This window comes from Malaclemys terrapin, chromosome 13 (assembly GCF_027887155.1).
Source record: "Malaclemys terrapin pileata isolate rMalTer1 chromosome 13, rMalTer1.hap1, whole genome shotgun sequence".
NCBI lineage: Eukaryota > Metazoa > Chordata > Testudines > Emydidae > Malaclemys > Malaclemys terrapin.
Window position 1 is genome coordinate 8380161 of NC_071517.1, and position 58534 is coordinate 8438694.

At 42.7% G+C, this 58534-nt stretch overlaps 3 protein-coding genes across 5 annotated transcripts; 2 read left to right on the plus strand and 1 right to left on the minus strand.

Moving 5' to 3' along the window:
* Positions 1–4934: 4934 nt before the first annotated feature.
* On the plus strand, positions 4935–12899 carry DDX5 (DEAD-box helicase 5). 2 transcript variants are annotated; one of them, XM_054048398.1, is made up of 13 exons: positions 4935–5040; positions 6489–6654; positions 6796–6892; positions 6973–7106; positions 7255–7320; positions 7913–8054; positions 8143–8303; positions 8703–8875; positions 9196–9306; positions 9687–9748; positions 9839–9898; positions 11149–11373; positions 12213–12899. In XM_054048398.1, exons 1-13 carry the CDS (start codon positions 5033–5035, stop codon positions 12596–12598), a joined length of 1791 nt encoding a protein of 596 aa, XP_053904373.1. In that variant the 5' UTR covers positions 4935–5032; the 3' UTR covers positions 12599–12899. The 2 variants fall into 2 exon arrangements, with proteins under 2 accessions (XP_053904373.1, XP_053904372.1); XM_054048397.1 differs by having other exon boundaries at positions 4936–5058.
* Positions 12900–20102: 7203 nt separating this feature from the next.
* On the plus strand, positions 20103–28853 carry POLG2 (DNA polymerase gamma 2, accessory subunit). Of its 2 annotated transcripts, none has more exons than XM_054047970.1 (8): positions 20103–21432; positions 22237–22363; positions 22512–22617; positions 23043–23216; positions 25097–25237; positions 26451–26531; positions 27246–27346; positions 28656–28853. In XM_054047970.1, the coding sequence occupies exons 1-8, from the start codon at positions 20634–20636 to the stop codon at positions 28819–28821; spliced, it is 1695 nt and encodes a 564-aa protein (XP_053903945.1). In that variant the 5' UTR covers positions 20103–20633; the 3' UTR covers positions 28822–28853. The 2 variants fall into 2 exon arrangements, with proteins under 2 accessions (XP_053903945.1, XP_053903946.1); XM_054047971.1 differs by having other exon boundaries at positions 20114–21432; positions 22267–22363.
* A 607-nt stretch (positions 28854–29460) lies between these two features.
* Positions 29461–50004, minus strand: MILR1 (mast cell immunoglobulin like receptor 1). The gene is made up of 9 exons (XM_054047588.1): positions 49886–50004; positions 43020–43064; positions 37072–37362; positions 36019–36303; positions 34750–34863; positions 33593–33682; positions 31942–32010; positions 30778–30843; positions 29461–29546 (listed from the first exon to the last, which is right to left on the minus strand). Exons 1-9 carry the CDS (start codon positions 49944–49946, stop codon positions 29461–29463), a joined length of 1107 nt encoding a protein of 368 aa, XP_053903563.1. The 5' UTR covers positions 49947–50004.
* Between the last annotated feature and the right edge of the window lie 8530 nt (positions 50005–58534).

The window sequence follows — 58534 nt, forward strand, 5'->3', positions numbered from 1 at the left end:
CATTAATTAAAATCCCAAGTACACATAATGTATGGTGCCCAAAACAGGCCAAAGACAAAGGCATTTGGGATCTTAATTACTGCTCTGAGAGCAACGAATGGCAGGGAGATGCAAACCAGAAAGGCAATTATATTGAAACTGGTACAAAATTTGGGTTTCAATATAAGCAGGTAGGAGATTGAGAGACCTCCATAAAACCATGACTTAACTGGTAAATGAACACATCAGACCACTTAGCATAAAGCAGGAAGAAGCAAAGGAAAAATCAAATATCTTTGCTTATCTGAATATTGCATCTAATATGCTTCTTTGTAAACTCCTTGGCGAAGGAACCATCTTTTTGTTCTTTATACAGTGCCTAGCACAATGCGGTCCTGATTCATAGCTGGGGCTCCTATGGTAATCCAGACAAAAAAGCTAATATAAGGAACCATTAGGAAAGGGATAGATAATAAAACAAACTATAATGCCTCTGTATAAATCCAGGGTATGCCCACATCTTGAATATTGCATGCCAATCTGGTTGCCCCATCTCAAAAAAAGACACATTAGACTTGGGAAAGGTACAGAGAAGGGCAACAAAAATTATTAGGGGTATGGAACAGCTTCCATATGAGGAGAGATTAAAAAGACTGGGACTTTTCAGCTTGGAAAAGTGATGACTAAGAGGGGATATGATACCAGTCTATAAAATTTTGACTGGTTTGGAGAAAGTGAATAAGGAAATGTTATTTGCTCCTTCAAATAACGGAAGAACTGAGGGGTCACCCAATTAAATGAATGGAAACCAGATTTAAAACAAAAGGAAGTACTTCTTCACGCAATGCACAGTCAACATGTGGAACCCATTGCCAGGTATGTTGTGAAGGCCAAAACTATAACAAGGTTAAAAAACTACTAGTTAAGTCAGTGGAGGATAGGTCCATCAATGGCTATTAGCCAGGATGGTCAGGGGTTCAACACCATGCTCTATGTGTCCCTAGCTTCTTTTGACACAAGCTGGGAGTGGACAACAGGGAATGGATCTCTCAATGATTGCCTATTCTGTTCACTCCCTCTGAAGCACGTGGCATTGGCCACTGTTGGAAGACAGGATACTGGGCTAGATGGACCATTGGTCTGACCCAGTATGGTTGTTCTTATTTTCTTATTGTATAGTGCTGATCACGCTGTTGTCCTAGCAATGTCACATACATGAATTTATCCTTGAAACATGCCTAGGAAATAGGAAAGTATTATTAGCTACACTTTACAGATAAGGGAACTGAGGCACAGAAAGACTAAGAGATTAATGAAATATGGAAAAGGAAGTTTATCATAGAACCGGGAAGCAAACCCACATCTCATGTAGTCCGACCCAACACATTCATCATAAAACCATCCTTTTCCTAAGCCAGCTTTCCTCCATTTTAAAAGGTCCTTTTAAAGTATATGATTGGAACATACAGTATATGTACATTGAACAAGTATATAGACTGGGTACCATGATCAGCAGTGAAATAATTAACAATATTATAATTTAAACTATATCATAACAGGCTTGAGTGTTAACACTCATTTGAAATGAAGGGCTTTTCAGATCAATGGAGTAATTCATACTTCTCAGCGTCATTGTTTAAATCAGTCTGCAAGTAGGGGTTACAGTCTCAAAGTTATCTTCACAAGCAAAGTTTAATTTGTTTTTAAATAGTAATAATGGTTGAAAATGTCTAGAGTGTACAGGACCTTAGAAAAGGTAGTGATATGATTAAAGGACTCCAGCAAACAAAAGACTGAAGAGGAATGTACAGTGTGCGTTTTTAAAACCCATATGCACTTCTGTGCGCTAGTGCACTTTTTATGACCTTTGCACTGGTATACTGGTTCTGTTAGGGGAGTTGGAAGGATACAGCTCATAACCATTTACAATCACAGCTATCTTAATATTCATAAATTCTGAAAATGCCTGAACACTGGACAACAATCTAAAAAATTATACTGGGTTATGTGTATTTATCCTCTGTATTTTTCTTGTAAGGAAAATTATTCCAGAAATTCTAATTATTTGTGATCAGGCAATTAATTTCAATGGGATTTAGACACTGAAATCCCAGAGTACTTTTGGGGTGTATTTGATTCAAAACCCTTGGCCACTTGCTACTCTGTGTCTGTTTGGCATTTCCTATTTACAATGAGAAATCTCAGAAATTCTCTCATTAGTTTAGCATGGATGCTGCAGCTCCACCATTTCCTAGCAGCAATTGAAGATCTAGAGAAGACTGGGCATCAGCAGGTGCTAAAGCAATGACGGGAGAATTTCTGAAAATAGTGCAGATGCAATCTGTAGTGAAACATGAGGTAATTTAATGGTAAATAGTCTAGATTAAATTACTACATGGTGGGTGCACAACTGGTTGAAAGACGATACTCTGAGTAGTTTCTGTCAAACTGGGTGGGCATATCTAGTGGAGTCCCACAGGGGTCAATTCTGGGTCCAATGCTATTAATTATTTGAATTAATTACTTGGATAATAGAGTAGAGAGTATGCTTATAAAATCTGCAGATGACACTAAGATGGGAGAAGTTGCAAGCAGTTTGGAGAACAGAATTAGAATTCAAAACTTCTTTGACAAATTGGATAATTGGTCTGAAATCAACAAGATGAAATTCAATAAAGACAAGTGCAAGTATTTCACTTAGTAAGGAAAAATTAAATGTACAACTACAAAATAGGAAATAACTGTCTAGATAGTTGTACTGCTGAAAAGGATCTGGGGTTATAAGGGATCACAAATTGAACATTTCAATAATGTAATGCAGTTAGAAAAAAGGCTAATATAATTCTGTGGCATATTAAAAAGAGTGTTGTAGGTAAGACACAGGAGATAAAATTGTCCTGCTCTACTTGGCAATCACGGCTTCAGCTGGAGTAGTGTGCCTAATTCTGGGTACCAAACTTTAGGAAAGATGTGGATAAATTGGAGAAAGTCTAGAGGAGAGCAATAAAAATGATAAAAAGGTTTAAAAAACCTGACCTGTGAGGAAAAGTTAAAAATAACTGGGCATATTTATCCTTGAGAAAAGAAGACTGACAGGAACCTGATAACCAGCTTGAAATATGCTAAAGGGCTATTATAAAGAGGACCATGAACAATTGTTCTCCATGGACACTGAAGGTAGGACAAGAAGTAATGGTCTTACTCTGCAGCAAGAGAGATTTCGGTTAGATCAGAGTTTCTCAAACTGTGGTCCGCGAGCTCCACTCAGGTGTCCTCTAAGGTGCACGCCGGGGTGGCCGTACACAAGAGAATGAGGGGCCACCCACCTAATTAGTGGCGCTGCACAGGTGTGGGGCCACTAATTTAGGTGCCTGGACTCTGGAGAAGACGTACATGTAAGGTGAGGTGGTGGCCGGGGGGGAGGAAGGGGGTAGGTAGGAGGGGGCAGTGGGGTGAGAAGAAGGGGTGGTGGGAATTTGGGATATGCAGGGCTGCAGTGGCCAGAGAAAGAGGTGACTTTCCCCAGCTCCAGGGCTGCAGCTTTCCAGCCTCAGCTCTGTGGCTGCTGTGGCAGGGGAGACCTCCCTCCTTTCTAGCCCCAGCTCGGGGGCTGCTGTTGCGGGGGAGAGAGGGCACATCCATCGCATTAGAAACGTAAGACTACTGATATTAAAATATGAGTTGTCTGCTTTTATTTGTAGAACAAAAAACGTTAATTATTGATTTTTTTTAATATAGCGCTTTTATCCAAAGCGCTTTACAACAGTTAGCTAATGGTACAAACATTTGGAAAGATCATTTGGGGGAGGAATAGCTCAGTGGTTTAAGCATTGGCCTGCTAAATCCAGGGTTGTGAGTTCAGTCCTTGAGGGGGGGCCACTTAAGGATCTGGGGCAAAAATCTGTCTGGGGACTGGGCTTGCTTTGAGCAGGGGGTTGGACTAGATGACCTCCTCAGGTCCCTCGCAACCCTGATATTCTATGATCATTAATTGCTCTGCTGAGACCTGCAGCAATTTTCAAGTGTTGCATGAAGAAAAAAGTTTGAGAACCACTGGGTTAGATCACAGGAAAAACGTTCAAACTATAGGCACTGAAATAGGCTTCCAAGGGAGGCTGTGAAACCATCATTGTTAAAGGCTTTTAAGAACCGGCTAGACAAACACCTGTCAGGGATGATCTAGGTTTATCCTGCCTCAGTGCAGGGTTCTGGACCTGATGACCTCTCAAGGTCCCTTTCAGCCCTACATTTCTCTGCTTCTAAATACTACTAGGGTGAACCACCTGCCCAGTCACAACATTAGGGGTTGAATTTAATAGGATTTCGTGTGTGTGAATAGTACACTGGAACAGCCCTGTCAGAAGCTGGGCCTGTTTAGCTGGAAGCGATTTAGATCCAATGTGGGGCAATGTCCTTTTGATGCGAGTGGGCTTGTTCCCCTCAATAATCTTGGCGAAGGTGTTCAACACAGTTGGTCAATGCCCCCCTCACGGCCCCCCTCCATCACCTCAGCGGAATGGGGCTACCGACAAAGGCCTTTATTACATTAACGGGGCATATGGGGGTTGGGCGGCATCACAGGGGACGCGCAGGCGCGAGCGGCTCGTGCTGCTCTCAGAGGCGTGGGCGCGAAGGGCTGAAGTCAGGCGAGGGAGGGCGGGACGCCGCTCGAGGGCTCTGGGGACGCGCCTGGGGAACGGAAGGGTGCGCGAGCCACGCCCGAAGTGGAAGGGGAACTTCCGCCTGCGAGCACACAGCAGCCGGCCGGCCGGCGAGGAAAAAGAGAAGTCGAGGACAGAGCTCTTGTGGTCACGCCCACAAGGGGGGGGAGGGGAATCCGGGCGACTCGATCTGTGACGCATGACAGAGGGGCGGGTTCTGTGCGCGCGTCACGAACCGGTTCCCAGCATTCCCTACGGCACCGGCTATATAACCGGCGTCCGGGCGATTGGGCGGTCCCCATTCATTAGAATCGCCGGTGCTCGCTGTCTTCACTGTACCTTCCGCCGCCAGCTTTAGTGCTCGGGCTCGTCTCGCGTCCACCGCCATCACCATGCCTGGGTACGACATGGACAGAGGGTGAGCCTGGGGCCCTGGCCGGCGCTTGCCGCCGTTTTCGTCCGTACGCCTAGATCGACCGTTTAGCCGTGTAAAATGGCGGCGGGGGTGGGAGCCTTCTCCTTCAGCGCTCCGCGGGCGGCGGGAGGGGGCCCGATCCCAGCAGGGGCCGGGGGAGGGGCGAGGCTGGCGGCGGGGCGGAGGTGCGTGACCCCCGGGGGTTGGTGACCTAGGACCCGGCTAGGTACAATCTCTGCCCTCGGCGGTTGGGGTTATTCGGCACTGGGGTGGGGGGCTTTGGGCGCTCGATTCCCCTTCGGGTTGGCGCCGCCCGCCGCAGATTGCGCGGGAGGTGGGGTCCAGGTCTCCCGGCTGGGCGGTTTGGGGAGCGCCGCGCTGGCGGAATCGTGATTGGCGGGTCCACGGGTTGTCCGGGCGCCTCTCCGGTGCCGGAGACATCCGCGGGGCGGCTCCCCCCGCTCGGATGGCGTCCGCGGCTGAAGCCGGCCGGCTCCTGCTTTGTGTTGTGTAAGCGGATGTTAATGGCCGGCCCCGCCATGCGGTGACTGAGGGGAAATCAAAATGCCGGCGGCTGCTGCTGCCTTTGTTCCTCCCCCTCCCCGCCCAGACTCTAAAATGGCAGCGGCTGGAAAATGTGGCGTAGACAGAAATGAGAAACAAAGGAAACGGCAGCGGCCGCTCCGCCATGTTCCCCCCGGGGGCGGAGGGCGCTCCCCCGCCTAGCCGGGATGGATGGGCACGGAGCCTGGCGTGGCAAATAAAGCTTAGTAGCGCCCGCTGTTCGGGGGGCGACATGGGGGGCGGGGTGCGCCTGGCGGCTTAACGTGATTTGGGGTAGTGGGGATTATTTTACCGACATTTTTGTCGAATGGGCCCCGGATGTGTATGGGCGTCTCAGTGCGGGTTTTATTTCGTTACCGAAATCGATGCCTTTGTTTAGAACAAAAACAAACCAAAAAAAAAAAATCATCTCCACAGCAACCCACTTACGGGAATGTTGTCTCTAGGTTTTATAACGCCCCACCCACGCGCACACACCGGCTTTCTTCAGTCTCTGACGCACGCTGGGAGTGTCCCTTCTATTCCCAAGGCGTTGGGGCTGTCCTGTTTTTTAATCGTTTTGTTTGAGCCCTTAGAAAATTATGAGCGCCTTTCAGTTTGGGATGTTGGGTATTTGGTAACTAGAGCACACCTGCTGCTGGGACCTTTGAAATCAAAACTCCAAGTGTAAATACCACAAAGATCCCATGAAGTTAAATCCTTGAAAACATTGCTTCCTCAAATAGTTATAACCACAGACTAGGAATTTGATATATTGACAATCTTGGATTGATCTGATGTTATGGAAATGAGTTAATTGCCACATATGGGAACAAGTTCGAATTTTCAGAAATCTTCAAGGATAATTACTATTTTTTTTTTTTTTCCAGGTTTGGTGGTCCTCGTTTTGGAGGAAGCAGAGGTGGACCTCTATCTGGAAAGAAATTTGGAAACCCTGGAGAAAAACTTACAAAAAAGAAATGGAACCTAGATGAACTGCCCAAATTTGAGAAGAATTTTTATCAAGAGCATCCTGATGTAGTTAGACGCACTGTGGTATGTATCATGGCTGTTCTTTGCCTTATTAAACTTGGTGTGCTTTTTACTTGGTAATTTATTGATTGTGGGACATGGATCAATGAGTGAATTGCAGGTTTGCTGTAGATTTCTTTAAAAGCCTAAATATTTGTTTTGCAGCAAGAGGTTGAACAGTACAGAGCAAGCAAAGAAGTTACAGTGAAGGGCCATACCTGTCCAAAACCACTTATAAATTTCTATGAAGCTAACTTTCCTGGTAAGTACCCCAGTATACCAAGGGGTCACTCAGACTTCATGAATACAAACAATAGCTAATTCATTCTTTCTCTTTTGCAGCAAATGTTATGGAAGTAATTCAGGCACAGAATTTCACTGAACCAACTGCTATTCAAGCACAAGGATGGCCTGTTGCTTTGAGTGGACTGGATATGGTTGGAGTAGCACAGACTGGATCAGGAAAAACCCTGTCTGTAAGTTGTGACTTTAAACCTGGGAATGTAGTTACATAACCTCAACTTCGTGAAGTATTGCTAATACGCTTATCTGTAAATCCAGTTTCCTATCTGAAATACTGAGAAATGCATGTATTAACAGAAGGTTTTCTTTGTTTTCAAACAGTACTTGTTGCCTGCCATAGTGCATATAAATCATCAGCCATTCCTAGAGAGAGGAGATGGACCTATTGTGAGTATGAGGCTGGTCTCTCTCTCCCTCCTCCCGCCCCCTTCTTAATTTAACAAGAGGAATGTTGTGTTAAAAGCACAGATGGTTAGGGGGAAAATGTTGTGTAATGAGTAGAAAAATTAGGCATTTGCTGGTAGTCAGTTTAATATTTTAGCTAGTCCACCAGGTTTTGGTGCATTGCATAGACCCTGTCCTCCATTAAGGCTTTGTCAAATTCAACCAGAGTAGAACTTCCAGTATTTCTATTGGAATTATGCGTCTCAAAATGGGAATATTGGCTTGATGACACCTATATCTCAATGTCTGGCTTTGAGGATATTTTGCTGAAGGCAAAGGTAACTGGCAGCAAAACCCAAAAGGGCTGAGTATTAAGCTTTTTAAAGTGCTGCAGGAAGACAATCCTAGTCCTAGGCTTCTAAAAGATTTAGAGTAATAAGTAAAACTTCCTTGGTTACCTTTGCCTCCATAGGCAACATAGAACTTCGAATCTTGTTTCTTTAAGAGAAAAGTTAACTAGATTTGACAAAAATTGACACTGCACGTGCTTACTTACCTTGATGGAGTGCTAATTTGATATTGACAATGTTTATAGTGTCTGGTGCTGGCACCAACTCGAGAACTGGCTCAACAAGTGCAGCAAGTGGCTGCTGAATATAGCAGAGCATGTCGTTTGAAGTCTACTTGTATTTATGGAGGCGCTCCAAAGGGACCACAAATTCGTGATTTAGAAAGAGGTATGAATAAAGTTGTTACCACGTAGATAGACATTGGCAGTGTGGAAAATGTTCTCAGATGTGCTAATCTCAGTGTGCTTGGTCTAAGGTGTGGAAATCTGCATTGCAACACCTGGAAGACTCATAGACTTTTTAGAAGCTGGAAAGACCAATCTCAGGAGATGTACTTACCTTGTACTTGATGAAGCTGACAGAATGCTTGACATGGGATTTGAGCCTCAGATCAGAAAAATAGTAGATCAGATAAGGGTAAGTAGAAGTCATGTTCCAATCTTTAGTTAACCAAAATTTATGTAGTTCAAAAATGAAGTATCAGGGGGTAGCTGTGTTAGTCTGTATCGACAAAAACAACAAGGAGTCCGGTGGCACCTTAAAGACTAACATTTATTTGGGCATAAGCGTTCGTGGGTAAAAAACTCACTACTTCAAACACAAAAATGAAGGTGCCGACAATATCAAATCACGTAATTCTTGCAACCATCATATTTCTCCTATCCTTTGAATTACATCCAGTTCAATTATAGTAACATTTGTTGGACTGGATCTATCCTGTTAACTCTAGCTGGGTGCAGTATTTTGCTATGTGGTTCAACTATACTGTTCTGCTTGTGTGGTTCAAGTTAATAAACCGTCTTAATGTTTCTTCAGCCTGACAGGCAAACTCTAATGTGGAGTGCAACATGGCCCAAAGAAGTTCGACAACTTGCTGAAGATTTCTTGAAAGAATATGTACACATCAACATTGGGGCATTGGAACTAAGTGCGAACCACAACATTCTTCAAATTGTGGATGTCTGTCATGATGTAGAGAAGGATGACAAGTACGTAGTCACTTGAGAACTTTGTGCTCCCAAAGCTGGGTGGGGGTGTGAAAACATTAATGCAAGTCAGATCTCTTCATGGGGGTCTACTAAATTAATAGAACTTGGGGGGGGGGGGTGGGGTTTCCTTTGATTCTATTTAGCTTTATTGTGTGATTGGTTTTTTTTTTTAAGTTTAATGCTAAGCATCTTAAGGTTAAGAACTGGGTCTTAATTATTTGAAATCAAATAGTGAGTCTTAATAGCAGTACTAAAGAAACTGCTAGTTTTGGGTATTGCCTTGAGTTGCTGTTTTGATGAACTAATTTTTCTTGCAAAAGACTTATTCGGTTGATGGAAGAAATTATGAGTGAGAAAGAAAACAAAACCATTGTGTTCGTGGAAACCAAAAGACGATGTGATGATCTTACCAGAAAAATGAGAAGAGATGGGTATGTTTCCTCTCCAAATTTTTAACCTTTTTAGATTTTGCTATATAGCTTAATTACTCCAGGTTAGCTTCCCTCAGTCCACAATTCACTGACCAGTGTACATATAACACTCTCTTCATAGTGATGAACTAAAAAATCAATCTAGTATTAAATGTCAAGTGAATAGTGCATCCAGCAAGATGATCTTTCATAATTGGTGCAGTATAAATTCATTAAACATCTTTAATGTCCATTTTAGGGGGTTTGCAGTTGGTCTACTTAAAAGCATAAATATATAATATAACTGGTGGAAGCTCATTAAAATGTTTGTCAAACTGTCCTGATTTGTATATGTCTAACATCTTGATGAGATTAGTCATTCAATTTAAATATGCTTTCAGGTGGCCAGCAATGGGTATCCACGGTGACAAAAGCCAGCAGGAGCGAGACTGGGTTCTAAATGGTAAGTGTGACTCCTAAACTGTTCTTGGCACTTAAATTAAAAATCTGACCAAGAATATAGATAAACTGACCAGACTGTGTTCTGTTACAGAATTCAAACATGGAAAAGCTCCTATCCTGATTGCTACAGATGTTGCATCCAGAGGTCTAGGTTAGTACAACTCCTCTAATGCCAGTTGCCAAACATTTAAAGAAAGTTCATTGCTTTCTTTAACCTCTGCATTTTTCTAAGTTTTTTTTCACATAAAGGTGCAGTCTTTGTGGCAAGGCCTAGGCATGACAATCGGAGGACTCGAGGGGGATGGAGGACTAGTGGAAATGATCGGCTGGCTGCTTCCAGTCGAATAGAGAGGTGACAGCTGAGAGCATTGTGTGCCAGTAATCTTCAAAAGGCAAAGACCATCTTTTAAACTCCTACCCCATAAACTGTTCTCTCATGAAACAGCAGTTTTTATTCACAGTTCACTTTGCCCTGGTATTTCTTTTCTGTCCCATGCTTTGCATGATTGCCATGGTACAGTGTTGTTAACTTTGTGCGTACTGTTCGCTGTGATCTGTGGGTCTTTGAATTTCAGTGACTTTTTGCTGAAATGTCGAAGAAAATTATGAACTTCATTGTTCAATGAAATTCATTTCAACCTTGAAATGGAGAGAGCAGCTTTAAAATGTACTAAGCCTTGTACAAATTGGTGAGTACTGGCACATGAGATCTGAGAAAAAGTCCACCTCTCACTTTAGCAAGTGGGGTGGGAAAGCAATGGCTTCTCCTTTTGAAAGTCAAAGTTCCTCCTTCACCTATGCACCAGTCGTCATGTCGAGACCTGCCAGAGAGAGACACATTCTCAAGTGAACCCTGGCTTCTTGGAAGCGCTTGCCTAGACAAGACACAGTGCATAAAAACAACTTGGTGACTTTGGGGGACAGGTATGTTTTTCTTGCAGCTGCGGTTGAAAGGTCTTGGCAAGACAAGCAGTGTGGCCCATTTTTTTTGAGCTTCTGATGAGTGTGTATGTGAAGGACCTTGTGTGTTTTTACTCTAAGGTCCTCAAATGAGCACATGAAGAGGCTGCTGTGAGCTTTAGTGGCCCTACTGCAAGAAGCATTCAGAAGTCACTTGATGATTTGTAAGGGAACTCTTGAGTTGGGAATGACAAGCAAATGCATTCTCCTTTATGGTAAGGTTTTTAGGTCACTGGGTGGGTGATAAGATGGGTACAGATGGAGTGTGCATACTTTTTTTTTCTCTTCCACAATATTCAAGCAAAAAGGATGATTCTAACAACATTCTTTGCAGCCATTAGCGTCTTAAAAATATAGTTGTCTAACGTTTATTTTTGATTTGGCTGTTGTGGTGTGCAAAACTTTGTACATTGCTTTTTGCCACACTGCAACACTTTACAGATGTGGAAGATGTGAAATTTGTCATCAATTATGACTACCCTAACTCCTCAGAGGACTATATCCACCGAATTGGACGAACTGCCCGCAGTACCAAAACAGGCACAGCCTACACATTCTTTACTCCTAACAATATAAAGCAAGTAAGCGACCTCATCTCTGTGCTTCGGGAGGCTAATCAAGCTATCAACCCCAAATTGCTTCAGTTGATTGAAGACAGAGGTTCAGGTAAATATTCCATTTACTACACTTTTTTTTTTTTTCTTCCCCTTGTCAGTGAATTCTTTTTTGTAGCCTGGTACGTAGCTTTAGACAAATTTTTAACTTCACACTGCCTCCAGAGACCCTGAACTTGGGCAGAATAGTACCTTTTACTTCAGGAATGCATTAAAATGTCATGATCTTGCCAGTTAAAAGAAATGGGTTTCAAATCTGTTATACATGAATTGTACTGAACCAGGAGCATTGTCAATTGTATGGAAAATAAAACTTTAATTGGCCCATGGCCATACTATACTACAGTAATCCACAGCAGACCACTCTAAAAAGGCTATATTCTTTCTTTGGCACCAAAGTTTACTCCATCTGCTACTATTAGCATTGGTGGAGAAAAATATGCTTGTCTGTACTACATTGTAGGCCCTTATTCCCATCTTTCATTTCCTTCCCTGTTTCTTTCTGTACCTCTAAACCTCCTTTGTGCAACCTCCCATTTACCTCCCCCTGCCACCCCTGGCTTCATTATTGCTTTTCTATTCAAACCACTTAATTTGATCATTGTAAGTGCTTATGTTGGGGTTGTGTAGAGTTAACACCCTGAGATCAGTGTCAGGCAGTCTGCAGACTGGGAACGCATCTGTTTGCACTTACCTTAGTTCATGTTTGAAAAAGTTGACAATGATGAGCTTAAAGTCTTCAAATGAAAGTTGTGTATAGAAATCTGGATACCTTGAAGTGCAGATACATTAAGTGGGAAAGGTACTTCCCTATAACATGGATATTGATGCTTGATTGGCAGATAACTCTTGAAGCCAGTATCTCATCTAGATTTTTTTTTCCCTTCACAGGTCGTTCCCGAGGTGATCGACGTGACAGATATTCTGCGGGCAAAAGGGGTGGATTTGGTAGTTTTAGAGAGAGAGAGAATTTTGAGAGAACTTACGGTGCAGTAGGAAAGAGAGACTTTGGAGCAAAAGCCCAAAACGGTGGCTACAGTGCTCAAACCTACAGTAATGGAACTCCATTTGGAAATGGCTTTGCAGCTGCTGGCATGCAGGCTAGCTTCAGAGCTGCTGGTAATCCTGCAGGAGCTTACCAGAATGGTTATGATCAACAGTATGCAACTAACATTGCGACTATGCACAATGGTATGAACCAACAGCAGTATGCATATCCTGCCACTGGTGCTGCTCCTATGATAGGTTACCCAATGCCAGCAGGTTATACTCAATAACTTTAGAAGTATATTTAAATGTCTGTTTTTTTCATAATTGCTCTTTATATTGTGTGTTATCAAGACAGGATAGTTATTTAAGAAACTTACGGAAAATGCAGAAATGACTACAGTGCAGCAGTAATTATGGTGCACTTTTTCGCTATTTAAGTTGAATATTTCTCTACATTCCTGAAACAATTTTTAGTTTTTTGTACTAGAAAATGCAGGCAGTGTTTTCACCAAGTAAATGTACAGTGATTTGAAATACAGTAACAGAGGGCAGTGCATGGCCTTCCAATAAAGATATTTGAAGACTGAATTTTCTGTGAAATGGAAATGGTTTGTCTCAATTGCGCAACTTTACATCAGTGGAACATGATAAATGTTTTTCTATTTAATCCCAGAAAGAAGCTTACTGCATGTTTTATTTTATCTATCCTCTCAATAACCACTTTAAATAACTTCATCTATTGCTAGAGAATCAGCTTATTGCATTCTAGTGCTGTGACTTCCTTTTACTGGTTATAAACACTCAAACTCTTTGGAGAACATTAGCTGAACTCTATTGGCAAAACTGGCTTCAGATTTAGTATTGAAGAAAGTAATTTTATGCATTTGTTTGACACTCTAGAGTAGATGTAATCTGTGAAAATACATGCAAACAATGGTACAGCTAAATGGTTCTTAACCAAAACTCATTAGATGAAGGGCAAGAGTAGTATGCAGCCGTCCTACAGAAGCTTTTATCAGCCCTTCAAAGCAAGGGTGCTGTAAACCATGCAAAGTGCAATCTGGGAGTCCAAGATCTAGTATTAAAACCTTCTGCAGCCACAAAAGTTAGAGCACTAATAACTCCGTATACAAGTAGACCTGAATTGTTTTGCATGGAAGCCTGTTTCCCAGAATTTTACAGACCTAGATAACCAAAAGGGTAATAAGGGACTTAACACTCAACATGTACTGTGCATAGATGTTACCAATACTCTTCCCATTAACTCAAAAGGCTCATAATTTAGTTTTTACAACAGTTATTCCTTAAGATTGCATCAAGCTGAGGTTTCTAGTATAGGAGCTGGAAAATGTTATGCTCCTACAAAGCACACGGGGTCTTTATAGAGAGAGGCAAATATGCAGCATTTATTGAGAATATCAGTTAGCCTATGCTTTTCAGTCTCTCTCTCCCTCCTGCCAGTGATGATCCTAGTTACCAGTCTGTTGTAGCTTGAGTCAATCTAATGACCAGTTAGAGTGTGGAGTGGGTTCTGGTCGGTCATGATCCGAGGCCTTGCAGGACTGAACCTAGAGTTCCATGGCAAAACACCCTAGCTTTATATAGTTGTAAATTCCCATTTGAGTCCATGCATTTTGCAATGTCATCCTGTAATCATAGTCTTTAAGTGGTATCATTTGATGGTTATTGTCCGGCTTCCCATCATTACCTCCTATTTATTGTCTTGCCTTCAGGGGTGCCCGTCTCACCTCTGAGGTAGTTTATGCTGCTATCATGGATACAATGGATGTTTTCTGATGGTCAAGAAGTGAAAGACCAAGAGACAATCTGGACATTTGTGATGGCTTTCACACCTTATCTTTTCCTTATGCATGCATTCCTCATTCACACAAACAATCTCTTACAGAAACCTTCAAAGGTATACAGACAGCATTTTGTATTCAGCAGAATACATTGTAAATCAAGCCTACAATTTACATTGGGGCTTCAGGCTTTCAACATTCCTCTAATTTGCTTAACATAAATACAAGATCCTGTTTCTTACTTTCTAAACCTTAAAACAAAGAAATGTATATTTAACTAGAGTTCCTAATTTGTAATACATATAGGAAACCATAGTAGACATAACTTATCCTAAAACAAAAGGGTGACCATAATCATTCATAAGGATTGTTCTGACAGGATGAAATCAAATCATTAAGTCTCATAGTACATTATAAAATCCAGCTCCTACTCTAGGATTAATAACTTTCTAGGCACAGGGAAGAACCTTCCATCTTGCAACATGGATATTGTAGGTGAGCCCTGAAATGCAATTTGTTCTAAAATCATCCAGCCTCCCAACAGTGTTCAAGATGCAAGTACTATTTCACTATATCTATATAATAAAAAAGTGAATGCAGTAGCTTTCTCTTAGGAGGAGGCCTTTGGCTTGTCTGCTATAACTTTCACTAGCAAATCACATGGTACAATAGAACACAATGAACTATACTATGTTGCTGAATGCTAACATTTGTATTACCATTGTGTATTAGCCCTAGGTGCTGTACAAACAAAATGACAATCCTGCCCTCAAGAGCTCACCATGTAAAAAATCAGTTCTCATTTCCTTATATTCTGTGACCCTTACACCCCCCCCCACCCCCCAACTTGCCCCATAGAGCCAATACTGGTCTGGAGGATACAGTGGCCTCAGCCCCACAAGCAGCTGACTTGTCAAGGTTTTTTTGTATTTTTTTCCCCCCAGGAATTGGAAAACATGGCTTTTGAAGTAGCTTTGCCAAATGTGCTGATGAGACTTTCAAGTCAATCTTAGTTCAAGAAAACCCTAGAGGTGCTGGTCACCACTCTTACTACAATATTAAGTCAATTGTGCATTCAAATATACCACTGTTAGCAAGTTGTAGCAGTACTAGGACCTGCAGGTAAGATTGCATTTTTTTAATTGCTGGAAGGAACTACTGCAAAACAATAGTCCATTTTAAAAGATGGAGTTGTATAAATTGAATTGCTAAGATGACATAAATAAAATATATCCTGGACTGACAACTACCCTGCATAAACAGTGTAGGCATTTTCTAATCACTGATCAAAGCAAGGCTATTTACCTAGATTCACACGTGTGTGTTCTTTCAACCCAGTCAAACAAGCAGCTTTTGTTTTGGAAAGTCAACTTTTATGAACACTTACAAAGTGTAAGTATTCAGCACTAATGCTCTCAGTCCTAAATGCCAGATTACCCAATGCAGTTGGGGGGCTGTTCCCTGCCCTCAAGAGGTAGCAGGTGGAGGTGTTGGATAGAATAGCCATATTAGCTGAGACCAGTTGTCAATCTAGCCCCTATTCTGTCTCTAACCTTGCTACTGCCAGTTGCTGCAGAGAGAATGAACAGAAGAGTAGTTTAAAGTAACCCATCCCCTAGCACACAGTCCCAGCCTTTGGCAGCTGGCGCTTTAGGGACACCTGGAGCATGTGGTTGCATATCTAACTCTTGGCTAATAGCCATTTATGGACCTGTCCTCCATGAATTTATCTAATTCTTTTCTGAACCCAGTTATACTTTTGGTGCTCACAACAGTCCATGGCCATGAGAACCACAAGTTGCTTGTGTGTTGTGTGGAGAAGTACTTCCTTTTTAAATCTTGTTGACTGTTTCATTAGGTGACCCCTAATTGTGTTATGTGAAGGGGTAAATAACACTTCCTTATTCACTTTTTCTATATCCTTTGTGATTTTATTGTCCTCGATCATATCCTGCCTTAACTATCTCTTTTCTAAACTGAACAGTCACCATCTTTTAAATTTCTCCATTATGGAAGCGGTTCCAGCCCCAAATCATTTTTATTTTCCTCTGCACTTTTTCCAATTCTAATATCTCTTCTGAGATGGGGGTGACCAGAACTGTGTGCAGAATTAATGGTGTAGGCATACCATGGATTTCTATAGTAGCATTATGATATTTTGTTTTGATTATCCCTTTCCTAATGATTCCTGACATTGTTACCATTTTTTGACTGCTGCTGTACATTGAGCAGATGTCAGAGAACTATCCATGACAACTCCAACATCATCTTCTTGAGTTGTGGCAGCTAATTTAGACCCCATCATTTCATATGTATAGTCTGGATTATTTTTTCCAATTTTGTCATCAAAATAGTTATAGTCTGCAAATTTTGCCATCTCACTGTTCACCCCCTTTTCCAGATCATTTATGAATATGTTGAATAGCACAGCATAGGTTCCAGTACACTGCTGATCCCATGGACTGGTCCCATTCCCTGCTCTGCCTTGTTGGCTCTTACCACAGTGCACAGACAGAGCCCTCCCCCCACCCAAGACGTGGAACCTCCCTCCTGGGCTGTTGTGGGATAGGGATTCCCACATGGAACCCCCTTATATGGAAGCCCTGTGCAAGTGCACACTAGCTCAGTGGTTTGAGCATTGGCCTGCTAAACCCAGGGTTGTGAGTTCAATCCTTGAGGGGGCCACCTGGGGGATCTGGGGCAAAAATCAGTACTTGGTCCTGCTAGTGAAGGCAGGGGGCTGGACTTGATGACCTTTCAAGGTCCCTTCCAGTTCTAGGAGATGGGATATCTCCATTATTATTAATCAGGGCCTGCCAGTCTTATCCCAGAATGCATTGATCAACATCCCAAAGCCAAGGCTGAGATGTTCATGGATTATTCCTATTTACTGTCTTGCCAGTGGTGGTTCATTCCCTCCCAGTTCCCCAACCTCTATGTCTGCCTATTATACTTCTCCTCCTACTACCCTTTATTTCCCTTTTCACAGTCTTGTCACTCCAAAATTCCCTTCTCTCCTGTGTCTAACCTGATTTACCCCTCTTTAAATACCAAACTACCCCCCTTAAATACCAAACAAGTACTACCAGGACAAAGCTGCCATCATTCTGATAGCTTTGCACTAGTATGTTTTATCCCTTTCATTTACCTTTTTATTTGGCATGTCTTTAATTTAATTTTTCTTTTTAACTTTTAGATTATAAACTCTTTGGAGCAGGGCGGGGACTTTCTGCCTGAATCCTTACAATGCCCATCTCAATAAGGCCCTAATTGTGGTAGCATTTCAGGACTCTTTTCAAATGTAAATAAGTTCTAAAGGTTCACTCTCCGATGTGGAGGGGATCTTCCTAAAACCTCCAGCAAAATAAATGGCAAGGAAATCAATTGATCTATAGTGGAAAGATGAAGGACTGAGGCAGTCCTACTTGGAACTTTATGTATAAATTCCACAAGTGTTTGAAATGTGGGGGTTTACCACTGAGCCTCCAGCTTAAGTGTCTATTTAAAAACAAACAGGAACTCATGAATTTACATAACTAAAAATACATAAGATAAAAATTAATTTAAATTTTAAGTGATTTGCTTAATTAGATTAAACAGGAAATTATCATGATTCCTTGTTCTTTATATAAAATTTAAAAGCAGCCATAGATGGAGCTAAACAAAGGTGAACCAATGACCTCTCCCCTCCTTAGCTTGAAGCAAAATGCAAGTTCCAGGTTCATTTGCTTTGTCTTGTTTGCTACAAGGAAATACATAGAGACAAATGCAATTAGAAGCCATAACTGGGCGTGGGAGGTTCATTAGGAAATGCATAGGGAGGAGCACTCCACTGAAGTGGTTTTGTACTATTTTAGCAGAGGTTTTTTTCAGTCATCCAGGTACTAGGGAGAAACTGACACCTGCCAGCAACCATAAGGTAACAGTACACAACAGATTGTGGGATTAATAAAACTAGGCTTGTTAAAACTGTCTCTTCCTATAGTGTCACAGAGAAGCCGACAGCCACCATAAACTGCAAGAGAACTCAACTCCTTTGATTAGTCACTACCCCACCTCTAGCTGTGATGTGGGTTACTAAGCCAGTATCTGCCAGCCTGTTACATCATAATGGGTACTAATTGATCCACTGTGGCACAGCTTTAAAAGATAATAAATGTGTTATATTTTGAATTATTGTCCCATGTATTTGTGTGTTTGATCTGATTTAGATTTGTAAACTTCAGGGGAGGGAAAGTGTGTCCCAGAGTAAGAGCCTTGGCAAATCAATTCCCCGTATCTGTAAAATGAGTACAATACGTCTATGGTTATGTTACTGTTGTCTATGATAAGGATTTCCTTGCACACAGCCTGTAGAGCAGACAATTCCATAGACAGCACAAGCTATGCCACACAAGTTGTGGTATCTAGGTCAGGTGTAGTTTTACCATGGGTTTATTTACTTAGCTCCCGCTCACAATGGGCTCAGAACTCTGTTAACTTTAACTGTTATAATTAATCAAAAAATGCTTGTTGCTAGCAAGGTTCAAACAGGGGTTCCTCAATGGGAATAAATGGGATTTTTTTTCTCCCACTAAGAACTGTAGTATAGAATATGACTCCTGATTCTCAGACAAAGACTATCCTTGCCTTTTTCTAGAACCAAGCTATTGACAACTCTCATTTGTAAATACCATTGTAACTAGCAGGATTCTGATCCTACTGTGGATAGGATGTTAAACTGGATTTCTTTTGCTTAGCCGTGTAACTTATCAGGTTGACCTAGTGACCTAGTAACAATTCTTGTCAATCTTTTATTTTCACTCTGTTGCTCTTCTAGCCTGTAAAGCTGGCAACTGTGGATGATGGGATTATTCTGAATCAGTGAGACTTAAACATACATGAATTTTTCATAACATGCACAGCACATTGAATGCTTACTCATTAAGCTCCACCTACTGGAACTAGTTTAAATCCATGATTAGGAAACGCTGCTGCATGTATGGAAATTTCCACTGCCATGCTGTTGAGTCAGACTGCCAGTTGGGAGCTCATTAGCAGAACTAGCAGACAAACCTTCCCTCACCTCGGACACACACGCCTACAGCAGAACATTAGGTCCCTCCCATCTATGCTGTTTTAACCCTCTTTTATTGCCTAGGGAACCTTTCTGTTAGAGGCCTTTTTATATAACAATGCTGCTCTGACACGAACTGCAGCAAACATCTCCTATCTTTGTGACCACACTGGGCTTTGTGCATCCAGGGGCCTCACGTGACTTATGTGTCTAGATTCAGAGCACCATCCCAGATTCTCCTTCCATAGTCCTATTTGCACTTAAACTCAGTAGATGACAGCTGTCATCACCCAAAGCCTCTTTGGAAAGTTGTGATTTGACTCCCATCTCCTGGCTCATTTGCCCATGCATGAATGTGTGCCCATGATGGAGGGGAAGGCAGAGAAGGGTTGTCAGAAAATGTTGTGGTCTCACAATAGGTGAAGGTGTTGGCACAACAGCCTCAAGACAGTAGGAAGTAGCCTCAGGTTTCAGTCCTATAATCAGATCTATGCAGCTGGGTGCTAATACCTGCACAGAGTCCCATGGGGTCAACTGGGGATTCACATGGGATCAGAGCCAAGTGCTCCATTCATAATGACCCATGCTTGAAGGTGTTTCCTTATCAGAGACAGATGTTTCCTGCTGGCTTGAAAAAACACCACTACTGTTGGGCTTTTCTTTTAATTAAAAAAAAATAATCATCAAATTATAGATTAAAGTGTCATTTCAAACGGCAAACATTCAAATCGCCCTGAACCTGCCAGCACGGTTAGCCAGGCATGGTACTGGGAGGGGGCACAGCCTCCCAAGGGGGCGGGCCATGTCTGCCCACTGCTTTGTCCTGCTCCCCCCCTGCAAGCCTCAGACCGGGGCTGCGTTGGGGGGGGGGGGGGGCTGATAAGGTGATCAGCTCCTTGCTGGAGGCACCAGCCTCTTTCCGGTGGGGGAGGGGACGCCCCCCCCCCCCGCTGCTCCCCCCGGGCCCTGGCCAGGCCGGAAGCAGGAGCCGGACCGTGGAAAGAGCCGCCCAAGGAGCCCGGCCACGGTGGGGAGCCCCGGACCCTGCACCCGCCTTGCGCGGCTCCAGCTTCCGGCCTGGCTAGGACGGCCTCGAGGGGGGACAGGGGGCGGGGCCTCACGGTTCCGGGCCCCCCCCCGGGTGCCGGCGCTCTACCAGGGACCCACTGCCCGTGCCGCGAGCGCGGCGGAAGCTGACCCAACCCAAGGGAGTGAAGAGCTGGGCCTCCAAGTTGAGCAGTAGGGGACAGGCGCAGGGGAATTACTGCGCATGCGCTGGGCGCGTGACCTTGCCCAGCATAGGACGCACGTCCTAGAGCGCTCTTCTTCCGCGCGCTGTGGTAGCTGAGTTCGCCTGCCGCAGCGCCCGTTCCCGAGCCAGTGCGCGTGCGCGTCCTGGGGGACGTCGGGGCCTCTTCTCCTTTCCTCCCTCCCGCTCACGCCCCGGGCGCTCTCGGGCCCACCATGGTGCTGAGCGGTTGCTCGGGGGTCAGGCTTTGGGGCAGGGCTCGGGTTGGGGTCCTGGACCCCAACCATCCCCCGAAGGGGAGGCATCCTGGGCCTGACGTGGGCGCCTCCAAGATCCAATTGAGGCACAAGTTGGGGGTCCCTGGGGTGCAGGTGGGGCCCCCCAGGCCTGCGGTGGGGGTCCCTGGGGTGCAGGTGGGGGTCCCCAGGCCTGTGGTGGGGGTCCCTGGGGTGCAGGTGGGGGTCCCCAGGCCTGTGGTGGGGGTCCCTGGGGTGCAGGTGGGGCCCCCCAGGCCTGCGGTGGGGGTCCCTGGGGTGCAGATGCGGTCCCTCAGGTTTGCGCTGGGGCCCCAGTTTGCCCAATTGCGGCCCTATATGGGGGGGCCCTGCAACAGTGCAGAGGGGCAGCATTGGGAGGGCAGTGAGGTGCTGCTGGATGTGTGCCAAAGGAGGCACTTTCTAAGAGGGGACCAGCAGCAGACACTCACCTGGGACTCTTACCTGAGGGGCTGCCACCCAGGCCTTGGGCCCCTGGGGATGGAGCTGAGGAAGAACTTGGCAGCCCAGTGGTGGGCCTCGGTGGTGGTTTCCAGGGAGCAGGTGTTTGCAGTGGATTCTTTGCTACATCGTGCTCCAGGAGCTGGCATGCTGCCTGCAGGGGAGGCTTTCAGGCTGATACAGGTTGGAAAGCTGCGTGAAATCTTCCAGAATAAAGAATTAAACAAAGAGCAGATAACTGCAGCTCTGGAAAAGGTGCTAGGGATGTCTGGGGTGCTGCGAGAGGACCTTCTTCATGGTACGTTCTTGGTCTTATTATCCCCAATGAACAATATGTTTAGAAATTGCAGGCATGATATCATCTCTCATTATCTGCTGGTTGGGAGCCAAAGGCAGGTGGGTTACCTCTTTGTATTTATCCCACTGGATAAGATTAATCTGTTAAAATGATTTACCAGTTGCAATTTCCTGTTGTGATGTTGCCTCAGTGTGTTACAAGTTTGTGTCCTCATCAGGTACTATGGGCTTGGCTACACCGGCGCTTTACAGCGCTGCAACTTTCTCGCTCAGGGGTGTGAAAAAACACCCCCCTGAGTGCAGCAAGTTACAGCGCTGTAAAGCACCAGTGTAAACAGTGCCCCAGCGCTGGGAGCGCTCCCAGCGCCGTAAACTAATCCCATCGTGGAGGTGGAGTACTCCCAGCGCTGGCGCGCAACCACACTCGCACTTTCTGCGGCAGCGCTTTGAAGTTTTGAGTGTAGCCACAGCCTGAAGCAATGTAATCATGCCTTGTGATGCCTAAATGTGTATGTGACCGTTAACTGTTCTGTCAACATTGGAGATGGGCCTGTGGGAACTGAATTTTTCACCAGTTATCTCAGAAACAGCAGTCCAAATGGCAGAGCTGGTACATGCAAAATACTATAATTAATGTATGGTAATTATCAAGTTGTGGTCTTATTGCTTTTACCTTTGTTCTCCCTTCTTGCTAAATGTCTGTGCTTTAACTGTTCTTTAGATAAGTTAGAATTTAATTTTTATTATAATTAAAACGTAAAATACTTTCTAGAACTGCAGAAATAGATGATTTGTCTCATGACAGGTGCTCTACAGCAATATATTAATTGTCTAGAATTGGTAAACAAGAGGCTGCCATGTGGACTTGCTCAGGTTGGAGTATGTTTTCATCCTGTTCCGGACATTGAGCCTCAAAATGACAACATCGCAAGGTACAGTAATGAAAACTGACAAACCTCTGTTTATATTTAAACTAAACAAATGCAAGCTCATTTTGGATATCTTTTTGAATGCTGTCTCTTGCTTTTCCCTTATTATTTTTGAAGGAGTTAACTTGCTGCCCCTTGCTATTGTTTAAAGAATAGGCGAAAGGACAATGTCTTCCCTTGTATGGTTTAGCTCCGCCAGAACTGCAGGACAGTGGCTTGATTACTGGTTACGCCAGCGGCTCCAGTGGTGGAGAAAGGTATTTGATATTCACTTCATCATTACTGCTCTTTAAGCTAGAAAACATTGGGCTGCCTCTTATAGCATTTATGTTCTATGGGGGGAAAGGCATTTTTAGGGGTGATATAGAATGATATTGCCAGATATCTACCTCCGAACTGCAACCACTTATGGGGTAAAATAGAGAAACTGTGTAAGAGTATCTAACAACACTGTCAAACTGTTTATAATGGGAATTGGAAAACACCATTTTAGTTTGGGTTTCTGTTCTGAGTGATTTGAGGCTTGTGTGCTGTAACTGATATAGCATTTCGGAATTCTAAAAGCTGTTCTTAAATGGTCACAGGCCAGTGGGTTTGCATCTATATTTTAAGAGAGTTGTTACCATTTGCAATTCAGTTAATATGTACAATAAGTGGACATTTTAAATCTCTTAATTTCCAGTTTGCGATAGGCCCATCCAACTTCAGCAGCAGCGACTTTCAAGATAAAGAGGGAAGAAAAGGAAATAATTTGTACTACAGCTTTCCTTGGGGAAAGGAACCAATAGAAACGTTGCAGAGTCTAGGAGATAATGAACTGTTACAAATGTATCCAGGGAATAAATCAAAATTACATGTAAGATTCAGTTAATTTTATTATATTTAAAATATTGCTCACTGGGAAAACCTTCTGAGATACAAATCTTGCTTTGGTGTGATCCAGTTTATTAACATGGAAATAAAATTTTGTTTTTGAAACAAAGGCAGTGTGAGTGGTTGTTAGCCTGCACCCAAGCGATCTTGGACTATGATCTTATCAGGTCTCAAAAGCAGATAGAAGGCCAGAGAATGAGCATAGAAACCAAACTATTCTCTGACTTCCAGAGCTGATCCTTGAAGTTAGACTTGAGGTACGTTGACAGAACAGTGTAGGGAACGGTAGTTCAGATTGTGGTACTCATTTGTTAAGTAGAGTATTCTATTGTGAGCATGTTCCATGGTGCTGCAGGGTCTGCACTAGTTGCCTTTCCATGTGCGGTTTAAGGCAGGGGTTCTCAACCGTTTTCTTTCTGAGCTTCTTCCCTCCCCCATGCTATAAACCCCAGAGCCCAGCTGTGCCACAACAATTTGTTTTTCTGCATATAAAAGCGAAGGCTGGCATTGGGGGATAGCAAGCAAGTTGTCCAGGACCCCACACCACAGGGGGCACTGCGAAATTAAGTTGCTCAAGCTTTGGCTTCAGCCCCGGGTAGTGGGACTCGGTGCCCCGGGCTTCAGTCCTGTGTGGCAGGACTTCGGCGTTCTGCCCTGGGTCCTAGTGAATCTAACGCTGGCCATGCTTGGTGGACCCCTGAAAACTGCTTGCGGCTCCCCAGGGGGCCCTGGACCCCTGGTTGAGAAGCACTGGTTTAAGGCTTTGGCATTGACATATGAAACCCGAGAGACCTCCTCTTTTCCCCTGCTATTCTGCTACAGTTGAGATCAACAGAGATGCTCAAGCTGGAGCCCCTTGGTGTAAAAAAGAGGAGGCTCCTGGCAAGGTATTCTCTTTGAGGAGTCCTTCATTTCTGAACCCAATTGCCTGGGTCGGAAATCCCTGCCTTGTTGTAAGGCAGAGGTTCTCCAACTGTGGTCCGCAAGCTCCATTCAGTGATCCACAGATAGTTCCCTCTAAGGTGCATGCCTGGGTGGCCACCCACCTAATTAGTGGAAAGGCGCAGGCGTGGCTCCACTAATTAGGTGCCTGTACTCTGGAGAAGATGCACATGTAAGGTGAGGTGGTGGCCTTGGGGGCAATAGGGGGTAGGTGGGAGGGGGCAGTGGGGTGAGAAGAGGCTGTTGGGGGAATTTGGGATATTCAGGGCTTTGGCGGCCAGATAAAGAGGCCACTTTCCCCAGCTCCAGGGCTGTGGCTGCCAGGGAGAGACCCCCTCCTTCCCAGCCCCAGCTCAGGGTCTGTCGTGGCGGGGGAGAGAGGGCACATCCATCACATTAGCAAGGTAAGACTATTGATATTAAAAGATGAGTTGTGTGCTTTTATTTGTTGAACAAAAAAAGTTAATTGTGTGTGTGTGTGTTTTTTTTTTTTTTTTTTTTTTTTTTTTTTAATATAGCGCTTTTATCCAAAACACTTTAAAATAGTTAACGGTACAAACAACATTTGGAAAGATCATTAAGTGGTCCGCCGAGACCCTCAGGAATTTTCAAGTGGTCCATGGAAAAAAAAGTTTGAGAACCGCTGTTGTAAGGCTTATCTTCTGGGAGGGCTTTTGGTGAGATGTTGCTTCAGAGGCAGTATTTAAGGAAGGTTCTCTCTCACTACAAGCTTCAGTTAGATACTGCCGTATGTTGTGAGGTTGTTCCTGCTTGTTCTTCTTTAATATATGTTTGTTTTAAATGTACATTGAGGGAATCCATCTTGGGATTGGTGCCTTCTTGTGTTCATTCATTTAAATACACTATTTATTTTTGAGGACTGTTACTTAGTGCATTTCTGTTGTGGTGTTTCTCCTGCAGGGCCGGGATGGAAGGAAGAATGTTATTCCTCATGTGCTGTCTGTGAGTGGCAATTTGGACCAAGGAGTGCTAGCGTATCTTTGTGATTCTCTGCAACTCACAGAGAGCTCTCTAACAAGAAAGAAAACTCTTCAAAGAAAGGTGACTTCTTTTAGTGTATGTCAGGATTGTGAAAATAGTCTTACTAGGAAGCTACAAACTAAAACAGTCTGAGTGTTATATCAAATGTGGCTCGCTTTATTCTAGTCTGGAACACAAGACTGTACATATTGAATATATTTGCTAACTAAGCATTTATTTTTCATTATTTCAAAAACTTAAGTACAGTTTAATATTCCTCAGGGTGGATAAAAATCAATGTTTTTTTTTTAAATAAATAAAAACTCAATTTTTTTTTTCTATTTAAATCTGCTTTTTTCTTCAAAAAGCATTTTATCAAAAAAATCCATCTAAAGATACATTATAGCTCAAAGATATTTCATCATGGAATAGGGATTATAAATTCTAATTCTATAGTATGAGACTATATATTCATGTAATGTTTAAGAAACATTTTTGTAAATGAGTTCCAGTAGTTAATGGATTAGGGACCCAATCTTATTGGCTTCCAGGGGCTTCTGTATAGATTACTTAGGTTAATCTTTCTATCTACCCAATGGGACTCAGTGCTCAGTCTAGAAGATACCATCAGAGATACTTAGTTTTGCAGTTCTCAAACTGTGGATTTGTGTCTCCAGAGATAATATGCTTGTTAACAGCAAAAATGTTTTAAAATAAATAATATATAGAGGTGAGAAATAAGACCTCAACCCTATTGTCCCTCTGCAAAATTGTGTACATAGAGTCAATCCCTTGCCTCTCTCTAAAAGCGGAAAGTTTCAAAAAGTTCAATGAATAGAAGATTGTTGGGGGTGGAATAGATCTGGACAAGAAGAAGAAGTCTGGAGATAAATTTGAGAAGGGAGGGACAAGCAGTAGGAACAAATGTGAAACTGTTTGAACAGCATATTTCAGAAGTCTTGAGGTCTTTGTGAGTGTAGCCTTCATTGATTTGAGATCTACCATACCATTCTCTTACCAGAAGGGAAAACCTATAATGGCAGCAGGCGGTAAGAGACCCAGTTTGAGAATATTTTAATGAAGTTTCTCTACCTGTGAAGAATATGTATTCAGGTTATAACAACCAAGAAGAATGCACTTTTATGTAGAAATCCATGATTAAATCAAGTCTTCCTGACTAGTGATTTAAATCAACTTGATTTAAATAAAATCCACCCTAATACACTTTTTTTTAAGTTCTGTTTCATGTATTTAATGTAAATGCCCAGTAACATGTTTCTTGCAACATTGTTAGGTACTTAAGCTTCACCCTTGTTTAACACCAATAAAAGTTGCTTTGGACGTGGGAAGAGGCCCAACAATGGAGCTGAGACAGGTGTGTTGAAACTAAGCATTTAATTGTGGGAGTTGGAGTTACATGTAGTCTTGTGCTGTAAATCTCATATTGACGTTTTTTAAAACCTTCTATTCATGTGAGGAAGATTCTGCTTCTCCTTCATGGGCATGAAGTGCCCTCACTCCAGTGAAACAGCATTTTCACTGTGCAGGATTTAGGAAGCCCCTGCAGAGATCCATATTCCCTGCATGCTAGGAGGTGCCCTGTGGAATGTGGATTTGGGAGCAGTGGACACATCTGTTCCACTGTGATTAATCCCACATGGAGTTGGGGAACAGAAACATCCAGGCTTTAATGTCTGCTCTTCCTCAAGCTGTATTTAATAGAAAAGTAATATTGACTAATATTTTTGGAGTTTATTCTGTATATAAACTACATTTGTTTAATCTTCCATAGTAGTCTTAAGGGTAACAATGGTAAGGAGGAAATCTTCAGATGAAGACTTGACTGGGGCAATTTTCAAGTTAGTGATGTCTATGTAAGAAATACACGGGGGGGGGGGAGACCTTTTTATTTAGATATACATATGGGGAACTACATATAACCATGAAGATCTCTTAGCAGTAGTGCTCTCTTTTCTGAGTGCATGTTTCTGTTAATTTATAAACGAGCTTTGATATCAAACAGATACTACAATTTGTATCGCTCCTTCTCCCAACATTTTAAACCTCTTAAGACTGTCCTTTTTCTTAGGTGTGTCAGGGGCTGTTCAACGAATTGATAGAGAAAGGAATCTCTGTGTGGCCTGGGTATCTTGAAACCATGCACACACCCCTGGAGCAACTCTATGCAAAGTAAGAAAAAAATAAAATGTCAAGTGGAAAGATGGCTTTCCTTAAAGTAGCAAAAATGAATGTGATTTCAGTATAAAGTCATCAGGTACAGTAACCAAATCACTGAAGGTACTGAAATACAGATTGAGACTTGATATCTCTAACAGCATTTAAAAAAACCCTTGAATTAGTTCACTTTAAAAAAATGAGGGATTTCAGTAAACTTTTATTTTTCATACTTCAACTATTGTTTTTTGTTTGTTTGTTTTTTTGCTCTTCAGTTGCTAATAATAAACCATTCAGGAAATCCCATCTGAAAACTGTAGTTTCTTAGAGTGAATCATAAATCTACTGAACCAGTTTACATCCAATTTTGCATCTGGACTGACTTCTGCATTTCATTCTTAAGTCATTTGATTTGAAACTGTTGTTATATAGAACCCAGCCCTGCAACGGATACCAGCTTGAGTAATTCTCATTCACACAAGCAGTCCTACTGCGTAAGACAGGGGTCGGTAACCTTTCAGAAGTGGGGTGCCGAGACTTCATTTATTCACTCTAATTTAAGGTTTTGCGTGCCAGTAATACATTTTAATGTTTTTAGAAGGTCTCTTTCTATAAGTCTATAATATATAACTAAACTATTGTTGTATGTAAAGTAAATAACATTTTTAAAATGTTTAAGAAGATTCATTTAAAATTAAATTAAAATACAGAGCTCTCTGGACCAGTGGCCAGGACCCGGGCAGTGTGAGCGCTACTGAAAATCAGCTAGCGTGCCATCTTTGGCATGCGTGCCATAGGTTGCCTACCCCTGGAGTAAGAATTGCTCATGCCAATTAAGTTTGCTAGAACTGGCCCACATCAACCTACAAAACATAAGTAGATTAAGGAGTAAAAAGAAAAAAATCTTGATTTGTGCTTTTCTCTTAACTTTAATAGAGGTTTTCAGCAAGAAACAAACACATACTGTTTTAACATAGCAAAGTTAATAAGTCATGTTCTTGTACAATACTCTTCAAAGTATGGCTGATCAGCTAGTAAATATTGGAGAAATGGTAACATTTTTCTCCTGTGAAAAATGTCCCTATTGTAGGTTACTAAATAAAACTCCCCTTTTATTGCAAAGGAATCTAATAACTTATTGCAGTTAACTAGAGAAGATCAAGGAGCTGAAAGTAAGAAAATAGGCATCTTCATATTGGACACAGAACTACATGCAAAACTTGAACATATACATATTGCTCTGGGATATAACCCCAATCTAAGTCTGCCACACACCAAGGCAACAATACTGTAACAGCAGTGATGAGTGCTCGTTCTTTGGCAGGTATGATGAGATGAGTGTCCTCTTCACAATCTTGATCAGTGATGCTACGCTGGAGAATGGAGTGGTTCAGCTGAGAAGCAGAGACACAACCATGAAAGAAATGATGCACATCTCTCGATTGAAGGACTTTTTAATTAAGTACATAACAGCAGCTAAAAATGTATAAATTAGAACCTCTCTAATAAAAGGAATTTTGTATCTGTGTTTAAATTGATTTCCAAAGTATCACACTGAATCAGTGGCACAGATGAAGTACAAGCCAGGAATTCTGAGTCACAATACCCTACTGTGTTGCTAGATACCATTGGGGAAGTACCCATGACATCCTCCAAAACTGATGTTGATAAAGCTTTCTGATGCACTCATTCTCTATCAAATCCAAATCCTCTACGAAGATCTTCCAGCCTACACTGCTGAAAGAGGATAATGCAGCTCTGTCCATCATGGGTAGAGCAGGGCAAATAATGCTCATCTGGAAAGCTTACCAATTGGAGAACTTTCACAGCCAGGAGAACTTACCCTTATCTCAAACTGGCAGGCTCAGGACACCTCTTCCAGCCTGCACTGAGAGAGGCAAAACCATATTTATCCACCACAGGTAGGGCAGAGCTAATCATGCTCAGCTGCAGAGCCTGCCAGTTTGATAAAGTTTTCCTGGCTGTAGAAGTTCTCCTAATTGGTAAACTCTGCAGATGTGCATTCTTAGCCCTGTTCTACCCTTGATGGACAGAGCTGGGTTTGCCTCTTTCTGCAGTGCAGGCTCAAAGATGTCCTAGAAGATTTGGTCTCCTGGAAGAAATCCAATTTATGGAAAATAGCCTAAGTTTTCCTTGGTTGAGAGTCTAGATAATACGCATGTTGCCGATATATGGTGACAAATGCCGGTCTCTGCTGCAATGGGAAGATAAATGGGAGTTGAGACTTTCAAAAGCTTAAATGTGGAAAAGGTCAATTGAAAAGCAAAGCCATTGGATGCATTGCTTTTAGAGAAAGCAGTGTTTGTTACTAGGTGAGTATGTTTCTCTAGATGGCCTCTGTTTTCCAGTTCAGCCTTTAGACTGCTGTGATGTCTGGTTTGAATATAACATATTAGTTGTTTGTTCTGCCTTTCAAGGATACCAGAACAATTTGAAGAACTAAGCTGTAAACATTTTATTTCAAGTAATCCATTAATGTAGATAGGGAAAATTGTTTGCTACAGGGTGAGTGAGGAAGCAATATGGAGTGGGTAATGTACTGGTCTTATACCCTTAAGTATTGTAGCTGGGACCCAGGTGTATAGGTCTGAGTTGAAATGGCTGTGGCAGGGAAATAGTCAACTCTTACAGTATTAGGGGGTCATGTCAAGTCCCACTCCCCAAAATGGAAAAGACTGGGGCAATACTAGGCAGGAGTCCTGCTCAATACCTTCCCAGGAGTCCTGGGAAGCTGCTCCCTGGCAGGCAGTAGTAGTTAGCAAGGCAAATGATGGATCCTTTAGGGAGACATCTTGCCAAGTAAGCAGCTACTGGGACAGATTTTTAAGAGAACTATGGCTAAACAAGGCCTTTTTATTCTCTGCTTATTTAAAATCCTGTTTTATTTCCTGAAATTCTTGACAAGCACAGGAGCAAAACTCTCTGTGTGAGAGCCTTATAGCTGGACCATGTTAGCTAACTGGTGGCTTACTCCTTCCCGCCGATACATCAAAAGAGTAATGCCAGTGGAGAGTCCAGTTGCACCACCATGTTGATAGTACCTTTTTTTTTTTTTTTTAAACAACTAGTCCCATTAGTGACAGTGGCATTACTTGTGGAGTAAGGTACTGTGCATGAGTAAAGGAATCAGAAATCTGGGCATCAATGAACTTCTTTTTCTAACATGTTTTTTTTTTTTCTTGATCAAACTGGAATCTCTAAAAGTCAGGGAGAGGAACCCATTCTTTAATATTAGCAGGGGAGGAGATTAACATCCGCTTCTGACTGCAAAATAATTAGGGTGGGGAAATTAGCATCTAAATGTTTGCTTATGCGCTTCCTATACAGGCACGGTGGTGCTAGCAAAATTTACCAAGGTAGAGGTTCTCTTTAAAAAATATTTTATATAATTCTCTCTCGTGTAAATCATCAGAGAGGAAACTTACCTTGTTGCGTTCCATCTCTTATGATGACTTCAGAGTAGACAACTGTAGTATCTGCCTTCATGTTCACTAAAAGTCAGAATAGACACAGTCAATAACCCTTAAAGTCTACAGTAATCGAGCTATATTTAAATATGCCTCTTGTAGCTCAATAACTAACGACACAAATAGGACAGTTTCAGAATGAAGCTGTTGCATTTGGGATCTGACGGTTATTGGTAGTTCTCTTCTGGTCAAGGATTCTAACTGCAGTGAGAAGTTTCTCTGTAGCAGGCAGTCTTAACTATTTATTCCACAGACCACTTAATAAAATAAAGTTGGTTGGTTTGGGTTTTTTTTGTGTGGGCCACTTCACCCTCCCAACACTGTGATTTTCATATTTAATCTTAACAGTTTCCTGATTTTTTTTTGAGGGTTTGTTCAAATTAACTATTGTATTCTTGTAAAGATTTTTGCCCTTAAGTTATTTGTATGTACTCTGAACCTTAGTTCACCTTAATGAAGATTTTTGTGTGGAAATTCATAGGCACTCATAACATCCACAAGGTGGGAAAGTATTATTCCTATTTTAAAGATGAGAAATTGTCAAAGAGCTCAAATAGTCACTGTGGTCATACACAGAGTCAGTGTTAGCCACAGGTTAGTTCATGGGAGTTTCGGTTAGCCAGTCCTGTGCTCAAACCAATAGAAACACCCGTCCTCCCTTTAAATAAACAACCTACCTTGTACCTCCAACCCAGTAGTCTAGATGCTGGTAGCTAACACTTGAAGGCAAATTCGGGGGGTATTTTAGAGTCTGCCTGAAATTAATTCTAGTTTCATCCTTCTTGTCTTCAGCTGCCCTTTGAATGCTAACCACAAGGGATCTGTCTCCATAGGGAGTTGTGCTTAACCTCTGCAAAGAGGGAGCATGCAGTGAAAGTGGTTTACAAAGAGTGAGACTGGGCAGTTGTCAGGCCCTACTGCAAGTGAACGTTTGACTATGCTATCAATGCACAGTGAACTCCAAAATGCATGAGGTAGTTTTGTCATTAATCCACAGACATGTTTGGGATACACACATTTGTGCTTAAATCAGTTTTTATTCCATTTCCAGAACATTAGTTGTAAGAACTTGAAAATGTGAAATGCTTCATTTTGCCCATGGTCACAATCTAAGCCTTTTACCTTTCCTATCTTCCTCCTCTTTTCTAATCAGTATGTTGGCGTACTCCAGTTCTTCAGATTTAGCATACTCTGGATGGAAACAAGTGAAAAAGAGTTCAAGGTTCAGTTGCAGGAGATTACAGCTTGGTGAATTTAAGCTTGTGAAAGCACTGAGACTCAGCCTGTGGTATAAGACCCACATGTGCCTCTCACAGAGTCTGTATTTGTTCTCCCTCTACATACTCTTGGACAGTGCAAGTTGAGGACTCTCTACCTGATGTGAAAAATTGCAGGGAATGCAGAGCTAATGGTGCAGAGCAGCCAGAATACCTCCCCATTCCTCCTAGCAGACAGGTGGAGGGAGAGAGAGGAAAAACACCCATTTTCCCATCTTCATTCCAGTTGCTAGAAACAGGGGTTGTGAAGATAGAGAGATATCTTCCCTTTTTCCCAGCCTCCAAGTGGGGTGGCGGAGATAAAGCCTTTGGTCACGAGACATATGACAGAACTTCAAGATAATCCTGGCATGGTGTCTGTCCTGCAACGTTTTTATTATGAGGTATGTTAGCCCACAATGTTATAACTAAGGTGATGATTTTTGTCATGGGTATTTTTAGTGAGTCACACACAGGTCACGGGCAGTAAACAAAAATTCACGGAAGCCCCTGACCTGGTCTTTTACTAAAAATATCAGGGAGTAGGGAAACTTACAGTGTGAGCCCTGGTGCTATGGGCTGACAGCCATCTGCGGCTCCAGCTCTGGGAGCTAGCCACCGGCCGCCGCTCTAGCCCCGAGGACTGACCGCTGGCCCCAGCTGCCACTCCAGCCCTGGGGGCTGACCATCAGCCCCGGGGCCTGGCTGCTGGCTATTGCCGGTCCTGCCACTGCTTCTGTGGCTGGTGCTGACTGTTGCTGGTCCAGCCTCGCTGCAGCAGAGGGGGATGACAGCTGCTCTAGCCCTGAAGTCACAGAGGTCTGTTAAAGTCACGGAATCTGTGATGTCTGTGACAAAATTTTACCCTTAGTTATAACACAACATGGAGGCTGTCAGCTGTGGCCCAGTTATTTTGTGGCTCCATTTTGGGGGAAAGTGGCTCTGAATCTCTTCAGCATTGAGCGACACTGAGAGTGAAGAACTGAAATATACGCTGAAGAATACAAAGCAAAATGCAGAAGCTGTGCAATTGTTTTTCACTTTTGCTGGCAACCCAGAAATCCTTTCCACACTTTAGCAAGGTGCTATTGTATAAATCTAGGCTCTGCTTTACTTGCTAGTATTTCATTTTCTCTTTGCTTTGTGGTTGTCACTCCCTTACCAATACCTCCACAGACACCCAAACACGAACTTTCCTTCTAGTTCTGTCCTGATTGGACCTGAGGGATAGTTCACATAAGTTTCTAAGGATCTTTCTAATGAATGTCATTCCCCAGGCTGCAATTTGGCTCTTGGGCTGGCATGAGATGCCCATATATAGGGCCTGATCCTGAGAGATGCTGAGCAACTTCCAGTCAAGGTCAATGAGAGTTCTATTGGGTTAGGAACTTGCCTGTAGTGATCACCCATTTCCCATCTTCCCCATTTGAGACCAAAAGGCATCATCCATAAACGTTATCTAGCCAGATTCCTGCATGTGAGTCCCACGACTAAAGAAAGAGCAGTTTGGAATTTACCAATCTCAGTGTATGTCACGTAGTTTTCAGACCCTGTTGCTTTGTCCGTTGAAACAAAACCAGTTGAGGAGCCAGCTGACTTCAGTTTTCCTGCAAGATGTAAAGAAAACAAAATTATTCAAGTGATAAAAATATCAACTGCTCCAAAAATGTGTGTCCCATGATTTTTTGGGGGTTTGTTAGATATTTTAAATAATTTTATAGTCCCGATGAACATCATTCCTTAGCAAGCAGTACTAATCGTGCCTGACTGCATCTTTACTTCACGTGATGGTATGGGAAGAGGAAATTGCTCCCAAAGGCAGCAAGTATTGGTGCTATATCATGGGGTCCTTGCAAAAAGAAACTGCTTTCCTACTTTAATTTTGGACGCCAAGACCCCCCTGATCCTGCAAACAGTTGTGCACATGTGTAACTTATGGCATGTGAGCAGTCTCGCTGACCTCAGCAAAAATATTCATGTTCATGAAGATAAGCACATGTGTAACTTTTTGCCTTTGGGACCTAAAATGTAGCCTGAAAACATGTTGCTTTGGTATGAAGAGAGATATTTGGCTTTGAGGATAGACTTGGAGTCAATCAAAAGATGGAGAATGGTGCCTCTTTGGTCTTATTACCTTGCATTTATATCCACCCTTTATTTATATATGTATGGTCTCACTGAAATGTGGCTTCTTCTAGCATGGAGAGCAAAAAGGAGTCAGTCCACTAGAATGAGGAGAGCGTTTTACCCAAGGGCAAACTTCTCTTAAGAAAAGTGCCACCGGATCTGCATTCACTCAGAAGAGATTGGATATTGGTTTTCTAAGGGCTCCTCCGAAAGATCCCAATACAGTATCTACCTCAAAAAGGTGAAGAAATAATTTAACCCTAACTGGATTTAACTCAGCAGTTCCTGGGAATCTTGATGTTATCATCCTGAAGCTTATATTATTGGGCCATCCCCTCCAATGTAATGGGAGCTGGCCGGGAGATACCATCTGGACCAGGCATCTTTGGGAGTACTGAGACCTGCTGCTAAGAAAGGGGGAGGCTTTAGTGTGTGATGTGCAGACAGGAAGCTAAGCCTTCCATTTCCAAGGACACCGAGTGTAACAAGGGCCGGAAGCACTATTTTACAATGAAAATCTGGAGAAGCAAAAAAAAAAAAAACTCACTTGCTTTACACCAAGGCAGGATCAGAAATGGAACCAGTAGGGCAGTTGCTGTCACCACCAGCAGAAACAGCAGCACAAGAAAAATGCGGAGGGGATAGGAAACGCCATTCTCTTCTGTCAATAGGAGAAAGAGTGTCTGTAGAGAGCAAGATCAGGTGTGGCAAGATGTTCCAAGTACTTATCTTTCTATTAAAATGAAGGCCCAGTCTTTCTGTTACAGTTTGGAGAAGTGGAGTAGCAGTTGTTAATAACACTGACTGTGGCAAGGTGAGGGGTCCTTACCTGAGCCTAGAGAGAAAAAGAACTGGCTCCATGCTAAAAACCTACAGATGCAGAGGGGTACAATCCTGCCCTATCACAGGAAGTAGGCTCTAGGCTAAGATGTCCTGCAGGTGTACAGGATAAACTCAGAGAAAAGCCAGGGAAGGCTATAAAAGCAGGTCTTGGAAGGATTAGATTTTTATCAGTCAGTGTTGGTAAACGTGAGTTTCATCAAACACAAACGATGAAAAAATATTTCCATTGATGATCATTGAAATTTACAGATAGGCAAAGTAAGAAAAATGCTGCTGGAGTTTAATTTGAGGATATTTGCTTTGTATATTTTGATGTGTGGTGATGATTTGTGTATTATCATTTGTAAAGCTTTAGCTTTTTATATCTCAATGTCCATTGTAATTAAATAATTATTGTCTCACTCCGTAGTCTAACCCCCTCCCATAATTCCACACAATTGAAAAATTAAATAAATAAAAATCCTTATAAATAAAAATCCTTAAAAATAAACATGGATATTATCTGTTGAAATTATATATACACCCACATACATGTGGGTGTATATATATGTATGTGGGTGTATATATAAAAATCTAATTCTGCCAAGCCTATATAAAAGTAACTCCTTGGTAGTGTCCCTTCATGCCCTGTTCTTAGAGTGCTGGTTTACGGGCTGAATTGGGCTCTGTTTAAATTAAAAGCTCTGGCTTTGTTTCTTTTGTTATATCCATGCACCTCAAGAGTAAAATCATGGTGGGAAAAATTGTGGATAGGGCTTATTCACAGCAAGCCAAGGTGTGAATGTCCAGCGCTCTAACCTACTGTGCCCTAAGATGCCATGTGGACCCTGCTACCGGGCACTAAAAGTTCCATCAGGGACTTTGACATGCTTTTGTTGTTGCTGGACCTGCTACCCCAGTTTACATGGACAGGCAGAGATCATTAAAAGCTCATCATCAGATGCTATTAGTAATAGGTAGGACAAACACATACCTGCTAGTGTAAAGTTGAGACTGTTGCTATATTTTGTATTATTGGGGATATTATTTTCAGCTTTGCATTTATAGTCGTCCAAGTCAGTGGGAGAATTGATAGTTACATTTAACTTAGCTGCTGCCTTCCCTGGCATAGATATTCTGGATGACATAGACTTCTTTCCTTTAAAAAATATGTAGTTGATGGGAGAAGAGCCATTTTCTGAGTGACAAGACAGTGTCACGTTCTGGCCTATCTTCACTTGGGGAGTAGTCGTGCTCAGCACTGGTTTGGACACTGGATCTGTAAAGTAACCAGTGGAATGCAAAAATAAGTACAAGGCAAACATGAGATTTAAAACTGAGACCTACAAACAAGAGAACAGCTCCTCAGCTGACCTAGATCAATGGAGCTCCATTGATTCCAATAGAATTATGCTGATTCACATCAGCTGTGGAGCGGTCCACGTTCTAGACAGGGGCACACTGTGTTCTAGAACACTGTTTTCTACCAGAACGCCTTTCAGGATTGCTGGCTGCGGCTGCTACAGGATGAATGGACCGAAAAGTATATGGCCCTATCCCTTTGAAAGAAATTGCATTCTGTTTTAGAAGTCTTGCTGCTCAAATGTTAAGGTATTGATAGCAAGGAAGGGGGAAGGTCACATGGCAGCACAATCCTGAGATGGTCATGGATTGTACTCTGCAAGCTATTTTGTGCATATGCAGGAACAATTATACAGTAAAACTATAGGGTCTGATCTAGGTGGTCTCTTACACATGTGGAGGGTGCAGCTCATGTGGCCCCCGTCTGACTGCAGTTCCAGCTGCCAGAGCCCTCTCTGGACTTGGCGTTTACATGTTAATGCATAATATAATTTTTAAACTATTCTGAATGGGTTGGGGAGGGTTATGGCACAATGCTTGTGCCTGGTCCTGCATGGTGCTATGTGTCAGACAGCCGTGGGGTTGTGCCTCCAGCCGCTCACAGGATCAGGCCAGCTGGGATGGATTATTATGAACACTCATTTCCTGATGTTGAAAAATGTCGCAGATACACACAAACCCCTACCTAGTAACGTAAAGTTGAGACTCTTGCTGTATTTTGAACTGTTGGAGATTCTGTTTTCAACTTTGCATTTATATTCCCCCACGTCGCTGGCAGAACTGATAGTTAGGTTAAACAGAGCTGCATTCCTGTCTTTCTTCGGTATAATCGGCCACAGATTCTGACTTCCTCTAAAAAATGTATAGTTGATAGGAAGAGAGCCATTGGTGGATTGACAGGACAGGGTCACATTCTGGCCAATTTCTACCTCCAAGCTCTTTTGGAGAGATCCAAACTCAGGGTTAGACAGTTGCTCTGGGGAAAAGAAACATTTCTGAGTAAAACAACAATTCACAAATACCTTCCAACCCACTGGCAGAGAAATGCGGAGAACTAGATGCCCAGGGCATCAGGACTGGGGCAACACCTGTGTTCCATGGAACCTCAGTTATTGGACTCCATGGCTATAAGACTCAAGATTCAATATACAAATATTTTCCTGCTACCTGCTCCAAATTCATCTGTCATTTCAGCTGGGGAGTACAGTCCTTGTCCGGGGGAAATGGAAAGGTAATGTGTCCATAACTGGGCTGTATGTGTTTGTGTGTGTGAAGAGTTAGTGGAAAACTGAATGTTGATTTCCTCTTTAGACAGCGGAAAGGGGGACCCACAGTATTACCATCCAGAGCTAGACTAAAGGTGGAGGTGTCCTGTTTCTTATGATGGCTCAAGTCATCCTCAACCCCAATCAGCACAAAACATCTTGCATAATGTGGCCCTGCAGTCTGAGTAGGAAACATCATGCTAACCGGATCACCTGTCTCTGAATGGAGTTGTGACCCCCCTGTCCTGGGGGGACCCCTGCAGCTGAAGACTTGAGCATTATCTGAGCTGGCCCTACTGAATGAGATACAGAGACTTATCCAGGGTGTAAGGAAGGGGGCCCCAGCATGCCAGCCACAGAAGCATGATTTACCAGTGCCCAATCACATGCCTGTGAGTTGGAGCCATTGGTTTATGAAATGTGATGGCTAAGATTTATTGACCCTCATGCTAAATGTTGACCAAGACAGCCTCTCGGGCAAAAACATGTTGATGTTTGAAACATGAATTGATCATATGGATTATTACCTGTCTTCGGAATATTTTTCATTGGAAATATCTGCAGATCTTCCCCCATTTTGGCCACAGACATTTCTTTGGGATAATGTTTTTTAAAACTAGTGTGCCAAAGAGCTGATGAAGTTAGAACCCAAAGAGGATAGAGGGGAAAAACCTGTTGATGCTTTTTTACAAGCTAATCACAAAGTAGGCAACTACGTATCTGATCTGAGCGAGTGCAGCAAAAATTCCTCCTGATAAATGTTCTGAGCCAACCAGTATGTGGTAATTACATATCTAATCTAATTGGCCAACATTGTGACAGATTTTTCAGAAGGTCAAAAATAGAAACTAATTCTTTTCAGACAGCCATAGGGGAGAATTTTGTTCTTGCAGGTAACTATGGCATTAGACAAATGAAATAATGGTAAGGTAAAGTACTCCTGGGCAGCATTTTTATAATTACAGATGAAAAAATGTAAACACTTTAGACCAGGTTTTCAAAAGAGCTCGGTTCCCCAAAATTCCCATTAACTTGAAAAATGAAGGTTATTCAGCATATAAGCAGACTACATAAAGTTGAGGCATCCACATTGAAATATATATTCTTTGTGTATCCCCCGCTGTAAAATGGACACCCAGTGAAACTAACTCTAAGAACCACATCCCATAGCCAAGCCCATGTTAAGCAACCTCTTTCCAGAGCACTCATGGTTTCCAGGGGAATTTGGTTTGACTTTCAAAGACTAAACTAGTGGAGGAAGTTGCTCATCCCTTGGGTGGTCACTCACCAGACGCTTCACTCTAATCATCATCATCATGTTCCTATTACGCCTCTGATATTTAGGGCAGTGATGAAGCTCCTCCATTCCTGTCTATTTCTGGCAAGTCTTTCAATGGTTCCCCAGCTGTGCCCCAGGTTTTTCAGCTCGGTTTCCACAACTCCTCGCCATGTTGTTTTCGGATGGCCTCATTTTCACTTGCCTTCAGGTGTCCATCTTGTTGCTACTCTAGGGATGGAATCAGTTTCCATCCGAAGCACATAACCGATCCATTTCCAACACCTTCTGGCAACGATGGTGCTCAGATCCTCTTGGCTGCACTGTGTCAATAGATCTTGGTTTGAGATTGTTCTGGGCCAAAAAATACAGAGGATTTTTCTGAGGCAGGTTGTATGGAATGAAGACAGGTTGGACATGTCATACTTTCTCATTCCCCAGCATTCTGCACCATAAAGTAGTGTTGAAAGTATGCAGCTCTGATAAATCTTGAGTTTGGTTTTGGTGTTGTATTTTGATGATTTCTAGACTGTATTTGAGCTCCTGAAGGTGTTCCTGGCTTTACTGATTTTGTTCGGGATATTCTGGCTTGTTCCGTCGTTCTTGCTGATGGTGCTGCCCAAGTATGTGAATGTTTCTACATTGGTGAGAATATAATCCTCTATCTGTACTGGTGATGGTGAGGCAATATTAAAGGTCATGATATCTGTCTTATTGTGGTTGATTTTCAGTCCAATTTGCTGGCTGAATGCGTTGAGTTGTTTTTTCTTGTATATGGTGTTGGGTATGTGACAGGAGAGTGACATCATCTGCGAAGTCCAGGTCTTCAAGGGATGAGAAGAGTGTCCATTTAATGCCTCTTGGTATGTCTTCTGTTGTACGCTGCATTACCCAATTGATGGCAATGTTGAAGAGGATTGCAGACATGACACACCCCTGACCTATGGTGTGCAGAGATGAGGCAAAGTTTGTCCCTGACGTACTCCTGTTTTGACTTAAAAACTGAGCTCACTATGATCAACACTGCATGTAAAGTTGAAATAGAAGCTTTTGATGACGTTGATTATATGGAAAGGAATTCCATATGCCCCCAGAATGCACCATAGGCTGGTCCTGTGAATGCTATAAAAAGCCTTCTCAAAGTCTATGAAATTTATGTAGAGTTGTCATTGCCATTCTAAGCATTATTCTATGATGATTCATAGAGCGAAGATCTGGTCTGCATCCACGCCCTTTCTGAAAACCAACTTGCTGTTTTCTGAGAATGCTATCAACTGCCTCTGATATACATTGGACTATGATCCTACACAATACTTTGCTTGGTACAGGTAAAAGTGTGATACCACGCCAGTTATTACAATCACTGAGAGTCCGTTTCTTTGGTATCTTCACTATAACCCCATTGGTCCACTCATCTGGCACTTTTTCCCTTTCCCAGGCTGATGTAAATAGAGGGGTCAGGATAGATGCTGCTAATTTAGGATTTACCTTGAACAATTCTCCATTCAAGTTATCCTTGACAGGAGCAGGGCTGTCCCTACCTATGGTGGTGTCCTACACAGCCTGCGCACCTGCACCCCCCTGCGGGGGGAGCGGCCGCTCTGCTGTGGGGCCAGCCCCTCCGTGGGGGAGGGGACTGCGCTTGAGGACTGCAGGGCCGTGGGGGGCAGGAGCAGGGCAGGGAGGCCCAGGGCAGCACGGGGGATTAGCGGGGGGGCTGGCGCCAGCAGCAGGAGTCAGGCCCACCCCTTGCACTAACTGGTGGCAGCGGGAAGCAGAGCGACTCGGACCCAGCCCGCTCCACTCTCCCAGCTCCCAGCTCTGTCACTTGGGGGAGGGAGGTTGGAGGAAGGGGTCAGACCCGCCCCCGCACTCAGCAGCAGCGGTGGCAGCGGGAAGCGGAGCAACGCGGTGGGAGCTGGCGCAGCAGAGAGGGATGGGGCCGGGTCGCTCTGCTTCCCGCCACTGCTGGTGAGTGTGGGGGCAGGCCAACCCTTCTGCAGGCTGTGTTGATATCAAGATCTTCTTCTGCCTCCTGTTCAGCAAATCTTTGATGCAGATGAAGAGATCAACAAGAAGTGGGACAAAGTAACAGCAATTTATAAACTGAGCAGTGAAGCCTGTCTAGGCTACAGGCAGAAGAGAAGGAAAGAGTGGATTACACCCAGCACAGGGAACGCCATAGAAACCAGACGAGTCCTGAAGAAAAAAGTTTTAGACACAAAATCCCAGAAGCTAAAAGACAAATACCACGAGCAGTATAGCCAGGCACATCGGGAGGTCAAATGCCTTGTGAGAGTGGACAAATGGAATTATATTGATAATCTGGCTACACAAGTAGAGGATGCAGCTGCTTGTGGTGAACAAGGAACTATCTACAAAATGACGCAGCTTATCAGTGGTAAACGGCAGATACCAACAAACACTCTCAGCAGGAACTAACAAGGACACCTACTAACAACTGAAAAAGAACAAGAAATGCGCTGGACAGAGCATTTCACTCTCATAGAGCTAATTTAATGCACAGGGCTGTTGTGAGGCTTATGTTCCAAGTCTGGAAGGGCTCTGTGCACTAGGTCCTCAGTGGAATTTCATACACAGTAGGCTTATAAGATCAAACCCTTAGTGAATGTTTTTAAAGTGGGTAGAGATCCTTCACAAAGGTTACTATGGAGTAAAACCTCCTGCTCTTGCTCCCCTTGAAATCTCTTAGAGTTTTGGAATGGGAGGGAGGAAGATTGTCTCCCAAGAGTACAAACTATTTTTCTCTCTTATGGGGAATTCTGCACCTGCCTTCCTAGGTACAAGGTAGAAATTTAGACGGAGTAAAAATAGCAGCATGCATAAAATATTATCAAAGCATTTTACACCCATTAACTGATCCTCACAACACCCCTTTGAGTAGCTTCTCAGTGTGACAAAAAGCTCAGAGCAGAGTATCTAGAGATGGAAAAGACCTGCTAAATCTGTCTTCTGGACAGTGTGGGTTTGCTCCCTATTTTAGAATTAATAGTTTGGACTGTTCCAAGCAACAAGGCTTCCTCCCGTCCCTTCCACAGCTTAATAATCTTCACCCTGAGGAAATCTTTTCCTGAAACTCAGATTTTGTGTCAGGAAAAGAAGAGAATGGGCTCTTGCCCTTCAATGAGTCTTAACCTTTGGGGGTCCGCCCGGGGAGTATGGGGAAGAACAGCTGCCTATGGTGTGCAGAGATCTCCCAAAAGGGGATTCTCATAGAGCTGTTCTTCTCCACCCAAAGTTCCTGCCTGTGACATGGACATTTCTGTGGGAGGAGGAAGCCCCAGACTATATTTAGCTACTCAGGTCCTAGGAAAGGCTGAACCATCTGTTTTAATTTCAGTCATCCATACATGGCTGCTAACTATCATAGTAAAACACACATCTGAACACAGAAGGTAACAGATATAAAAAATCTAAGCCGAAAAAGCTCTGCTGAGTCATTATAGCAATGAAAGTAGTGTATCTAAAGCTATGGGAAACAGGGCATGATCCATTATTTAATTAGTTGTGAAATAGTATGTGAAAATGTATATGGACAGTATTGTAATGATACAGACGCACAGACAAGCAGAGTTACGGTTGTGGGAGCAGCTTTAACTTTAGCCTACCCTGACTTTGGAATTCTTAAGTGGCTGACAACTTTCTGTTAATGTAATTTTTTTTTTCATGGAATCATCATAAATGTAACAGTAGAAAAAAGTCTGCAAACTCTTTCTATAGGATAATGCTGAGCTCCAGTCCATGTAAATCACAGTATTTCTAGTATTTCAAATCCTAGTTCCTATACAACGCTGCTTTCCTTTCTAGAGCCAGCTACGGTACATAAAATAGGGAAACTGTGTTATTTTGTTCAGCAATTCTAGCGGGGTTTTAAAAACTTCAAACATTTCTGAATGTACACACAGTCTATCTAGCAAGGGGAAAAAATCACGTAACTATCTCATTCCATGTGTGACTAAAGAGAACAAGGAGAAAAATTTGTACAACATGGAATTATTCTGTTTCACAATGACATGACTTTTTTTCTAAAGGGTTCATGTAAATAACATCAAATGAAAAATGAAAACTTACCGCTATCTTTCTCATTGGATTTTTGACTCTCCTGAGTGGATTGAACTAAAAGAGAGAAGAAGAACTTGAGCAAAATTAGTCAATGATCCCTCTTTGGAATAAGATGCAGTTGATAAATAGCAGATCCATGGCTTACAGCAGGATAGGAGGAAGAATGGAATGATCACAAGTTTAAGCATTTTCTTACAAAAACGAAGTGTAGTGAATGAGGAAATAGTAGTTATGCTGGTAAAAGTCTCTTTGATGGGGATGTGACAAGAGATTTGAGGAAGTTAAAATTACGGATGTTGCTGATAAGATTTGCATAAACACTTCTATGCTCCTAGAATCAGTCCAGATTCTGCCTAGCAGAGGCAATATTTTCCAGTGGTTAAAACAGAGGCCTGAGGTGTCAGGACTCCTGGGTTCTGAACACAACCTAAGTGCTTAAACATAATTGTTACTAGGAGGCTTCTAGTATGGTTTTCTGACCAGTGTGATCAGTGAATTTTTGTCTAAGAGCTGGGTGTGTTAGAACAGTGTTAAAACACAGCCTGGGAGTGGTGCATATCTATAGTAGAGTTTGGCTCATATGGTTCTCAGACAGAAACGTCCCCACCCACATTAGCTACAACCATATTTAACCACAATTGGAGCTAACATTGGGTAGATCCCAGGGTGGACAGGACCTTGATGGCAGCGTTTGTGCCAATGTAAGACAGTGGTGTATCTAGACCATATGTTCAAGCGAATAGTGTTGTCCTAAAATGAAGAGAGAGAACTCTAATAAATCCTGTAATTCTATTTAAAGGAAACAACATATGCTGTGTTTCTGTATCTCTGTGCCATTCCTCAGCAGTGTCTGAGATACGACTTAAAACATACCATAAATGCCAAAGGCACAGAAGGGAAAAGTTAACATTTTGGCAATGTCTTGGTTACACAGGACAGGTTATCTGAGAAGTCCATATTTAGTTGCACCGTAACGCTAATGATGAATGTTTCGGGCACCTGTAAGTGGTGTTCTAGGTGCCTTACAGTTGAAAATAGGTCCAAATAGATACAAACATACAAGGGTAACCTTGACTCAGTGGTGTTTTGGAAATAAACCTTGGGGCTTTTTTTATTTTTTTTTAAACACAATTTATAAAGGGGGTGAACTCTGATATTCTAAGCTCTACAAACATCTTACAAACCCAGAGCCAAAAGAGGCAAGATATGAATATATGAACTATGTCCGTCCTTCTTCTTCAAATCCTAGTTCCTATACAGTGCTGCCTTCCCTTCTAGATTAAAGCGAGATGGTGGTAGAGATGGATCCTGAACCATGCTATTGGATCTGGAGTTCAACGCGTTTGGAGGTGCGTGTTTGGGACCATCTCTGGAAGGGAGCCAGAAGTTCAGTAAGGGGAACTCAATGTCTTCTCAAAGCCGCATTCCCACTTCATGGAAAAGCAGAATTTACAAATGTTAATTGAGGGTAGCTTGTTGGAAGACCTGGCTTCCAGGGCTGTCCCTAGCCATTTTGGTGCCCTACACAGCCCCCTTGTGGCTTTCCTGGGCGGCTCAGCCGGTCGGGGGATCGGGCTGGCCACTGGAGCAGCATGCAACTGCGTAGGGCACCAGGAAATTTGGGGCACGCAGCTGCGTACTTTGCGTATGGGTAAGGACGTCCCTGCTGGCTTCAAAGGGTCTCCTTCTTCTGCCATTTACAACAGTGTAACTCCAGTGGCTAGAGTGGAGTTACTTTTGATTTACAGTGCTGTAAGTGTTTAGTGCAGCTTTGTAACTCTGGGAGGAAGGAAGCAAGAGCTTGATATTGGGTGCGTCAGGGGGAAAGGGGGGGAAGATGACTTTGGGCTGCAGGGAAGCCATTGTGGCAGACAGGCCCTGAAGAGTTTTTAACATTATCTGTTGCAATGAGTGACCAACTGCCCTGAAAGTTGCAGTAGTAGGAAGGCATTTACAGTGGTGCATCCAGGGTAGAGGCAGAGCCCAAAGGGTGTGTTTTACCATAAGTTAGAAATAAGTTGAGTTCCTAGCAGACAGTCCTTGTTACAGGGGGATCTTTCATTAAAGATTAAATACAAATATTGTTGGAAAGACATGGGGATGTCCTTGTGACGTGTTGGCCACTGCCCTCTACTGGATGGATACTGCTTAATTGTGTGTCAAGCTCTATGACAGATTTTCAAAGGAGCCTAAGCCCTGGTCTAGATAAGCTGCACTGGTTTGACTTGAATCACTTTTTAAACTGGTACAAGCCCCTGTGTGGACAATCTGATGTCAGTTAAGAGTGGCTTATTTCAGTGTATTCTAAATGGATCCCTAATCAATTTAAACTAAGCTGTAATAAATTTGGTTTAAAACACAAATAGTGTCCCTACAGGAGGTTGCACCGGTGAAAGAAATCAGTTTAAAATCACATCTTTAGTCATAGTAGTGAGACTTTCTCATGTAGCAAGGCCTAAGGGAGTTAGGGACCCCAATCCTGACCATAACACCCTTAGACTCCTGTGTAAAAAATAGCCTTTATCGCTAACAGATTGTTTCTCCTTTAGCTCAAGAGATAGGGGGCTGAGGCTGTGGAACAAGAGATTCTGGGGTTCTGTCCTCACTGTGCCCACAAAGTTCTGGATAGCTCTGGTGACCAGGCTGGTGACAGCTGGAAAGTGTTATGCAGACCTACATTTCTCACACTATAAAGTGGTTGTACTTAAAATAATTAAATTAATTAATGGAGATATCCCATCTCCTAGAACTGGAAGGGACCTTGAAAGGTCATTGAGTCCAGCCCCCTGCCTTCACTAGCAGGACCAAGTACTGATTTTGCCCCAGATCCCTAAGTGGCCCCCTCAAGGATTGAACTTATAACCCTGGGCAGGGAGTTTTCAATTGGTTTCCTTAGTGCTGGTCTCAATGGATGATGTGTTTAAAAATCAAAGCAGAATTTTGCTTGAACAGGTAGTGTGCAGAGAGATGGCATTTGAGGAAGATTCACTCTATAGCCAACATACTAGAGGTTTCTGTCTTTCTAATGCAGCAGAAAGAAAATCACAGAAGTGTAGAGTCTAAGGAAAGAAATAAGAATATAAGAAAAGATATCATCCAGATGCTTAATTTAAAAAAAAAAATGTTCTTGATGTTTTTGTTCTGGCTATTTCCATTTGGGGGGCATATCTAATTTGTAAACAGAGACCTATTACATAGCATTCCTTAAATCTCTTGTGGGGATTTCTCAAGCACCATTACCATAGCATTCAGGCCCCCAAAACCTTTCAGCTGTGATTATTTTATTGCTGAGACCAGCAAGGTAAGATTTTACACATATATTTTAAAACAGGAGAATGGTTAGAAGCTTTGAGGCAAGTGTGTGTGTCCATCTATTGATGATCAGAATTAAATCAATGTTTCCTCTGTGCTTCACAGTCCCTTGATTTGAACTGAGTAGTTATAATTTTAAACATTGATCTAGTTTCTAGGTCCTGTTTATAATTTTGAAACTACAATATGCTCTGCCATTATATTACTTAGTGCAGCTGGGTCAAAAATGCATAACATATAATTTTTTCAACATATTTTGCCCCTTCTCCTGTTTGAGAATTGTCCACACACAGACCATGTTTTGTATAACAAGTTCAAGAAAAACAATTTTACTTGAATAATTCCTAGTTATAAGCGGGTCATTGCTAGTCAAATTAACTATTTTGAATAGAACTGTAGGTCACATGGTATGTTAGTGTTCCCTGCTTAGGGGTTGTTTTGGTTTTTGGTGCAAATACTCACAATTATTAATTCTAAATTCCTGTTCCATGAATATTTTGCAACAGTTGCTTAAAATTTGGTGTTTTGATTAATATTTCTGGTAGTAGGGTTGTTCACCTGAATCTCCGCTGAAAAAGAACACAAAGGGACCCCAACACATTAAAAGGGAATTTGTTTAAACATTCAAATGAATGTTTATGGAAACTTTTTTTGGAGTATTTGCCTTGTGCTTGTAAATTATATTCATATACCTATAGTACAAAAGTCCTGGTAGGTGAGGTTAAATAGTGGCCATAAGTAACAGTGCTAGGTTCCCTCTGGCTCCTTTGTTTCCGCAGGAGACCAGTGCAGCGAGCCCTGATGGATGTTTTGTTTTCAGGCTGTCTGCACACTCAGGCAGATACCTAACATCTTGGGCAGCAGCCTGAATGAATCTGGAAAAATAGACACCCCACACCCCCCCTTTTCAATTCTGCGTTTGTCTCAAAACCATAGAGCTGAGTTTGGATCCAAGGATTTAAATCCAAACCCTCATGAAATTCAAGAGGAATGAGTAAGGGTGGTGTTGTCAGTGCCCACCAGTGCAAGTGCATCTTGGAATCATTGAGATTAATGGAAAAGTTCCCACCTGTTTTCAGACTCTGGCGGACGCTGCTACATTGGCTACACTCAGTTTATGCATTTAAGTTTTTCTTCCCAATCACAAGGGCTAGAAACATTTATTTTTGAAACGAAAGCTGAGATTCTGACACAACCACATGACTCTGGAGGTGTTGCCCTAGGCAAAGTACAATAGTGCCTTATGCCTTAACCCAACCTCTCCTGTGTGTCTGTACAGAGTCCAGCCCCATCCTGCTTGGGGCTTTTTGAGTGCTTCTGCAATACAAATAATCATTACAAAAATAGATGACTACTACACCCACTTCATACAGGTACTGATCAGATGTTAGGTGGTAATCATGACTTTCACCTGCATCAGGTAGATCTGAATGGATAACTTTGATGTGAAAGGCTCAGTCTCTTATTAGCACCCTTCTGACCCATCCAGTGCCCTTTCAATTCTATTTTATGTTGCAGTTTGAAGTAGGAGCTATAAGATGTCAGCGATAATAAGAGAAACTCTAAATAAAGCTTTCAAATATTATTGGTTTAGCAGAGATTAGTATTGTGGTGACCGGAATTTGTTTCCATTTTACTAGTGATAACTTTCCACTAGGTGGTGCCATTGTGATATGTAATATTATTTTTAGAAAGGCAAATTTTTAGCACTGTAGGTTCACTATAAGTCAGTGGTCCCCAAACGCAGGTGGGAGCCGGGGCCCGGAGCAGGGCCAGACCCGCAGGCAGAGCTGGGGCAGGGCCAGAGCTGTGGCCAGGGCAGGAGCTGCAGTTGGGGCCACAGCCAGGAGTGGGGCCGCAGCCGGGGGTTGAGGACAGGGCCGGAGTTGCATCTGGGGCTAGGGGCAGGGCCGGAGCGGAGTTGGGGGCAGAGCGGGGCTCAGTGGTGCTCCCTTCCCGCCCCGTGGGAGCTGGCCCAGGCCTCGCAGTGCTCCACCTGAACGTTCCTCTGCGCCTCACAGTTTGGGGACCACCATTGTAAGTTGTAGAAAGCTCTTTAGACTCCTGGCAGAAATGTCCATCCCCTAACAAAGAGGGTAAGTTCTTGATAAACATTCAAATCAATGCATAAAGTTGAACTCTGCCGAAGTGTAAAGAGACAGTTTTTACAGTAAATAAAATATTCAAATGTCACTCTCTCCAGAAAAGATAATATGGATTTAAAAAAAAAAGTATTTCTAGAACTAACTCTCTTAATTCCCGATTGGCCTGTGACTTGTGTAAACCTGCGCAAGTATCCTGCACTTCAGACAACTCTATAAATTAGAATAAAGGTCTGAGTGTAGTAAGGGTCACCGCTGGCAACGGACAGATTAGGATACACTGATCAGAAATTGGTGGGTTAGAAACTGAGTCATTTTAAAAATAATTTAAAAGCTAAGACAAATATACACTGGGACTGTTACAGTTAGTGGCAAAACTCTCATTGACTTCAACAGTGTTAAGTCAACTCCCTAACCAAAGTGCAGATGAATGGTTCTGGTTGTGGCCCATCTCAGCTGTGCTGATAGAGCTGTGGCAGGCTGCAAGTGCTCTTTGGATTTGCTTCTTCCCATAGCAGTGTGCTAGTACTGGAGGCAATGCACTGAAATGTCAAGGCCCGAGGCAGAGCCCCACAGAATTGAAGGAAGGGAGTGGGGCCCACTGGGATCATCATGTGCTCAGCGTAGAAAGTAAATGTTGATCCTAATCACCAGCAAGGCACTGTATTGCTTAGTGGGTGCCTAGTGTTGCACTCTAAATGCTAGCCTGCTGGGGGGCTAGCAAAAATAAATGGCTGACATGTGGTGTGAACTCTGACTTCCTTGTCTTGTCATAGGAGACAGGGCAGCTGAAAAGACTGAACATTTGTCGGCCAAAATTCCAAAGTTCTTGTTCACCATTTACTTAGTCCTTACTCGGGCAAAATGTCTTAGTTGCCTTATTCAAGCAAAGGTCCATTTCAAAGAGATGATGTTGCTGGTGGCTTATTTAAGTAGGCAAATACCAGCAGAAAGAGCAAGCAGAAGCATTAACAATCAGCAGTTTCCAAATGAGAAGGACTGATCCAGTGGCCATTATAGTCATTAGATCAATGGTCATTGATTTCACTGGGCTTTGGGCTTTCATCACTTTGCCATCTGTCTCAGAAAGTGAGCTGGGTTTGAAACGCTTGAAGTCAGGGGTGTCTGTGGATGCAGTATCTTTTCCACACCCTACTTGCCCACAGGCACGTAGATACTGGGTATGGAAGAAACTTCTTCTTTTGTTGCTCTCTTAGGCCTCCATTCTAATTCTGGTACAGGTAGGAAAGGCCTCCTGATCAGCTTTGTCTGACATGGCATCAGATAAAGGTATACAGAATGGAGACCATAGGGAATATGGGAAAATACACAGGTATATTACTCACCAGCCCAGGTCCAGAGGTACCCAGAAACTATTAAATTGGAGTTCAGATCAATTTAATTAAAACTGGAGATGGGCCCAAGATGCCCTGGTCTCCTGATCCCTGGTTTCAAACTCACCTGTGTGGTTTTGGTTCTGAGGCAGACCAAGAACCAGAAGGGGTCTTTTTTCCAGAGCCATTTGGATGCTTCGCAAAATGGTGGAACTCGCAGGAGATTGTTAAATGAGAGGTCCTCCATTTTGGGCTGAAGTCTCTTGAGAACAACTCATGAAGTTTTGGTGACACTGAACCTGAGCTCTAACCCTGGTTCATCCTCAAGCCAGATGTCCAACCTCAGTCTGAAACTAGAGTCATTTTGACTCACTCTAATTATATTATATTAGCCTATACATACTTTCTTCAAACTCCTTCCCCCTCTGCTGTTAAGAGGATGTACCACCTTTGTCTCCTTGTGGGAAAGGCTGGTTGGTTTGTGCAGACTTTTGTACATCTGTGCTGCATTACTTTAAGGGGCTGGGAAAATCTCCTTCCTTCCTACTTTTGCTATCAATAGCCAAAGTTTATCAGTCTTTGTTCTCCATCTGGCATGCAGCCTCCTCCTCCTTTCCTCTACCTGGCTCTGGAGACCCTTTGCTGGAGACTGGCCAAGTTTTCAGTGCTTTGTTGTAAATGTATTTCAAGGGAACCAGGTTAAGGAGAATAAATACCATTGCTAACAAGCTAGCTTACTTCCTGGTTATTAATTGCTATGGCTACTATGCCATTTCCTCTGCAAAATAGCTAGTTGGGGGCTTGCTAATGTTATTGATGCATCGTTAAACAGATGAGTATTTCCTTCCTGTTCCCTGTTGCAAAATACCACACTTATGTATGTTACGCAAGGACTATAGCACAGCTTACACCTGAAGGCTATTGACTTAGGGAAAACAGTTCCCATTGACCCCAAGAGAAACAAAGAGGTTTTCATGTAAACAATGAAGCTTATGAGAACCATGCCTCTCCATTTTCATACTTCCTTGATTATATCACATAGCTCTGATACTGTGCTCTAACTAATCAACCCTCAAAGTGCCATTGGAAGTAAACAAGTATGTATCATGCCCATCAGAAAGCCAGGAGAAACTTAGCCATGGGGAGATTAAGGCCTCCGTTTTTAAAAGTAACTAGTGATTTGGGGTGTTTCAGTTTTGGGGAACCTAACTTGGGAGGGGCCTGATTTTCAAAAAGGGTTGAGCACTTGCTCGGTGAAATTCAGGCCCTCATAATATGTCTCAGCTTAGGCACCCAAAATCACTAATCGCTTTTGAAAATTAAAGCCTAATTGACTTGATCAAGGCTGTACAGTGAGGCAGTGTCAGAGATCAGGTTAGAGCTCAGGAGATCCCGGCTCCCACTTCTGACCTCAGAGCAAAAGTTGATTGGTTTAAAAATGTACAGATGTACTGAGGAAGGGAATATTATGGACATTGCACATGGAATGCACTTGTACCCCACCTGCTAAATTTTGATTGCACAGACTGAACTGGCCAGGGCTGGGAAAACGTCATTACTTTCTTTTTAATGTTAGCCTAACTTTAAAAAAAAAATCCTTTTATTCAGCACTTTCTTCTAAAAAACACACGTACCATAGTCAAGAATGCCAGAGGACAGATCTTTCACAGTCAGGAAGCAAGGCAAATTGATTTCAGTTCTGAAGAAACCTTGGCATAAACATGCAACACAGAAAGGCCTTGGCTGCTCTAGAATTCCTTTAATGAAATTTCCCCCATTGCGATTCCTGCTGTATTTCCACCACTTGTAGCAATGATGTGAGCACGAGTTGTAGCCATCTTGCCCGCAGCTATCACTGGGTTATTTACATCTGCTCTGAGGAGAGTAACATGAAATGGTGGTTAAAATGCCAGCAGCTGTTCCACACTAATGCTCCCATAGTTGCTATCATCCCAGGAGTGGCAGCGGTAATAGCCATGATGGGAAACTGTACAGAAAAAATGGCTAGTGTAAATCAATCCAAAGATACAAGGGGTGGGGCCAGATAAGAGAGACTCAGTATGTTGTAGACTGAAATATTAATTTTTGCCTTAACTTCTCATTTTCCTGGCCTGATGCAGGGCAGGTGACCTCTTGGGGAAATTGCAAGTCTAAAATGCGTGCAGGTGTCCTTGATTGTTCCCAACATCAGGAAAAATTGAAGGAATATTTATATGTCCTTAGTGGTCTAATCCAGTTTGCCAAGAGTGGTAAACTGTGCTAACGTCCCCTATGTTACCTCCAATGAGAGAGAGGAAGAGGAAGGATTTTTAGAGCATAAACAAAATGTTGATAAATCTGTGATTCTTGCGGAACCGACGAGGGGGGAGGCCACTTTAGATTTGATTCTGGTAAGCAGTGAGGACCTCGTTGAGGAAGTGCTAGTGGGGGACAATTTGGGCTCCAGTGATCATGAGCTAATTCGGTTTAAAATACATGGGAGGAGTAACAGAATTAAGTCAAAGACTAGGGTTTATAATTTTAAAAAGGCCAATTTTAACAAATTAAGGGGACTGGTAAGGGAAGTGGATTGGGCAAACGTATTAAGGGATCTAAAGGCAGAAGAAGCCTGGGATTACTTCAAGTTAAAGATGCATGAGCTGTCGGAGGCCTGCATTCCAAAAAAGGGAAAAAGATTACAAAGCAGGAGATTTAGACCGAGCTGGATGAGCGACCGACTCAAAGGGGTGATTAGGAAAAAACAGAAAGCGTACAAAGAGTGGAAGAGGGGAGGGATTAGTAAAGAAACTTACCTTAGTGAAGTCCGAGAATGTAGAGATAGAGTGAGAAAGGCCAAAGGCCGTGTAGAGTTGGACCTAGCGAGGGGAATTAAAAGCAATAGTAAGAGGTTTTACAGCCACATAAATAGGAAGAAAGCAAAGAAAGAAGAAGTGGGACCGCTGAAGACTATTGCCGGAGAGGAGATTAAAGACAATCTAGGCATGGCGCAATATCTCAATGAATATTTTGCATCGGTGTTTAATGAGGCCAATGAAGGTATTAGGGATACTAGCACCACTACAGAGGGGCATTCGGGATGGGGGATTACCGTATTCGAGGTAGAAACAAAACTTGATTGCCTTAATGGGGCTAAGTCGGGAGGACCGGACGATCTTCATCCGAGAATATTGAAGGAATTGGCGCGGGAAATAGCAGGCCCGTTAGCGATAATATTTAATGAATCTGTAAACTCGGGGGTGGTCCCGTTAGACTGGAGAATAGCTAATGTGGTTCCTATTTTCAAGAAAGGGAAAAAAAGTGATCCGGGTAACTACAGGCCTGTTAGTTTAACATCTGTAGTGTGCAAGGTGTTAGAGAAAATTCTGAAAGAGAAACTAGTTGAGGACCTGGAGGTTAGTGGCAATTGCGATAAATTACAACATGGTTTTACAAAGGGCAGATCGTGCCAAACGAATCTGATCTCCTTCTTTGAGAAAGTAACGGATTTATTAGATAAGGGAAATGCGGTGGACCTAATATACCTGGATTTCAGTAAAGCGTTTGATACTGTACCCCATGAGGAATTATTGGTTAAACTGAAAAACATGGGGATCGATATGAAAATCCAGAGGTGGATAAGGAATTGGTTAATGGGGAGAATGCAGCGGGTCGTATTAAAGGGTGAACTGTCGGGTTGGAGGGAGGTTACTAGTGGAGTGCCTCAAGGTTCGGTTTTGGGACCCATTTTATTTAATCTATTTATAACTGACCTCGGGACCGATTGCAGGAGTGGGCTGATAAAGTTTGCGGATGATACGAAGGTGGGAGGCGTTGTAAATTCGGAGGAGGATAGGGATATCCTGCAGGGAGACTTGAATGAGCTTGTGAATTGGAGTATCAGAAATAGGATGAAATTTAATAGTAAAAAGTGTAAGGTAATGCATTTGGGGATGACTAATAACAATTTTAGTTACAAGATGGGGACGCATTGGTTAGAAGTAACGGAAGAGGAGAAGGACCTAGGGGTCCTCGTAGACCGCAGGATGACTATGAGTCGACAATGCGACGTGGCGGTGAAAAAAGCCAATGCTGTCTTGGGATGCATTAGGCGAGGTATATCTAGTAGGGATAAGGAGGTCCTGCTCCCGTTGTACAAGGCGCTGGTGAGACCTCACTTGGAGTACTGTGTGCAGTTCTGGTCTCCCATGTTTAAAAAAGATGAACTCAAACTGGAACGGGTGCAGAGAAGGGCCACTAGGATGATCAGAGGAATGGAAAACCTGTCGTATGAAAAGAGACTAGAGGAGCTTGGGTTGTTTAGTCTGACAAAGCGAAGGCTGAGGGGGGATATGATTGCTATCTTTAAATATATTAGAGGGATTAATACAAGGGAGGGAGAAGAATTATTTCAGCTTAGTACTAATGTGGATACGAGAACGAATGGATATAAACTGGCCGTGGGGAAGTTCAGGCTTGAAATTAGACGAAGGTTTTTGACCGTCAGAGGGGTGAAATATTGGAACGGCCTTCCGAGGGAAACGGTGGGGGCGACGGACCTGTCTGGTTTTAAGATTAAGTTAGATAAATTTATGGAGGGAATGGTTTAATGGTAAAACATAGTAGTCAAGGAAAACCAAACAATGGTAGGTAAATCGTATAATGGCTGACAGGGGTCAGGCTGGTGACTCTTGCCTATATGCTCGGGGTCTGACTGATCGCCATTTCTGGGGTCGGGAAGGAATTTTCCTCCAGGGCAGATTGGCCGAGCCTCTGGAGGTTTTTCGCCTTCCTCCGCAGCATGGGGCAGGGATCTCTAGCAGGAGGGTCTCTGCCGATTGAAGTCACCTAAAACAGGATTGGGGACTTCAACAGCAGAGTCCAGGGAAGGGGTAGGGACGGTTTTATGGCCTGCAGCATGCAGGGGGTCAGACTAGATGATCATAATGGTCCCTTCTGACCTTAAAGTCTATGAGTCTATAAGTCTCCTCAGCGAGTAGTTACATCATTTACTAAATTTGCTTATGGAGCCTGAAGAGCTGTTTGTTTGTAGAGCCAACTACTGTGGAAGTACGGGGGGGACTTTTAGAGGTTGTTTGAAGATGGGGTTGCCCTAATGCAGTAGTTCTCAAACGTTTTAAAGCTGACACCCCTCCTTCCCTTTCAAGAAAACGGTATAGAAAGGACTGTAAATATCCCTTTGTAGACAAGCCCTTCCTTTCTTTCTGAAAGAAATCTGTGACTCTAGAGAACAGTTGAGAGCTCTGGCCATGGTTCCTTCCCTGTGGCTTGTCCTTATGCACCCAGAGGTTGCACTCCATCTTTTGAGAAGTGTTGTCATTGGATTGCTGAAGTCCACTTGTGCTCTGCCTAGAATGCTGCTTGGGGGACAGAGATAATTTGTGGAACTGGGATAAGAGAAATGATGCATGGTAGAGGAATGCTGGTTGTGGCTAGTTTATAGTGATTATTATGGGTTTCTCTGTTCTGACTAGGACTTTCCATGAAAGATACAATAATAATTCAGGTATTTACAAGAACTGCAAATTTGAAGGTCTTTTGAATCATACTTTAAAATATTTGGGGCGTCAATAAAAAAGTTAACTGGCCTTAAACAATGAATGAATATTTTTGTGGATAATGCTGCAGTGAGGCAAGTTGGATAATATTACAGTGAATCAGATCTCATGCTGCATGGTATAAACTGTAAACATGGTGGTGTTATTACTTAACATTTATATTATGGTAGGACTAAAGGCCATTGTGCTAGGTGCTGTACAAACTATATATATAATACGACAGTCCCTGTATAACTGTCCTCTGAAGCATCAGGTATTGACTAGAATTAGGCTGAGCATCATTTGTTACTGCAATAGGCGTGGCAAGTCCTGTATAAATCAAAAGACTGCCAACAGATTACTCATCCTGTTGAAAAACGTTGTCTGTGAGTGACCGCACTCTCTGCCCTTGTCATCTGGACTGAGGCTGAATGACTCTCCTTGTATTTTGCCTTGATTACTTTTTCATAGGCTTTTAGAGAACAACTAGGTTCCAGTACCTCTCCCTCCTGGCTTTGCTACAGTCCAACAGTAGAATAAAGGTCTGATACTAACCTATAGTGACCAAGTTCCTAAAGAAATTTTGCGTACATTTTTGAGATACTCATATATTAGTTTATTTAAAAACTGAGCAAAATATTACATCTCCTTTCTGTGTCCTGCGTAATAACAGTAACAAACAATAATAATGGGTCAGATCCTGAAGTTCTTACTCAGCTTTTAGTTAGTCTATATCAGCATAAACTGGACATTTTTTTTTCATGAAAAATTCACACTTCCCTTTACCATTAAAAAAAGTTATGGGAAAACCTATAACCTTAAAGCTGAGATGTATGTAGATTATCTATCAGTCACAAGTGGCTGTTTGTAATATGCAATAAACTGAGTCCAAGAGAAAAAAAGTTTAAACTTTCTCCTAATTTTTTTTTTCGCGGTGTGGGGGAGGAGGGTGGGTTGGGGGGAAGAGCTGGCAATGCAGAAGAGAGGAACCTGCATATGTCATTGATGGTGAGTGCTGACTGGTATTTGCACTTCAATTTGTTACATAGTCATGTCTTAGGATTACATATATGATCATGGGTGAAAATATGTATGACTGTGTGTGTGTGTGTGTATATATATATATATATATATAATGCACCTTCTAGTTCTATATATGTGTGTGTGACTAATATCTCTCTATATATTTTTAGTAAGAACTTTAGGATTTGGCCTAGTAATGGGAAACATTTTTATGGGGGAAAATGGTAGTGTTATGACCAAGTGTGTGTGTGTGTGTGTGTGTGTGTGTGTGGATTTTAGGGGGGGGCGGGTTGCTGCTATTATTTAGCCCCATCTGGAAATCCTTACTTAGTTTTTACTGTTTGTGTTTATAGCATAATAATTTCTTGTATATATGCAGACATGCTATGGGCCAGGAGTGTGTGTGTGTGTGTGTGCATATTATACATACATACATATGTATAAAGGCCCTAAAATGTGACTGTGACAAAATCTATAAAGCAAACTCTGGCCAACCCCTGCCATCTGTGACGTGTGCTGTTTTCCTGAGTTCTGCTTTGCCAGCTACTCTTTTATTCCTATTTTGCCAAAACAGAATTAGAACAAAGCCTGAGTTGCTGCAATGGAATATTTTCTATTGGATGTGGATTAATGGGCATAAAAAACAACCACTCCCATGTTGCTTTCCACATGTATGTTTGCAAATCTTAGGCCACAAGAAGGGCTAACAGGGTATGAAGAACCATAACTGAGGCTGGTGATGGAGTTAATGAGTCCCCTTCTATTTGTTTATGTATACTGTTAAGTTGTTCCGTTTTTTTCTTCTTCCCCCCAACCTCTGGCCAGAGTCAGCGCATGTTTGTTTTAGCTGAAGTAATTTTTTCCATGGTCTCTGCTGACTACTCAGTATAATATCCTCTCAGAATCTCTGACTCGATTTGAAAAGACAGGGTCTGAACTTTCAGATCTCTTAATTCAAATCCATACTCAGATCTGCTACTTCTGCAATGTGTCACATAGTTTAAAAATAAATAAAACAAGAGAGGCAGAAAAGAGCTAAGGGAAACTATTTCTCTCTACCCCCCCCCCCCCACTTCCCTTTTGCTGTGCCTAAGCCTTCCACTCCACCTCTCTTTCTGCCCTTCTCCCACTCTTGTTTTGGGACCATCTCCAATGTTACCAGTTGGGTGACCAGATGTCCCGATTTTATAGGGACAGTCCCGATATTTGGGACTTTGTCTTATAGAGGGGCCTTTTACCCCCTACCCCATCTCAATTTTTCACACTTGCTATCTGGTCACCCTAGTTACCAGCTCTGACTGTTCAAAAGTCATGAATCAGGTCTAAAAAATCATGAGATTTTAAGACTAAACACAAGGTTTTCTTTGCATTCTGGTTTCTGAGGCTTTAAGGGTTCACTTTTCTCCACAACCATGAAGACTTGCCCATTTGTATAAAAGGAAAGCCAAGTGCTTCACATGTTGACTTAACTACTGTAACTGGGGCTTTAAGAAGAACCCTACTGATCATGAGACTCATGGTAAAATCCAGGGACCTGTCAAAACTGCAACTCCCAATTGGGCCTGTTGCACAGTTACTGTCTTCTGTACTTCTGGGATGAAATCTGGACTCAACTGAAGTCAATGGCAAAACTTCCACTGACTTTAACGGAGCCAAGGTTTCACTCCAGCTGCATTCAAATCTCTCCTCAAAACGTGCTTCCTCCAATGGACAGGAAAAGACTTTGCATCTATTTTATAAAGCAAAAAATAACCTTAAAACCTACTGCAATGAAACTCGCCTCTAGTTTATCTGTTCAGGTCAGCTCCTGTGATGAGTTTGGCATGGGCAGACCCCTGTGTCTGTGCAAAGCCGCATTGAAGTCGATAAGTCTGTGCGAGGCCCCTGGGATCTGCCTGCGTGGAGCTCATTGCAGAGGCAGAGCATTAAATTGCAGATTAGATGGGCCAGTTTACTATTATAAACAAAGATATTTCATATTTCTATGCACTTTCTGATATATCTCACACAGAACACAGATAACTGTAATAAGAAATGATGTATGTCCTCAGAGCTGCGCAACACCCTTGTGTCGCTCTGATTGTGTAACCAAAGCATGATGAAATATCGAGACTGCCTGCTTTGTGTGTGTGTGTGTGTGTGTGTGTGTGTGTGTGTGTGTGTGTGTGTGTGTGCTTTAAATCAGCAATCAGTAAAATATTGCAGGCCTGATTCTGCGC

Bases quoted from the DNA above. Each gene is read 5' to 3' on its own strand.
- MILR1 (XM_054047588.1), bottom strand. From the start codon at position 49,946: ATGGCTCTGGAAAAAAGACCCCTTCTGGTTCTTGGTCTGCCTCAGAAC. The intron at 43,065-49,885 runs GTGAGTTTGAAA...TCTCTCTTTTAG, and splicing joins TCAGAACCAAAACCACACAG to TTCAATCCACTCAGGAGAGT. The intron at 37,363-43,019 runs GTAAGTTTTCAT...TCTTTTCCCCAG, and splicing joins ATCCAATGAGAAAGATAGCG to AGCAACTGTCTAACCCTGAG.
- POLG2 (XM_054047970.1), top strand. From the start codon at position 20,634: ATGGTGCTGAGCGGTTGCTCGGGGGTCAGGCTTTGGGGCAGGGCTCGG. The intron at 22,364-22,511 runs GTACAGTAATGA...TATTGTTTAAAG, and splicing joins CAAAATGACAACATCGCAAG to AATAGGCGAAAGGACAATGT. The intron at 27,347-28,655 runs GTAAGAAAAAAA...GTTCTTTGGCAG, and splicing joins CTGGAGCAACTCTATGCAAA to GTATGATGAGATGAGTGTCC.
- DDX5 (XM_054048397.1), top strand. From the start codon at position 5,033: ATGCCTGGGTACGACATGGACAGAGG. The intron at 7,321-7,912 runs GTGAGTATGAGG...CAATGTTTATAG, and splicing joins AGAGAGGAGATGGACCTATT to TGTCTGGTGCTGGCACCAAC. The intron at 9,899-11,148 runs GTTAGTACAACT...AACACTTTACAG, and splicing joins TGTTGCATCCAGAGGTCTAG to ATGTGGAAGATGTGAAATTT.